This window comes from Cucurbita pepo, chromosome LG05 (genome assembly GCF_002806865.2).
Source record: "Cucurbita pepo subsp. pepo cultivar mu-cu-16 chromosome LG05, ASM280686v2, whole genome shotgun sequence".
In the NCBI taxonomy this organism is placed as follows: Eukaryota; Viridiplantae; Streptophyta; class Magnoliopsida; order Cucurbitales; family Cucurbitaceae; genus Cucurbita; species Cucurbita pepo.
The window spans coordinates 7,283,919-7,351,619 of NC_036642.1; the positions used below are offsets into that span (position 1 = coordinate 7,283,919).

The 67,701-nt window shown below is 36.1% G+C and overlaps 5 protein-coding genes and 1 long non-coding RNA gene across 9 annotated transcripts in view; 2 read left to right on the forward strand and 4 right to left on the reverse strand.

Annotated features, from left to right (window-relative positions):
* Nucleotides 1-311, reverse strand: part of LOC111796071 — a 436-nt gene extending 125 nt beyond the window's left edge. The window contains exons 1-2 of the long non-coding RNA XR_002815283.1: nucleotides 154-311; nucleotides 1-65 (exon numbers count right to left, since the gene is read on the reverse strand). The exon at nucleotides 1-65 is cut by the window's left edge and continues 125 nt beyond it. This is a non-coding gene — a long non-coding RNA (uncharacterized LOC111796071). The remainder of the gene's footprint in view (nucleotides 66-153) is intronic.
* Nucleotides 312-3,630: 3,319 nt separating this feature from the next.
* LOC111795483 (bifunctional 3-dehydroquinate dehydratase/shikimate dehydrogenase, chloroplastic) lies at nucleotides 3,631-9,911 on the forward strand. 2 transcript variants are annotated; one of them, XM_023677933.1, is made up of 12 exons: nucleotides 3,631-3,695; nucleotides 3,930-3,992; nucleotides 4,068-4,309; nucleotides 6,934-7,039; nucleotides 7,692-7,910; nucleotides 7,994-8,340; nucleotides 8,435-8,498; nucleotides 8,580-8,685; nucleotides 8,762-8,905; nucleotides 9,117-9,265; nucleotides 9,406-9,568; nucleotides 9,647-9,911. In XM_023677933.1, exons 2-12 carry the CDS (start codon nucleotides 3,957-3,959, stop codon nucleotides 9,682-9,684), a joined length of 1,614 nt encoding a protein of 537 aa, XP_023533701.1. In that variant the 5' UTR covers nucleotides 3,631-3,695; nucleotides 3,930-3,956; the 3' UTR covers nucleotides 9,685-9,911. The 2 variants fall into 2 exon arrangements, with proteins under 2 accessions (XP_023533701.1, XP_023533700.1); XM_023677932.1 differs by having other exon boundaries at nucleotides 3,634-3,695; nucleotides 3,897-3,992.
* An 11,474-nt stretch (nucleotides 9,912-21,385) lies between these two features.
* Nucleotides 21,386-26,523, forward strand: LOC111795471 (26S proteasome non-ATPase regulatory subunit 12 homolog A-like). The gene is made up of 12 exons (XM_023677919.1): nucleotides 21,386-21,592; nucleotides 21,711-21,905; nucleotides 22,213-22,320; nucleotides 22,423-22,527; nucleotides 22,612-22,668; nucleotides 22,794-22,990; nucleotides 24,502-24,601; nucleotides 24,668-24,780; nucleotides 24,941-25,094; nucleotides 25,185-25,262; nucleotides 25,365-25,612; nucleotides 26,142-26,523. The coding sequence occupies exons 1-11, from the start codon at nucleotides 21,590-21,592 to the stop codon at nucleotides 25,581-25,583; spliced, it is 1,329 nt and encodes a 442-aa protein (XP_023533687.1). The 5' UTR covers nucleotides 21,386-21,589; the 3' UTR covers nucleotides 25,584-25,612; nucleotides 26,142-26,523.
* Nucleotides 26,524-30,736: 4,213 nt separating this feature from the next.
* LOC111795375 (golgin candidate 5-like) lies at nucleotides 30,737-41,548 on the reverse strand. Of its 3 annotated transcripts, XR_002815196.1 has the most exons (21): nucleotides 41,186-41,548; nucleotides 40,634-40,853; nucleotides 38,933-40,098; nucleotides 38,623-38,694; nucleotides 37,684-37,758; nucleotides 36,392-36,506; nucleotides 36,066-36,127; nucleotides 35,930-35,977; nucleotides 35,402-35,686; nucleotides 35,244-35,303; nucleotides 35,020-35,103; nucleotides 34,854-34,919; nucleotides 34,672-34,770; nucleotides 34,380-34,598; nucleotides 33,718-33,832; nucleotides 33,447-33,655; nucleotides 32,550-32,609; nucleotides 32,338-32,451; nucleotides 31,338-31,412; nucleotides 30,928-31,267; nucleotides 30,737-30,865 (listed from the first exon to the last, which is right to left on the reverse strand). XR_002815196.1 is itself a non-coding variant. In XM_023677756.1 (20 exons), exons 2-20 carry the CDS (start codon nucleotides 40,785-40,787, stop codon nucleotides 31,232-31,234), a joined length of 3,114 nt encoding a protein of 1,037 aa, XP_023533524.1. In that variant the 5' UTR covers nucleotides 40,788-40,853; nucleotides 41,186-41,548; the 3' UTR covers nucleotides 30,737-31,231. The 3 variants fall into 3 exon arrangements, 2 of the variants coding, with proteins under 2 accessions (XP_023533524.1, XP_023533525.1); XM_023677756.1 differs by having other exon boundaries at nucleotides 30,737-31,267; XM_023677757.1 differs by having other exon boundaries at nucleotides 30,737-31,267; nucleotides 38,990-40,098; nucleotides 41,186-41,545.
* Nucleotides 41,549-46,617: 5,069 nt separating this feature from the next.
* On the reverse strand, nucleotides 46,618-48,961 carry LOC111794555 (probable mannitol dehydrogenase). The gene is made up of 4 exons (XM_023676589.1): nucleotides 48,846-48,961; nucleotides 48,435-48,548; nucleotides 47,842-48,355; nucleotides 46,618-47,095 (listed from the first exon to the last, which is right to left on the reverse strand). Exons 1-4 carry the CDS (start codon nucleotides 48,941-48,943, stop codon nucleotides 46,745-46,747), a joined length of 1,077 nt encoding a protein of 358 aa, XP_023532357.1. The 5' UTR covers nucleotides 48,944-48,961; the 3' UTR covers nucleotides 46,618-46,744.
* Nucleotides 48,962-49,462: 501 nt separating this feature from the next.
* LOC111796232 lies at nucleotides 49,463-53,952 on the reverse strand. Its single transcript, XM_023678992.1, has 3 exons — nucleotides 53,457-53,952; nucleotides 51,166-52,672; nucleotides 49,463-50,916 (listed from the first exon to the last, which is right to left on the reverse strand). The coding sequence occupies exons 1-3, from the start codon at nucleotides 53,836-53,838 to the stop codon at nucleotides 49,752-49,754; spliced, it is 3,054 nt and encodes a 1,017-aa protein (XP_023534760.1). The 5' UTR covers nucleotides 53,839-53,952; the 3' UTR covers nucleotides 49,463-49,751.
* Nucleotides 53,953-67,701: the final 13,749 nt, after the last annotated feature.

Genomic DNA, 67,701 nt, shown 5'->3' on the forward strand with positions numbered 1-67,701 from the left:
GGTGGCGAGCGGATCGTCCTCGCTATGCCTCATCTTTTCAAGCAAACTCGGTGTACCGAAAGATCCTAAAACATCATGCACAGCAAAGTTTTAAAAAATATGATACCTATGATACATCGTAATTCAAAATTAAATATCCTTAACATGGGTTACCTGGAGTTGTGACGAGGAGAATGAAAAAAAAGAGGAGGGGCAGTAGTTGAAGGAGGCGAACGCATGAAAGTGTTGATGCCTTCGAAACCATGTTTTTGCAAGCAACCCGTCTTTGCTCGGTGTAAGTTGAGTTTATTTTTATGAAGAATTTGGGTTATATAGAGCTTGGATTGTGTCTCCATGTGTATATTTATATAAAGGGCAACCATTGTATGCTCTGTGTAAGTTGACTTTCCTTTTATGAAGAATTTGGCTTATGTAGAGCTTGGATTGTCTCCATGTATATAATAAAGAAAAAACTAATAATAGTTTTTATAATTGTGTTGTGTGTTGCAGGATTTTGGTTTCTATATGTAACGTTAAAGTTAAAAAAGGAAAGAAGTTTTCAAAAAATGAAAAATGGCACCATTAACCAACCATAACGTTCTCTTAAAACCCTCAACGACCTCCCTCGTTCACGCATCTATCTCTAATATACTTTATTTCAACATTATGTATGTGTCATGTTCTCGAATTGCGATGTCATAATTACGTGCACAGGGATGATGTAATGTCCCACATTGGTTGGGAGGAAAACAAAACAGGTGTGGAAACCTTCGCCTAGCAGACATGTTTTAAAGCTTTGAGGGGAAGCTAGAAAAGGAAAGCCCAAAGTAGACAATATCTGGTAGCGGTGGGCTTGGGGGCCGATGTATATGTACACACAAAATGCATGAGATCCCTCTAATTCTACCACAACAAAAATACAATTTTTTACCAAATCTACTAGTATGTAGTAACCCAAGAACAAAGTTTATAGATATATTAGTCCAAGGTTTGTTAGGTACATTCAAAGGAGTATACAATCGATTTGGTTGTGATCTAGATTTATCTTCTTTTAAAACATTTGGTACAAAACTTATGAACATCGTCTTTACCCAAAGAAGTGTTTATGCAACATCTTATAAACTTCATTAATCCTAAGATGTCCTAGTAAGGCACGGCCTCTCTCAAAAGCAAATCTTTTACACAACTTTTTATTTATTTATTTATTTATTTATTTATCGAGACAAGATACATAGATAGTTTTGAAATCTTGGTAATCTCTATATAATTATGTAGTGTAGTATACTCAAATTCAAGAATTTAGAAGGATAGAGATCGTATCTTTTACGTAAAATATCAACTACCATATTATCCTTACCTTGCTTATATTTGATGACATACGAAAATGTTTCAATAAATTCTCTCCAATTTGCATGTCTACGATTCAATTTGCATCTCTCTGTCTTTCTCGTTTTTCTCACTATTTTTCTTTCTTGCAGGTGTCTTGGAGATGACTAAAGGTCGGGTTTGGTTTTCGTGGTGACCCCGACGTCGGGTGCGCTTCGTGGGTCGTGTGCAAACGAAAATTCCGACGTGCGCCGGGGTTTTCGGTCTCGCCAACAACCACAATTATTTTTTTTTTTAAATATCTGATCCGTTCCACACAACTATTTTTTTAAAGTTTATAAAGTTTAGGTATTAGAACAAAAGTAGCAATTTTGAGGGCATTTTCTATATTTTAACCTAATTTTGTATATATAAAACAACATATATCCAAATCGTTTACTTTCATTTCCTATTTCCAAATTATGTCTTCAAATATGAAGAGAAAGAGAAATAAATATTAAAGCTATATAATGATTGAAAATATCATATCATTTAAAGAGCATATTACAACCCTCCCTCCACACATGTAATAAACCAAAATACAGTGAAGATATATATATATATATATATATATACCAAATATTTAAACTTTCACTTATTAGTTTTGCTAATTATGGACTCGACGGTTTGGCTTGGGTGGAGTATAACTAATTGATGTATAATATATGCTCTGTGTCTTCTGCATGTATCATATTAAATGTGTCATGTGATGTTTGCCATATAGACATGATGCATATATGAAGTATGTTACCGAGGAAAGAAGAAAGAAAATGAAATAAATGTTATGTTTTGAATAAAAATCATGGGACTTCATGCATGTATGTATGTCACGTGGATCATGATATTTTCTCTTTATGATATGTTATATTTAGTACAAATGAGTACATTCGATATTTATGTTTGTCATGTTATCATGTAGGTCTTTCCTTTTTCGAGGCATCCAGTGATGTGTAATGCGTTGTGTCCGACCAAGTCATACCCAAGAGGTACGTATACGAGCTTGTCTAGTAGGCCCATGTACACATAAATGGGCTGTGTGTGGAAAAGTATCATGCATCCAACCCTACCCAGAACTGGAAAGAGCCTACGGTCATATTACGATTTTACAAGATATGTTTCATTTGTGTATTGTGTGTGATTGCATTACTAACCCCCAACAATGGGGTGACTTCCTGGATATTTCTTAAAATACTCAGGTAATTGTGTATTGTGTGTGATTGCATTACTAACCCCCAACAATGGGGTGACTTCCTGGATATTTCTTAAAATACTCAGGTAATTGTGTATTGTGTGTGATTGCATTACTAACCCCCAACAATGGGGTGACTTCCTGGATATTTCTTAAAATACTCAGGTAATTGTGTATTGTGTGTGATTGCATTACTAACCCCCAACAATGGGGTGACTTCCTGGATATTTCTTAAAATACTCAGGTAATTGTGTATTGTGTGTGATTGCATTACTAACCCCCAACAATGGGGTGACTTCCTGGATATTTCTTAAAATACTCAGGTAAAGGAAAAGCTCTCATACACCGATGACAATGAATATTGGAAAAGTCATGGAAATTGCTATAATGTTCCCTTCTTCTTTTGGCGGGAAAAACAAGAAAACGTGTCATGTTCCATGGTCCCTCAGGTATGTCATACTTAGATCTTAGGGGTGTTTAGGGATTCTAGCTCTTTATCGCTCTAGCTCTAACACCCATTCAAGTACCGTACAAATCATTAAAATTGGCATGCATCATAAATTCTCACTTTGCTTTGGACTTCCACAAAACGGCTCGTACTAATGGAGAGATATCATTTGATTATAAACTCATGAACATTCTCTAAATTAGCCGATGTGGGACTTTCATCATCTAATATGTTTGACCTCTCATCATAGAAGGGGACCGTCCCTTAGTGTTGATTTTGACTATTTTTTCTAATTTTTTTACCATTTTATTTTATATTGTTTCAGATTTCCTATGATTTTTCTCAACATTAACAACTTAAAAAAAAAAAAAAAAAAAAAAAANAAATTATTTTGAGTTTTTAATAAATACCATTAACAACTAAAAAAATTAATTCTTATATTATTGACTTATCTATATAAGAGGAAGGGCATAATTGTAAAACACTAAAGTTAACATAGACTTTTCAAAAAAAGGAGAGGCGCTTTTGGAAAAGAAACAGCAGCAACACAAAGAGTACAAAGATTCCAAATACGACCAATCATAGTTCGACATCTGGCAAATTAGACCCCCCCACCTTCTTCAACATACCCGCGCCTGTTGCTCTTCATCTACCTTTCTTTCTCCGGCACTGCGCTTCCCAGAGCGGCACAAATACTCTAGCAGCCTTCTTCTGGTTTGTTCTTATTTTTTACTTCTCTTTTTTCGCATTTCGCACTGTATGCTCTCTAATTTATTAGCTCCATCTTAATTTTCCCCAATTTCTTTGATTTTGAGCATACCCCATTTCTTAGATCGCATTTTTTCTGTATTTTCTTAATGGGATTGTTTCAAGGCAGTTTGATTATGCTTATACCTACTTATCTGCATTTGTAAGGATCTTCTTTCAATCTTTCGTCCCTTTTTCCAGCTTGATTTATCGACTGCTCTATCGGTCATGGACGGGAAGGAAACGAACAGAAATTCATCACTAGTATGTGTTGTTATTTTGCTGTTTGATTATGCTTCTCGTTATTTTGCTGTTTGATTATGCTTCTTCCTTGTCCAGCTCGATTCATCCACTGCCCTCTCGGACTTGGGAAGCGAAAAAATAAGGAGAAATTCATCACTAGTATGTGTCCCCATAATGGCTGATTCACCTCATTTGATGATTGCTGATACACACAAGGCAAACATTAGTGGTGCTGATCTTGTTGAGATACGATTAGATAGTTTGAAGATTTTCAATCCTCAAGAAGATCTCAAGACTATTATAAAAGAATGTCCATTACCTACTTTATTTACTTACAGGTTTTTCTTCACTGGAATCTCTCTTTGATTAAACTTTACTTTCTAATCTAACTTCGCCATAAGTAAATGAGATTTTATTGATACAATCAATTCTGTTTCTTGGAGTTCAGTTTCTGAAGACCTAGTTTAATATCTTAAAATTGATTGTGAATTTGGAATTAGTGTTCGTCGAATAAACATTAGATGGAGTTACTTTTCATTTGTATCCCATTTTTTATTGCTGATACTATTGTGTTTAGCATCTGATACAGGAAAGCCTTCTCCTTGTATATATGAATGAAGTACTGAAGGATAAATGCTAAGCAACTTAGGATTGAAGTGTCTAACTTGAAGCGAAGCCATACACTAATACTGAAGAGTTTCCAGCACTTATTAAGTTGAAATAAGAATGTGTTTCGTTAGCCAAATGGGTTTGAAGGTTCATTAAACAAGGTCATTCTCTTTGGCATAAACTTATTGTGAAAACAATTCTGGAGTGGCTATTCTGATTGGTTTATTGGTCCTTTCTAGTACAATAGTTCATGTAGCTGTAGGCTTTTAACTGTTGAACTCAGAAATTTAGTTCTCGATTTCTCTAAACTTTCACTTGGTGGTGCTTTTCGAATCAAAATCTCGGAGGCATCTGTGAAATATGAAGTTCCACTGATAAATCTGTTTCCTCTTTGGACAATATGGATGGTAGTAAAGGACTTATCCATAATTCAAAATTGGAACTTTGGAGGTAATGACTAGGCTTTGAATCCTGGAAGAGATTTTAATGATTGGGAAATGAAAGATTGGGATCACCTGTTGCAGAAAAAAATTTAAGGTATAAAATCTTGGGGACTTTGGAAGATTCTGGTCTCATTCCAGTAAAATCCATTCTCTAGAGTTTCAGCGGGGACCTATGTAATCAGTACACTGTTCTTATAAAGTTATTTAACTGCAATGTCTTCTTGTGGCTCTAACTTTGGATGGCATTAATACTATGGATCAAGTCTAGCAGATGCGACCGTATCTCTCTGTCCCCTAACTAATGCATTGTGACGAAAAAAGAAAGAAAGAAAGAGAATAAAGAGTTAATTGACTATTCCATCATTGTTCTTTCTTGGCTATTTGGTAGATCAATAATCTTTTGTACTTTTCATTTTAGTTAAGCTATTAAAAGTCTTTAAGGCACAGAAAAATAAATAGGAATTCTGTTTTGCTTCGTTCGTTCTTCTAGGTAGATTAGTCCATCTTCATCAGTTTTTTGTGCCTTCTTCTCCTGTAACTGATTGTTCTCTGGGATCGTAGCCATTGGCAAGACCATTTTATGATTCGAAGGCTAGATTTTTTGTTAGTTTTATCACTTCTGCTTTTGGAAATTTCATCTTTTCAACCAAATGCAAGGCGATTGTTATTGAAAAAGTTGTCATGCAAGCCATTGAGACTATATAGGGATTTTCTAGATGAGATCTTCATGTCAAAAGCTTTGGGCTATGCTGGAAAATGCAAATTTGTGGTTGTGTTTATCCACCAATTACTCTATCATCATGGGAGGCCTCGGGGGAAAGATTACAATGTCTATTGGCCTTCGCCAAGGTGACCCATTATCACTTTTCCTTTTCATTTTAATTGTTGACTGGTTTTGGGAGGACCCATGGATTGATGATAGAGCTCTCAAATTCTCTTTCCCAAGGATCTGTAATATAATAACTACAAAAGAAAGTTTGGTTTATCTGTATTGGTCTGAGTCTTCAAGAGATTGGCTTTTATGCCTGTTGGAAAAAATATGACTGATGAGGAAGCTCTTGGATCCGTGACATTACAAAAATGTGTTAGAGCACACTAGGCCGTTTCATGAAGGAGCCTCTAAGTCATGGCCTCTCCAAAATGATGGCTGTTTCTTAGGCCTTTAACCCACTTTTGAGTGATGATAGTGCCCTGTTGATATTGTGATGACTAAAGCCATCTGGAAAGCTAAGCTGCCAAAAAAAGTGAAGATTTCCTCACGGGTTCTCGTCCTAGGGAAACTTAACAAAGGGGTTTGCTCCAAATGAGATGGCCAAATTGCTTCTTATCCCTGAATTGGTGTGTCGTGCAGAATGAATGGGGAAAACCAACATCTTTTCTTCTCTTGTTTGTTGGCTAGCACAATTTGGCCCAAGAATTTGACGTTGTTTGGCTTGAGTTGGCGTTTGTTTAATAGAGTTGATGAGACTCTTTTCTAGTTGATTTTTGAAACTCCCTTCCAGTAGTTGTACCATTGTGGCATCTTTGTGGAAGATGTGGAATGAGAGAAGTCAGAGGGTCTTCAAAGAGAAAGCATGCGGCTTCAACCAGCTATGAGAGTTCACTCGACTGTTTGTCACCACTGGTGTTCTGTCTCTCAATCATTTTGTCATTAAGATCTTGTTCACATTTCAGCCAGTTGGGAGTCATTTTTGTAACTGTGGGAATTTCTCATGTCCCTTGTGTGTGTTCTTTTCAGCAATGTATACTCCTTGGTACTCTCCTCTCTTTTAATTTATGAAATGAGTGCATTAAGACACGAAGGTTTGCAAAACTGAAATAGTTTCGAAGTGTAATTCTAGTTTGTAAAATTTAAATGTTTTTTAGCACAAGGTTTGTAGTTTCATGAATTATTTGTTTTTTTTTCCTAGACCAAAGTGGGAAGGTGGTCAATATGATGGTGACGAAAATCAACGGCTTGAGGTACTTCGATTAGCCATGGAGTTGGGGGCTGATTACGTGGATGTGGAACTCCAGGTTACTTTCCTACTGCTAAAATAGCATTTTTGTATTCAACCGCAACGGGTTTCATAGTTCTTTGGCTAACTTGTGGTTGTGTTCTAACTGATAGAAGTTTAAGCGGCTGTTAATATGCAAGTTTCTTATACTAAAAAAAGAAAAAAGAAAAAAGAAAAGGTAGTTTAAGCAAATCGAGCATCCTACATCCTTTGTCTAGACACGAGTAGGTGCTTGGAGACCTTTCGCTCTTATCTCGTTGCTGGATAAAAATGGATTGCATGTTTGGAGGCAGAGACATGCTATCGTATGCTGAGCTTGAGGGATACCTCGAATTGGTTATGCCAAGCAGGGGTGCACCATGTCTAGTCTTGAGCAGTGTGATCCCAAGATGACAAATATTCATGGGTGAATGGTTGTTCAAGGCGTCTTCTCAACTATCAATTGCTGTATTGAGCAACTAGGTTGAAAATAGTTCATGCAATATCTTGATCTTAGAAACATCAAATGCTTGTACAATTCAAAGCAGGAAGAAAAAGAAAAAAGAAAAAAGAAAAAAGAATCAAATGTTCCTTGCTGGAATGAACTTTTTCAAATCTTTGATATTTGTTTGGTCTAATGCAGCAATGGCACTCCTTTGATATTTGTTTTGTTATCCACTCTCATATTGTAGGTTGCTCGTGAGTTCAACGACTCCATTCGTGGAAAGAAGCCAGAAAAGTTGAAAGTTATCGTTTCCTCTCACAATTATCAAGAAACTCCATCTTTAGATGATCTTAGTAAGCTTGTTGCAAGAATTCAAGAAAGTGGAGCTGATATTGTGAAGATTGCAACGACTGCCTTGGATATCACCGACGTGTCACGCATTATTCACATAATTGTGCATTCACAAGTAAGCATCACATGCTTTGATTCACAGGGTAAGTTTCTTGTATGTTATTAAGGCAATATTCACTATAGCCTGTTTGAATTCAGGTTCCAGTAATAGGGCTTGTAATGGGAGAAAGAGGCTTGATTTCACGGATACTTTGTGCTAAATATGGTGGGTATCTTACTTTTGCTACCCTCAAGGCCGGAATTGTTTCTGCTCCTGGACAACCCACAATTGAAGACCTTTTAAATTTATACAATTTCAGACAGATAGGTCCTGATACAAAAGTTTTTGGAATCATTGGAAAGCCAGTGGCCCACAGCAAATCACCCATGTTATTCAACGAGACATTCAAGTCGATAGGTTTCAATGGTGTTTATGTACATTTTTTGGTGGATGACATAGTAAACTTTCTCCAGACTTACTCATCCTTCGACTTCGCTGGATTCAGGTTCATTGCTTTATAAAGAGCATACTAATGGTTTTTCTTGTTCTATAAAATAGAGTGGACAACAATGATTCTCGTAAATATATTTGAAATGCAGCTGTACAATTCCACATAAAGAGGCTGCAGCAAAGTTCTGTGATTGGGTTGATCCAGTGGCTAAGGTAATTGAGTTGTTGCTGTTGAAATCAAAGTCTGGCTGGTTGCCTATTTTCTTATAGTGTACGTTTTGTTCGACACATTAGTCAATTGGTGCTGTTAATTGCATTGTAAGAAGAGACGATGGAAAATTCGAAGGTTATAACACGGATTATGTCGGTGCTATTTCTGCTATTGAAGATAAACTACGAGGTGTGTGTAATCTGCTTCGCCATCTTTTCCAGTTTCATTTATAGTTCATATCTTTGATCCATTCTTAACTTAGCAGATCCCTACAGTAGTAGTCCTCAATCTGGCTCACCCTTGTCTGGCAAGCTATTTGTTGTGATTGGTGCTGGTGGAGCAGGCAAGGCGCTTGCGTACGGTGCGAAAGAGAAAGGAGCTAAAGTTGTGATTGCCAATCGTACATATGGTTAGCTTATATCTTTCACATCATTTTCTTTCTTCTGTTGAAAATCTGATGGCTTTCTTGACCATCATCTCGGTAGCTCATAGTTTTAGAGCTATCACGTTTCGTTTAGAGCTATCACGTTTCGCGAGAATCATGTTTGTTTCATATGCTTTTGAGTACTTATCTAACCTACTGTTACAAATTTTGACATTTTCCTGTATTGTGCTTATAGAACGAGCAAAAGAACTTGCGGTAACCATTGGAGTCGATGCGGTTACTCTTGCTGATTTGGATAATTTCCATCCAGAGACGAATATGATTCTCGCAAACACAACGTCTGTAGGAATGCAACCAAAAGTCGATGAAACGCCGATTCCCAAGGTATGTAGCTACCAATGATGTGCGTGTGTGATTGAGTTACACGCTTAGATTGTTCTCACACAACAAATGATTGTTACTTTATAAATTTTATTGATGAACAATTTTAGCTTCAATTATAGTTCAATCTGTTTGATTTGCAGCATGCTCTGAAAAATTACTCACTGGTGTTCGATGCTGTTTACACGCCGGTGATGACGAGACTGTTGAAGGAAGCTGAAGAATCCGGGGCGAAGATCGTTACTGGCGTGGAGATGTTTGTTGGACAGGCATATGAACAATACGAGAGGTTTACTGGGTTGCCTGGTAAGTTGTAGCCAAAATGATTGAACTTAGTTTTCTAATATATGTTTATATGTTCTTATAACCTTTGTTAATCTGCAGCACCGAAGGAGCTGTTCAGGAAGATTCTCAAAATCTAGTCCAAAATTTAGTATTGTGGCTGAGCTTCTTTTCTTGGTGTTGTTAATGAAAACTTAGTTGAATGAGGGAGGACATAATTTTATTTATTTGAAGGAGCTAACATGAATGCATTTTTATGCTCCCACGGCTTTGCATTTGCACAAATAATTGATCATGTTGTCATTCTATGGAATTATAACTTCATTTGCTTCTAATAAACTTTTGTTTGGAATGATCATTAGCTCAAGAATTGATTATCTTTTTGAACTTTGTATGCAAGTAATAACTTTAGATGCTTATTACTTTTGTTTCGTCCGTGCCCATGTGTGTGGGCCTTGTGTATCCAATTTTGTTCCGACCGAAAAGTAGAGACTAAAGGCATGATGTTTATGATTGCATTTTCTGACTCAAACAAGGGAGATACTTGCTAAATCTTTTTTTTTTTTTCTTTGTCTAAGTAAAGGCAAGAGATTCTTCTACTGTTGTTGTGGAAGCCATGTAAATGAAGTTAGGTTAGATGATGGCGTTGTGGTGGTGTCCAAGGGAATCATTTTTGTTCATCCAAAACTCATATTATGAGAGTTTGGTATGACGCTCACTATATAGAAATATGAAGTTGGCTTAAGAGTTTATTTTGTTACACCTTTTTTACCATTATTAAACTACTAGGTTTAAGATACACACTACTGCAAACTAGTTTAAGAACCTTTTCGAAGTTCTAGCTAATGAAAATTATATAAGTTATGGGTATTAATGAGTCAAAAGACCTCACGGTCACTCATAATGACCATATTAAAACTTAGACGAAATCTATGAATCATTATATATATTTTTTTAATCATATACTTGAGAGAATCCTTGTTTCCAAAAGCATACATTTTGAGAGAACTATTTTGTCAAAAATATACAATGAAGCATATGAGATCGAAAGAACAACATCTAGCAACTATCAGTGAGATAATGTGAGGAGCAGTCTAGGAAAGAAGACAGGAGGAATACTATAAGTCGATGCTTTGACCTCTAGCAACGCTCAATTAGCCTATGTGGCTAATATTCTACAAATTTTAGCGTTGGAGCAAGACTCAATGACCAAAGCACCAATCCAGGCACCAGTTGTACTGACTCAACCAATAGCTGGATCTTGTATATATTATAGAGAGAAACACACTTTTGACTAGTGTTCAAGTAATCTAGCCTCTATTTTTTATTTGGAAAACTAGGTTAATCAAGAAAACCAGAAGACTAACCCGCTTTTCAAATACTTACAACCCATGGCGGAGGAACCATCCAAACTTCTCGTGGAAGGAAATTAGTTAAGCTCACAACATAGTTTCATAACATAGCACAAACATATCATAGTATAATTCATATCATAGCATAAATCGTCACATAACGTATCACACATCAAACATTATAACATCATAAAATATGACATGTGTAGAGGCCTCATAGTACATATCGTTTATACAACATACAAGTCATCAAACCAAAACCATGGTTTTCCAACAATCAAATTACTTAGTTGGCCTAAGCCAAAATCATTATGCTCCCTTGATACTAGCTTAAAACTGCACCTTAAAATCTAATCCCACATAAGGAGTCTCACCGTCATAATTTAGAATTTTATTATGAAAATTACCTCACCTAGTTTGCATAAAATAATCTAAATGTAGCTCTAAATAATTTAAATTGTCGAAATAGTAGTCATACTAACCTTAAATACCTCTGAAATAGTAAAAATTAGCTCTCGAAGAGTAAAATGGTAGGTAATGGTACGAACATATCAAACTTGAGCTGGTTCGGTCGAGAAGCCGAGTTGGAGCGTTAAAACATGAATTCTCCAATTGGCTCCTAATCGCTAAAGTGGGATGAAATGGAGGAATTGTTGGACTCAGTGACCTAAGGGACCTTCCTTTTATATTAGAGTCCAACTCTCCCTTTTATACTTATGCATGAGCTTGCAATGAATTAAAGAGTAATATTGTAATAACAAAAAATATAAGACTAGGTACACAGATCAAACCGTACGTGAACTTCTTGGGGTGAGCATACACCCTTAGATTAGGCACGTTTAGGGTATGAGACTTGATGTCCCGATAAGGAAAGAACTGAACTATGATACTATAGAATTGGCCCACTCTTGAAGCATGAAGCACATAACTTGAAAACCCTGATTAGGAGAAAATGCAATGAGAGCAAAATAAGCTGCTTTTGAACGTTTTTATACTCATTCTTCCTCCACTTTGTTTTTCAAGTTGATTGTAGATGGTTGATCGTGGGCGTGAGTTTGGAGGGCCATGCAACTGTAAATGGAATCCTTAAATCGGTGTCTTATGTTTACTACTTATGTGTCTTTGCTTTGATTTACTTGTTATCGTGGAAACCTTTTTTATTTTGGTATTTATGTGTAATCTTCAAAAAGTAGGTCGTTGGTCCCCTCCATTGTATATGTTACCTTAGTGTATATATATATATATATATATATATATAATCTTTTTATCGATTCAAGAACCGAACATATGTTTATGTATGTTTTGGTTCGGAATGAATTAAGTTGTTGATTGACCCCGTTTACATCAGGTTTGGAAATAGACCAAGAGGGCCCACCCATCTGAACATCACCACCTCACCCACGTGATATGTGGGATTTCGTTGGTGATTCTTTCAGGTACGTGGCTCGACACTTTTTTACTTATTTCTCTATTAATTCCATCTCTTATGTGAAGGTGATGTAGACCCCACTTGTGTTGCCTTCCCCCTTCCTTCATTTAATGCCCTAATTAATATCTCATTTCATTAATGCCCAAAATAAATCCAACAAGTATAATCTTTACATCATTCACCCCTATGGTTATATATATATATATTTTAAATGTTTGCATTTTTAAACCCGAAAAAATTCGAGATTCAAATCCCGTCAATGTCATGTGTCGTTGAGCTTTAAAATAAAAGGTCGTTACTTTAGTCTTATCAATTGGCTAATACATGTTTAGTCTTTGTTCATTAGTATATGGTTCATAATTATTTTTTTAATTGTTTATTTTCGAGAAATTCTTTAAAATAATGTTTAACTATTTGGTGGATAATATTCCAAAATATAAATTAAAATTGAGTCGTAAATCTTAATTGAATGTTTAAAAACAAATAAATAAATATTTTACTTTTAATAAAAATAAAAATTTTGAATAAATGACGTTAATAACCGAAATTAACTCAATTTAAAAAATTTATGGGTTTTATAAGAGTTGTTTAGATTAAAAGAATTTAAGGACGAGGATTCCGAGAAATGGAAGTTTGGTCTCTCCAAAGATTTGGTGTTAGTTACTATTTTACCAGAAATGCTTACTTATAAATCTAATTTTGAATAAATGACGTTAATAACCGAAATTAACTCAATTTAAAAAATTTATGGGTTTTATAAGAGTTGTTTAGATTAAAAGAATTTAAGGACGAGGATTCCGAGAAATGGAAGTTTGGTCTCTCCAAAGATTTGGTGTTAGTTACTATTTTACCAGAAATGCTTACTTATAAATCTGATCATATTAGAGCTTTACTACGATCATGGCAGGAACAGTACCTAAACCTAAGGATACTCCAAAATCTTTTCTATTGCTCGTTCGAGAATTACGATGTTTGGTTTTGGAACTGAATCGTTTGCTTGTATCTAAGAAGAACTTCTAGATTAACGGGCTCGGAACAATTAGATTGAATCTAAAAAATGTTGCAAAATACCCACAAATACGGGAGTAATTAGCTTTTAAAAAATGAAAAAGATCAATATTTAAGGAAAAATAAAGATCCACTATGAATGAAAAGTGTTTGAAATGGGTGTTTGGGTTTGGCCTACAAATCTTGTATGCCTCTAAGCTGTTCCCTTCTTTCCCACACACCTTGTTTGAGATCCAAAAAATGTTTTGTAGTTAAAGAAAGGACCAAAAATTATGGTGCCAAACATTTTCTCACCTGAATTATAAATTTGGAGCTTAGTGTCCATAGTATTCACCGTTAAGAAAGTTCTAACCGACATTGCTTTGGTTGCAAACTCGCTATCTATTCATCACTCTGATCATTTGTGACTTTGAAGAAAGCAACCTCATGGTCGTGGAGGGAGTTGTGGATATTTTGATTCGTAGAGTAAGTGCTTTGTTGAATCACTTGTTCATGACTTGATAACTCGGAAATGGGTTGGGAATACAATTACAAAACAAAATATAAAAATTGACTGACGCTCTGAAACAACCCTCTATGTGATTGTGCAGCTCTTGAATGCTCTTCCACCTCGACCGATAGCCTACAAACACTAGACAAAAGAAGTGAAAAGGGGTGAATATTAAAATAGTCATTAACAACCAACTTTCATTGCATCCTTACCCTAATAGGTATCCACGAGCTTTTCTCTAGGCTTTAGGAAAGTCGACCTATGTTCTATTGCTATTTGAGTATCTAAGATGCCTCGAAGTTCTGAGTAGTTCTTTGATATGAATCTTATCCTTAGGGGTTAGTATATGTTTTTCAACCTTTATGTTATTTGACTTAGGCAGCTTGCTTTGCTTACCTAATAAAGTTTTGATGGAGCAATTTGATGTCTGCTAATCTAAACATCATCTATGAAAGTTAGCTAACGAACCCTCCCACATGACCATAAAGTCACTTAGGTTTAGGAGGTGTAGCCCCTGTGTATCGGGTAACTTCATGGTCAACCTATGTTATCCCACAACCCCGACTTAGGAATGAGTTTACAACACAGAGATCTTGTTCAATAGACCGAGCGCATTAGAATCATGAGAGACAATCATATGGTGTGGCTATATTGCTTCTGACCAATGGAGACTAGTAGTTACCATATTGTCCCAACATATTAGAGAGAGAGTTTTTTGAGGTAGCACCTCAACATCGAAGATCGTTTACCACTGTGTAGGCTAAGCTAGCTACCCAAGACCGTGCACAGTAAGAGTAATATAGAAAGCCTAGAGTAAAGTCTGTGGTCTCATGCTAGGTCAAGGATGCAATGAGAGCCTACAAATAGGTTGCTTACTGAATATATTTGTATATTCATCTTCTTTTTTCTTTCTTTTTTTCAAGTGTTCGCAGGCTACCAGTCGAGGTGGAGGAGCATTCGAGATCTGTGTGATTATAGAGGAAGCGTCAGCCTGTCTCTATGTTCGATCTTTTGTATCTTGTTTTATAGTTGTATCACAAACTCAGGTTCTCCATTTATAATAAATTTGAACAGTATCGCCTTATAATTCTATTTAATTTGGTGTTGTTTGTCTTAATTTAATTTTAATCTTACCATATTTTCTTATTTTGTTTCATTTTCCTTTTTTTTTTTTATATATGTTTTTCAACCTTTATGTTATTTGACTTAGGCAGCTTGCTTTGCTTACCTAATAAAGTTTTGATGGAGCAATTTGATGTCTGCTAATCTAAACATCATCTATGAAAGTTAGCTAACGAACCCTCCCACATGACCATAAAGTCACTTAGGTTTAGGAGGTGTAGCCCCTGTGTATCGGGTAACTTCATGGTCAACCTATGTTATCCCACAACCCCGACTTAGGAATGAGTTTACAACACAGAGATCTTGTTCAATAGACCGAGCGCATTAGAATCATGAGAGACAATCATATGGTGTGGCTATATTGCTTCTGACCAATGGAGACTAGTAGTTACCATATTGTCCCAACATATTAGAGAGAGAGTTTTTTGAGGTAGCACCTCAACATCGAAGATCGTTTACCACTGTGTAGGCTAAGCTAGCTACCCAAGACCGTGCACAGTAAGAGTAATATAGAAAGCCTAGAGTAAAGTCTGTGGTCTCATGCTAGGTCAAGGATGCAATGAGAGCCTACAAATAGGTTGCTTACTGAATATATTTGTATATTCATCTTCTTTTTTCTTTCTTTTTTTCAAGTGTTCGCAGGCTACCAGTCGAGGTGGAGGAGCATTCGAGATCTGTGTGATTATAGAGGAAGCGTCAGCCTGTCTCTATGTTCGATCTTTTGTATCTTGTTTTATAGTTGTATCACAAACTCAGGTTCTCCATTTATAATAAATTTGAACAGTATCGCCTTATAATTCTATTTAATTTGGTGTTGTTTGTCTTAATTTAATTTTAATCTTACCATATTTTCTTATTTTGTTTCATTTTCCTTTTTTTTTTTTTTCGTTTATTTTCGTTTTCGTCTTTATAGTCTTGATCCTAGTTTCGAGACCTTGAAATTCAGGTCGGGAAAACTAAAGTGTGACCCTAAACAAATATCACCTCTCTTACCGGTTCGAGATGAATTTCATTCATAGTTATATCTCATAAACAAATTATTTATCAGAGAATAAGTGATACTTAGGATGAAAGAAGTAATTACAGAAGTACAATAAACTTTCGACTCAATTGTAATTACGAACAATCAGTGATTGATTGATTTGTTTATAATGATTATATTAATGGACACAACTTATCTTACAATGCATACAATCTATATATCTCAGTAGAATAACCTATAATTAATTAATTAAAGAGTTTAATTAATTAATTTTATATTCAAACTCCCCCTTCTTAGCTCATACTAACCCTAAAAGAATCAATTTAATTAAAAAAAAAAAAAAAAAAAAAAAAAAAAAAAAAAAAAAAAAAANGTAACATAACTCTGCGATAGAGGATATAGAAGAATGTCGGGACTATCAAATATCGAATCTTAGTCATGTGATCTTCTTCCCTCAATCTCTTGGTATCCATGGGAGCTCAAATTCTTTGCTCAATCTTCATTATTATTTTTTCACAGTCCCCGTGTAACGATCGAGTAAAGATGATAAATTTGGTTTATATTCATAAATTCAATATTTCCACTTCACAAATTATTATGCAGGCCAAGCTTTTGGCTATCATTTAAGTATTATCTCGTGTCGGCAAGATCTTATGTCATTGAATACTTAACACTTTCTCGGTCAAAATTAAAGGTCCAAATTTGGCTGTTATTAAACACTCCACATTAGCTCAAACACCAAATTTCAATATCAATTACAAAAGGCCATCACTTTCATTACAAGACACTCATAAAACATTGATATCGACTCTCAACACCATAACTTTGTTCTCTTTTGAATCATACAAATTTGAGGCTGCTCCACATGTGCCTTTCTACTCACCTCTCTTTTCAACACTCTATAAAATCAACTCCTTAACTTCAATACCTTCAAACACGCCAAAACAAAACACTCGTACGCGTCCAATGGCTCCATGCAAACGCCTCGTCCTCGTCCTCCTCGTCCTCCTCGTTCTTCTACGTTGCTTCTCGAACACAGCTATAGGTATCTTTCTCTATCTAATTAATTCATTACAATAAATTCAAGATCTGTTATTCTTTAAAACAAATCAAGGAGCACTCTTTTTAACACTAAAAATGTCACCATATTGGATTCTTTGTACAAAGTTCGAATCGGGTCGTTTTATTTTTCAATCGAATCGTTGATTTGTTGTTTGCAGAAGCAAGAAGTTTGGGAGTGGCTGAGGTTAAGAAGGATGATCATAGTCTCAAAGTTGATGATGAAGAACATTTTATGAGCACTGATGATTTGGTGGCTATGGATTATACTCAGGCTTCCAAGAAGCCTCCAATCCACAACTGAGATTTGACTTGTATAAAAGTCAAAGTCAAAGTCAACGAGTTGTATTTTATTTTTAATTTGTATCATATATTTTATGTCTGTGCATGTGTCTCAACATCTTTTCTTGTCTTTTTTTTTATTTTATTTTAGGTTAAGTTGAATAATTGTGAACACAAAATTCATCTACCAAACCCGACTCCTTTGTTCTATATAAAATCATTTAATGAATCTTAAAGTTGTAACACGTAGGTCGAGTAGATGAGTAGATACGTAGATCTTGAAAATATCAACTTTGGTAAGAATACATATTTTTTTTTAGTAGATACGTCGGTCATGTTTTTCTTTTGAAGGACTATGATAGGCTTACAATTGTATAAAAATTAGATTGGATCGTTGGATTAGAGGTTTACAAGTCTCGTGAAGGAATCGAGTTGAATCTATTTACAAATTAAAAGATATAAAAATCTAAAGAATATAGGTTGAAACAAGTTTGATTCGGGAATTCATCGAGATACCTATCGGCGAAACACGCATTGCACGGTGGAGCGGAAAATGCGCCTAGGAATTCTAGGGACACAAGCTAGCGGTAGACCAACAAAGCACGTTTGATACCCTTCAACGACACGATGTCTTGGGTTAGGCTAACCCGAACTAAATTTGATCTTAGATCCCCGCACGACCTGGCTCAGTACCCATAGTCAAACCCGTCAACTTGGACCTTCGTGGGATGCACACACTGGGGCTAACTTCAACATGTTGAATCCCCATTTGCCAATTTTTCGTGTCGTTTTTAATACTAACCTTTTTTTTTTTTTTTTAATGTGAATTGGGTTTAACTAGAGGAAGTTCAGAATTCTTGTCACCTCTTTGGTGAGGAAACGAATTCGGGAAGGTACGCGACAAATTTGTAAGTAACCACACGGTCTTTAGAAAGTAATACTTATAGAAATCGCTTGGATATGCATGCATGCTAGTAAAACCAATATTAGGATGCTAGTTCCGGTCTAACCTATGTCTAAATAAATTGGTGAATTACGGAAATGAATTCTCTAGATTCTGAAAATTTAATGATTGGCCTTGAATGTTGATATGCATTGTTTTTACTTCATATGTACATAAGCTCGGTGAATTTTGGTGACCGATAATGTAATAACGGAAAAAAGAGAAAAGAAAAAAAAAGAGGGAAACTTTGCCCCACAACGTTAAAGGTGAGAAGTGGGGGGTTGGCCTCGAGCGTAGGAGGCTTTACTTCATTTTTTGGGTTAGAGAAGTAATGAATGCGGGAAGAACTTGCTCGAGTAAGAATTCCACAACTTCTGCACGTACGTGTAGAGCATTAATCATTGGAATTTATGTCCTAAAATCTCGTATTTAATTTTTAATAATAATGTTGTCTATTTATAAAAAAAAATCCAAAATTATTATTGTAATCTTGAACCATAACTGATTAACATACCAGAGGATCAAGACTAGACCACAATATTGAATTTATATTTATAAATCCGTTAATTAAGAAGATTAATATTTCCCACGATGATCATGTGTCACCCCATCTTAATCTTGATCGAGTTATGAACCTTGTTGTGAGGGTTTGTCTTTTGATTTGCATAACCTATTCAATATCTACCATTTTTAGGACTTTTGATCAAATGGAATGGCTTCTTTCCACATTAGGTAAGTAGATGAGTAATTCCTTTTGATAAGATAAGAAATCACTATCTGGGAAATAAGATTCGGATTACCTTGTTGATCGAATATCTTAAGGCAAGAACATTGTTTGAGATTCGAATCACTGCACAAGCAAGATCGATTATGTCTAGCTTGAATGATTTTTGTTGATCAAATATCTAAGGCAAGAACACTTGATTGAGATTCGAATCATTCCACAAGCAAGATTGATCATGTCGAGCTTGAATGATTCTACATGCAACCTAAACTACATAGAATTGCAAATAAACTTAGTCATTGGCTAAAGAAGAGCACAGATGCTTATTTTACTATATTTTCCAAGTCTACTTACAAATACAACATACATGTCTTTATATAGCCTCAAAATGTAAAGTCTCAAATGAAACTATTAAAGGCATTACAAGAGCGGTAACATTCATATTTAATGACCATAATTAACCATTATGTAATTGTAACATAAAATAAATATAAAGTCTTAAAATACATTAATGAAATACAATAACTCTAAATTACTCTAAATTGTAATCCACCCAAAATTTATAACATGAAACTTCATTCTTCTTAAATGTGGCGAATTGAAATATCTCTTGATAATTTTAACAATATTTTATTCTCATCTTCATTGAAACATATTGTATGATTGATGTCTCTTGGTTCATATCACCTTTAAATGCTATTGTTGGGACTTCAACAATAAGACCTCACCCTATTATTGGCCTGAGAGAGACGTTCATGATTGGATCATAACAAATTGTTCATCAGAGAATGAGTGATACTTAAGGTGAAAGATGTAATTAGGGGTAAAACAGATTTTTAACCTAGCTGCAATTATGAACAAGTCGTGAATGATCGACTTGATTTATGATTAGATCATAAACAAATTGTTCATTACAGAATTAGTGATACCTAAGTGAAAGATGTAATCAAGGGTAAAACGGACATTTGACTTAGCTGTAATTATGAATAACTCACTAAAGATGGACTTGCTTATAATGATTATATCAATGAATATAATTTGTCTTACCGTACACAAGAGTGCAACTCTAAGTTTAAAACGGAGTGACCTATAGTTAATGAATGAAAATTAATTAATTAGCATTTTATCAAAAAAAAAAAAATTTCAAAATTTCAAAATTTCAAAATTTCAAAATAATATTTAAAATATTTATTAAATACATTTTGAGAAAAAAATATATTTAATTTAAATATTAATATTTAACATAAATAGAAAAAAAAATTAATGTGAAGAGTTGAAATTAAAATTTAATATATATTAATTAGTATATATTAGATCAATGAAATTCAAATTAATTAAATACGTTCAAATTTAAATATGATTTAAATAAAAGGTTATATATTAATATATTATATACTCAAATATATTATTTGATAAAAATTAAAGTCTTCGTAAATAGACTTTTATAATTTAGTCAATGTCTCACTGTCTTTTTCGAATTCTTTGAAGATTTTCTTTCAAGCGTTTCCTACAACTTTTGATCTTGTATTCGAGTCAGAGTAAAGAAGACTTTGTGAAAGACCTATTGAACGGTTGGAATACATTTAGGAGGCTTGCAATCAACAATTTCTACAAAGGTCGAGTTGTTATTCTTATATTAATTACTTTATTTTAATTCTTAATAAAATTATATCGGTTTCCAACGCTTCCATTACAAGACGAAAAGTCTCTGCTCTTACCAACCGGATGTACTATAAGCACACCAATAAAAAACCATCAAAGTAGAAAAATAATCCACTCGAGCTTAGACTGATGGGCGAAGTTGCAATCCATACTTCGAACATCTTGAAATTCGGATCGTGACAAATATTGTAGGTAAAATTCGATGAAGATAAGTTTAGGAGGACTAAGTGCACCTAAAAACTATAAGTGGACTCACTGTTGGAATGTCTACTGAGCTAGTCAGATGAAATTGATATGACAAGTATGTTTTATTTGATATATCGTGCTTTCACACGTGTAATTCTCGTGATCATAATGATATGACCACGTGTATGATTCTCAAGATTCTAGGAATTAAAATGTGTTATGCCTCAGAGAATGTATGTCATGATATTATAGAAGTATTGTATGCATCATCCTATTTTGAACCATTATTTTTATGCGGGAATTCATGTATGTTGTGTGTACATCGAGCATGAATTACTTCTCCTCGCATGTTTGTACGAACGCATACCTATAAGAATGATTCGTTCGGGTCCTATTTCTCCCGTGGTTCGGTTGTGCGCAAAATTTTTATTTAAAATTTTAAAATAATTTTGAAAGTTTTAAAGGCATTTTTCATTCATAGTTTAATAATAAAAGTAATTTTGAAATATTTTAAAAGAGATCATAATTTTTTTAAAAAAAATTTAGTATTATTGAAACATGATCATTTTAGGGGTATAATGGTAATTTGAGGACATAAAAAAGGTGCAGTTGCAAGGCCCTCGAGGAATTCTTGATGGGCAAGTTTTGTTGGGGAACGAAAGACATCCGAATCTGTCATTCTTCAATTAGGGTTTAACTTTGGAGTTCGAGGGCTTGCTCTGTGATTCGCAGTTCTCTCTAATCTATTTCTTGTAGGGTTTAAATCTCAAAATCAATTGGGTTCATCTCCAAATCCAGTTGAAGAAATGGTACTCTTTCGTAGTTGCAGATTTAAATTCATTTTCAGATCTGAGTCTTTGATTCTTCTGTTGTGTCATCACTTCCGATTATGATACGCATTCGATGCTGGATCTTGTGGAATTTCAGGAAGGTGAACGTAACTTAGAGGCCTCCATCGAGCAGCTGCTCAATGTCGAGAAGCAGATGCGCCTTGCCGGAGATGTGGCCGGCACCAAGAAGGCCGCCACTGACATATTACAGCTCTGCTTTGAAGCAAAAGCATGGAGGACTCTTAATGACCAGATTGTTCTCTTATCCAAACGCCGTGGACAACTCAAACAGGTTTGCAGATAAGAATTGGTGTTTCTTTGCTTTCCACTTTCAACCATTTCGCATCAGAGCAGCTATGTTTCCTTTTTACTCTTTGCGTCTCAGCTTCAATCGTCTTCAGCTTACTTTCCCTATATGAACTATTCTGCATTTCATGTTGTTTGTTCACTGTACATTTAACTTGATTATTTTCATCCAAGCATCGTTCTAAGGAATTAGTTAAGTAGTGTATTGAAATTCACATCAAAGGGGCCTCTCAGTCAGGTACTATTGATTCTTTAAATTTGAACTTCCTACACTGTGTTTAATTTTCGTTTAGGCTGTGACTGCAATGGTGCAACAAGCAATGCAGTACATTGATGAAACACCAGATATCGAGACCAAAATAGAGCTTATCAAGACGCTTAACAATGTTTCTGCAGGAAAGGTAAATTTTGTCTTACCTTAAATTTTTTCTTGATGAGGAAAATATTTTTCATTCAACCGTATTGAGCTTAGTATTTTTATATTTCAACCTATTGGTTTGCAGATATATGTGGAAATCGAGAGAGCTCGGTTAATAAAAAAATTAGCAAAAATTAAAGAGGAGCAGGGGCTTATTGCAGAAGCTGCAGATTTGATGCAAGAAATTGCTGTATGTGTTATATACTTTGGCGACAATCAGAATGTTTACGTTTCAATCTTCCCATTTACATGTTTCTGATAATTAAGATCACAGGTGGAGACTTTTGGTGCCATGGCTAAAACTGAGAAAATTGCATTCATTCTCGAACAAGTATGGTCTTTTTTAACTGGTTATAGGTTATTCTTGCACTCTTCTGTTTCTAGAAATCCTTTTGTTGAATGTTGATTCAAATTTTTGTGACAAAACAAGATCGTATTTTTGAATCTTAATTGCAGGTTCGTCTGTGTTTAGACCGTCAGGATTATGTTCGTGCTCAGATCCTATCAAGGAAAATCAGTCCAAGAGTCTTTGATGCCGATCCTACAAAAGAGAAGAAGAAACCTAAAGAAGGTGATAATATTGTTGAGGAGGCTCCAGCTGATATTCCATCGTTAATGGAGTTGAAGCGTATTTACTATGAATTGATGATCAGGTAAATGGTAGCTTCTTCTAAAATTTTGTTATAGCTCTTATAAACTTGTCGTGGATCTCAGGAGAGTTGATGCTATGAGAGTATTCCTAATTTGAATTTGCTTTTTGTTTGTGCATGTAATATTTGCAATGTCCTGTCCCTAATTGCGACCCTTCAACTTCAAGCAACTATGTGATGTTTTGTTTATAAATTTTGAAGATAACCTCAGAACTCATGAGCAAACCTTAATATTGGGCAACCTTAGAACACTGTTGTATTGAGGTGTAGCTTGGGGAGGGTGGTAGGAGGATGTACAGAGTCACGAAGAAATGGTGAAAGGAGAGCCACAAGCCCAATTATCATTCCAGAATTATATTCAATTTCCCATTCCCAATTTGAATGTAGCAAAAGAGCCTGCTAGCTGCCAAATATTCATGATTTTTATCCAGGGACTTCTAGGACTCATATCGTGCTTGCCAGCTGTGTGCCAATCAAAAGAGGAACAACCATGAATGCTCACAACCACCCTCCAAAAATCATGGGGTTCCATCATAAATCTCCACTCCCATTTTGCTAAAAGCTTCATTTCTATTCATCACAACCCCAAGGTCAAGTCCCCCATCCAATTGGGATCTAGAGACTTAGTTCCGCTGAGCCTTATGAGTGGATTTACCACATTCTCTCAAAAATCAAGCTTACTTGAGATGGAATTAGGAACAAAGAATAATAATATAGCGAATACTAGGAAGCACCAAATTTCAACGAGTAAGCCTTATGTAGCTTTAGAGTAGTAAGATATTTAGAGAGGTTGAAAAGTCTAGAGAAGATGTTGTTTTCTTGCCAGGCTTGATACACTTTTTGGGTGTGATTCTCTAAGGATTTTTGTAATTAGGTCTTATTCTTCTAGATTGAAGCTTGGTTTTGTATAGTTAGTTCAAATTATTGTTTGGCTCCTTTTTTGGTTATCTTTATGCATACCCATCTGTATTCTTTCAAAATTTCTCAGTGAAACTCAAATTTCCATAAAAATAAATGAATAAAGAAAACTTGATAGTTATCTTAAATTTTCACTTGTTTGAAATCTTGTGCAAAACAATGGCGTTTGTTCTTGGCTGCCTAGAACCAGGAAGAGATGATAGTTTCGTACTAGATGAAATGAGAAGCATTTTCTGCTTGATGTATAAGCATTCATTTTCTTCCATTGTCTTTGGTAAGAAATTGAGCTTTCATCGAAAAAAATTAAAGAATGTACAAGGCATACAAAAAACAAGCCCACATAAGGAGTTCAAGACTAGTATGCATGAATATTTTTGAATCTTCAATAAGAAACTGCGCTTTCATGGAGAAAAATTAAAGAATGTACAAGGGCATACAAAAAACAAGCCCACATAAGGAGTTGAAAGACTAGTATGCATGATTTTTTTTTTTTGAGAACGAGTATGAGCAACAGACATTACATTTATGACGAAGGCTTTGCATATTTTTTCTTTTGCAATGAAATATTTTACAGGTCTGTTCATCATCCTCTGTAGGTATTATTCGCATCACCAGGATTACCTAGAAATTTGTCGCTGCTACAAATCAATATATGATATTCCATCTGTTAAGGAAAACTCAGCTCAGTGGATACCAGTAAAGCTCTTTCCCCCTTCATGTTGTCCCAGTTTATGTTGCGCTTGTCTAATTGTATCACTGTAGGTCCTGAGGAAAATCTGTTGGTACCTAGTTCTATCACCACATGAGCCTATGCAGTCGAGCCTTCTTAATTCCATCTTGGAAGACAAGAATCTTTCAGAGATCCCAAATTTCAGGTATGCCGTTCACTTTTTAGAGCATTTTCTCATTTACAAGGATGTATGAACATTGAACTATTTGAGTTCATTGTTCAAATTTCATGTCTAGTGAATTGAAATTGCAGATGAATACTATTTAGCATCGGTTAGTTATTTCGTATTCTTGTTGTACTGCTAGATTGTTGTTGAAACAGCTAGTTACTATGGAGGTCATCCAATGGACAGCTCTATGGAATGATTACAAGGATGAGTTCGATAATGAAAAGAACTTGTTAGGAGGCTCTTTGGTTGAGAAAGCTGCAGAAGATCTTAAACAAAGGATAATCGAGCATGTATGTTCCCTTTGTTGTATCTCTTTACTTTGTTTAGCCGTGTACTGAACATTTGGTCATTGTAACTGAACATATTTTTTTTCTTTTTAGAATATTCTTGTTGTGTCGAAGTATTACTCAAGGATTACATTGAAGAGACTTGCTGAGCTGCTGTGCCTCAACCTCAAGGTTTGTAGATATGTTACAAACGTGCTAAATTTTCCTTTCTTCTAGGTCTCTCTCTCTCTCTCTCGATCTGTTTTATTAATACCGTGTCTTTTCTTAATCCAGGAAGCAGAGAAGCATCTTTCTGAAATGGTTGTGTCCAAGGCTTTAGTGGCGAAGATCGACAGGCCAATGGGCATTGTCAGCTTCCAGACATCGAAGGACAGCAATGACATTCTAAATTCATGGGCAACAAACTTGGAGAAGCTGCTTGATCTTGTTGAAAAGAGTTGTCACCAAATACACAAGGAGACCATGGTTCACAAAGCTGCTTTAAAAGTTTGAGAAGAATGATTATGAGCCATGTGCCATTGGTATACCGCTCACTCTTCTCATATTTAAACTTCACATAAAAAAGAAGAATAATTTAGGTTAAAAGAATACGTTTGATCCTGTACTTTCATCGGAGAAACAATATAGTCCTGAGTAAGTATATAACAAGGTCATGTGGTCTCAACGTTGTTATGTCTAATCTTAATCCATTACAGTATAACATGGATTTGACATGGCTGCAACCTAATCTCACTTGCATATCTTTTTTTTTTTTTCCCTCTTGTGTGCAAACATGGCCTTTATTGTGTGGGATTTCAAGGGTTGTCAAGGTAGCACCTATTACATTCTAACTAGATCTTTCACAGTGGGGACTAAATCAATTTAATAATCCCATACTAAAGTTGGGATTAAAATGATACACATTTGAAACTAAAGTGGACTAAATTGTAAAACATTGAAGTTGTTCAAGTGTTAAATTCTTGAATAGAAGTGTAAGGACCAAATTCGCTTTTTACCCAATTAAATGAGGCATTTTTTTTGGATGTTTATCTTCATGAATGCTTGGTGCAGGTCACCCAGAAAGCGGCATGATTGGCTGTTGTGCCTAACCAGATTGATCAAGAATTTATCCCGGTTGTCTGATGTCAGATTGTGTTGACGGTAAGGAACAGAACTTGATGCGTTTCTTATTAGAATTGGAAGTAAAGATTGTTGTATAATACCGATAAGAAATTCGAACCAACCTTAATGCCCTTTTCTTAAGTAGCTTTGGCATTCAATTGCCTGGAGTAGTTTAAATTCTTAGGCTATGTTTGCTACATTCAGCTACCATTTTTATCCAGTTTAGGCGTTTGCCTCTTACATTTCAACAATCTTTGTGTGAAAGTGATTGTTCCGGTTGTGTTCTGGATTATTATTTTTCTGGATGCTTACATTTTTCAATTGTCTGGAACTCTGCTCTGTTATATTGCCTTAGTTTTGATTTCTCTTTGTCCTCAATAATAACTGCTACAATTTATTGAACAGTTTGGATTATATAATATTTGGTCTAAATATGATCTGTTGAGCTTTGAACTGCCCCATTTAATCTTGGGAAAAACACTCTTTTAGTGTCTAAATCATTATCTTTCTTGTTAGTTAATTTAATAGAATTATGATGTGGTATACTAATTACTAATGAAATATTGATACATTATACAACTTTCGCTTGTACACACGAGTAATCAGAAGTGGACAGTAGAGAAAGGTAATTAATTAAGGTAGATTAAATACATCAATTGATTGCAAGTGTTATAGGTGTTCTATCTTTCTTAAAGTTATCATATTTATCAATTTAACTATTAAGCAAGCATTTGTGGGTGCATAGTTGTTTAGTCTTAATAGTTATTTAACACGGAATTGTTTAGATTGAAGCTTTGAAGTATGTTTGAATTGTAGCGTTTTTTTAATTTGAAATTCTTATTGTTAGGATATTGTTGTGATAACTCAAATTGTAAACCTACTATTTAAAAGAATTTTTGTGTATTTCTTAAAATTTTAATGCTTGTAATAGATTGATTTGTTGGATGTGACCCAACGATTGGAAAATGTAAGAACAAACAACTTGAAGATCTTTTAAATAAAAGAACGTTTAAGTCAGTCTTTTTAATTATTTTTCCTGTAATGAGAAGTCCAATGTATTTATATCGGAGAAAACGTGGATCAGTTTCTAAACTTTTTCCTCATCTTCCAAATTAAAGCAACAAACTTTCAAGTCTAAGTCTCCCATAAACTTAATTTTGTTTGAGATTCTTCACTCTCAACAACTCCTGCATCTCGAACTTAGTCCTTGCTAGGGTCTTAGTTAGAATATATGCAAGTTGCTAGCTAGTGCATATGCACACCACAATGATTTGTCTCTTCTCGACACCGAATGAAGTGGAAGTGAGTGTCAATGTGTTTGTTGCGTCTGTGAAATACCGGATTCTTCATCAGTGCAATCGCAGATTTTGCTATCAACATAGAGAGTTACCGACTTTAATTCACTTCTAGTCCCTTCGCTCAACAAAATTTTCAGTCACAATGCTTGGCACGATGCCACAGTTGCTGCCATGAACTCAACCTCAGTGTCACACATTTGAATAGAAGAACCTTAAGAACTTATACTTTTCAGTTTTCTTTATTCGGAAAAGAGTATGCATCTGATGAGTATTTTAACAATTTTTCTAAAGTTGCTCCATATGTTAGTACACTTATTCTACTGAGTCTGAAGTTGAATGACTCATATCATATAGGATCCAATTACTCTTGTGGATGCGAACTAACCCTGTTGTCTACATCAGTAACTTGAAACATTACTATTCCAACCAAGAAGACACCAAACCCAAGGAGGTGGTACGACATCACTCAAAGAAGAAGAATTTTCCAACGAAGAAAGTAGGAGAGACTCCGTTAGAGAAAATGTGAAGAGTCACCGAATCGAGAAATGGTTTTTAACAGTAGATTGGAAGAGACCTCCCAATGCTGAGATCACCTGGATGTCCAGGGGCAAGCAATTTATCGATTCCAAGTAGGGAGTTGGGTTGTTGTTCTTGGGCGAAGGCCCAAGGGCAGCTGTTCTTTGAGACGGAGGAAATTGCATGAGGCTAACTTCACAGAGCAACGTAACCTTCCTCTCCTGTCGGTGGAAGGATAGCGGGCCGGTTCTCCATGCCCCAATAATATTTGGTGGGTAGTTCTCCGTCTCACATCCACTTTTTTTCTACAATTTCTTAATTTCATTTTATTTCTCATTTAACTTTTAAAATCAGTACAAATCACTCCACTGTTTAATATAAAATTTAAACAATTATTTATTTATTTTTAATTTGGGTTAGAACTCAAAAACAATTATCAATCCAAATTTATTTGAATTATATTTAAATTTATTTGAATTATATTTGACATCCAAATGAATGAAGCTAACATCTCTCAATTTTGTTGATTTTCTCTCTTACTGAGTTTACGATTCTTCTTCGTTCACCTTATACCATTGTTGGGTGCAGGGTTGTCATCGTCCTTAGCTCATGCCCTTGTCCTTTGGATATCGTCGTCTCAAAGCCACCGATTTCATCATGTGCTCAATCATCCACGAAGGGATAGTAAGTTCTTGGTTTTGTTCTTAGATTGTTCTCAAATTTAGATTTTTGGTTTGTTTTTCTCTTATTTTTTCTAAGCCTCAACTGCAGAGTCATTCAATTGAAAGTTTATTGTGCTCGCTCCCATGTCTCAATTGTTGCCACTATAACTCTACTATCATTTTACCTTCGCTGCAGGTTTTCTTAATTTATTATAGACCTAGTTTGTTAACCACATTTCTTTTGCATTTATTTAGAAATCATTTTAATTTTTATACAAATTAAAAATTAAAAAAAAAAATGTTTTTAATTGGTTTTAAAAAAATATTTATTAAGCAGATAAAAAACAAGAATACTCATAGGGCGATGTATTTATAAATTTATTGTTAAAAAACTAAAATAATAAAATCTAATCGTTATTTGAAACTCATATACACAAACATCTAATCACTGTTTAAAATTCAAAAAATACTTAATAAAATAATAAAATAATAAAATCTGAGAGACCAAGGTCTCAGCTGGATCCCACATTGCTAGATTTAAAATCAGATGTAGTGCTTATAATGTGACTTGAGCCACTAGTGACCGCCGAGCGTGGTAATGCGGGCTTGTAACTCAAATGAGGGCATTAAAGTGGCTGGAGGTTGGCCCAGCCCATCTGGTAGGGCCCATATTAATCTGGTCTATCCATTCCAAGTAGGGAGTTGGGCTGTTGTTTGTGGGCGAAGGCCCAGGGGCAGCTGCCCTTAAAGATGGAGGGAACCGCGAGAGGCTGGCTTCACAGAGCAGCGTCACCTCCCTCTCCCGTCGGTGGAAGGATAGCGGGCCGGGTCTCCATGGCCCATTGATACTTGGTGGGTAGTTCTCACCCTGACAACCCCTTTTTCATTTTTCATTAATTTTTAAAATCCGTGCAATTCAAACCGTTTGTTTTGGTGACATTATTTTGAGAAAAGAAAAAAAAAAAAAAAAAAAGGAAAATAAGCCAAATAAATACCATTAATTCTTTGTCATAGTTTTATATTTGTGTTATATATTTTACTTACAAAATTTTATTTTATTTTATTTAAAAAAAATATATGGAACATATTTTTAAATAATATTATATATATATATATATATATTATTCGGATGGTATTTGGTATTTAAATCAACTAACGACTTGTACGCCTTATCTAGTACAAGGAGCACCGTTGTACGGCGTGCTTGTCCCCATGCCATGTGTCGATTCACAATGCACATGGAAAAAGATAACAATAAAAACAATTCAAAGTAGTAGTCACTGTTTAATTCATTAATTGTACACCATGGTGTGAACCTACAAGTTATCGCTGAGGTGGCAGATAAGTCATTTTCACCTCTAGTAAGATAAAATTATAAATAATCAATAAAAAATTTATAAATTAAGAATGGATGTAAAAATGTTAGATCTGGGTCTTATCTACATTTTATTCTATAAGATATTCTAAATCGATTTTTTTTTTTATAGTAAACTGATTGGATTTTGAAAATTTGTAACAAATAAAAAAATGGATGGTTGATGTTAAATGTCTTTTTTTTTCTTGTTGTTATGTGCAACTCTCACAAGTGACTAAGTTACTAATGGTAAATTAAACGCCCTTATCCATTATTTGGCCAAAAGTTATATTTATTCATCTTATTTCTTTAATTCGTTTTCTTGTTATTCAGATTACTCCTTTAATATCCTTGTTTGTGTGTTCGAGTGTGCTATCTAATCTCTTACCTTACCTCACTTACCTCACATACCAATTTATTTTTTTAGTGTGATTTATATATGTCCAATTGTGAGGGTTGTGACTACACTAATGTGAGGAGGCGCTTGTGAGGTCCAACTTTCTTTGGTAGCATAACACAAGAAAATCTTACATAATATAATGTGTATTTAAGATATTCAATCCATGTACATTATATGCATAAAACAATGAAGAAATCTACAAATAGGAAAGAAATTGATAAACTAGTGCTGATATGGTGTGTGATGGAAAGAAAAAAAAAAAAAAAAAAAAAAAAAAAAAAAAAAAAAAANAACATAAAGAAGTGGGTTATGAATATTTTGAATTTTGTTTGCCTTGATTGTCTACAGCCTCAAAGATCAAATACATTGTTCTTCATTTCCATCAAAAGCAACAATGGGATACCAAGTTCTTACAAATCTGTACTCTCATCAAAGATTTAAACCTATACACAGCTGGATATCAAAGATTTGAACCTATACACAGCTGGATATCAAAGATTTAAACCTATACACAGCTGGATATTGATGTAGCAACTTTTGGTAAGGGAAAAATGGAATCTTATTAACGTCTTGAAACTATCACTCGATTCTCTAATGTACACTAAAAATGAAGGTATACTGTCAAATACAACGCGATTGGAACTTGTGTGTAACACTTTCAAAAATGTAGTTTCCGTTCAAGTATATTCAGTACATGCACAAAAATCTCAATACCAACCATCTTAATCTCAATGCCGCCCATCTCAATCTTAATGGCCGAGTTTTAACCACTCGCTTAGCTCTGTTGGGCGCTATATGAGGTCCACTTATCAGGCTGTACCCATTGATGAACTCATTACCTGAATCTGCAAGAGAGTGTAAATGATTAGGAACAATAAAGCCCTTTGTATTGCAAAATTGTGCTGAACTAATTACCTTGTTCACAAGCAAGTTTACTTGCTCTCTGTACATCTCCTTCAAGTCAACAATATCTGCACGAAGTTCCTCCAGCTGCAACCAAATCAATTTCAGTTATTGGAGGATATTAAATAAAAGTCAGTTTCCATTGTATAAAATGGCCATGAGGTGCTCAACATACATTCTGAAGAATCTTTTTTCAGGTTCTAAACAGAGGTAAAAGGGTGTAAAGACCGAGCGCTCAACTAGTCAAGACAAACATTTGAGACTTAAGAGATCAAAGATTTGTATCTCATCAACCACGTGTTATTGAACTCAAAATAGATGCAAGAGGGCAGTTTCCTTATAAATATATTTATGGAAAAGGGAAGACAAGTGGAAAGTGTTATAACCTATTGGCGTTTAGCATTCTTTCAACCAAAGGATTTTAAATTGGATCCTATTCTAATTATGTTTATCTAGGTATTCTATCATGTTAGTATACCTCAGGTTATGTAAATCAAATTGATAGGATAGTGTGATGTAAAATTGGAGGAATAATTGTACGTAACCAATTACAATGTGAATGTCCTTGTGCGGAAAACTCGTCACTAATGATGGATATTCAGTTCATCATGAAAAGATGTCCACCTCCAAATGAAAGCTTAAACTACTGATATGGTATTGATTCTCTAGACAACTAACAAAACAAAAGCTTAACGAATAAAACTCTGGTCCTCAAAGTCATAGAGATTGAACTAGACATTGCCCTTCATTGTTCAATTCCCAAGTGCATATCTTGCACCGGATTTTTGCCAACCATCTCACCGTGGCAAACATAGCACATTATAAGTGGGATCATGACAAAATCCAGTAACTTTTTTTTTTTTTTAAATAACAATAATAAAATCAATCCAACAAAATCACTATCAACCTCAGTACATAAAACTAATATAAATAGAGGGAGGAGCAAGCATTGTGCTTTCCTGCCACACGTCAATCTATTTAGATTTCCACACAGTAAGAAATTTGTCATTACCTCCTCATCACGTTCTCCCATGAGCTCTAACGCAGCAGAGTGCCTTCTCCTCAGTGCTTCAAGTTCTGCTCGTATGCCTGGTAACATACCGGCCTCTGCCCTTAACTTCTCACTCTGTGCATCAATAGAAAATCAAATCATATTTGAAGTCAGCGCAAGTGTCCCCAAGCTCAATGGTATAAGAGAATAACATGTGACAAGTCAATACCAACCTGAGAGGTCAGTTTCACTAGCTCCTCAGCAAGAGAGTCACGGATCATTTCAATTGATTTCTGGTCAAATATAAATGAAAATAAAGCTAAGAGTTTGAACTTGGTGGTGGGATGGTGGGTGGGAGTTTGGGGCATTTAATGCATTAAACTTTAATCATAACAACTACAACTTTTCCTATATTAAACACTTGTGATCTGCTCACTGTTGTTGTTGTTGAAGAAGACATTATTTTTCTTATTACACAAGGAACCCAATAATGATTAAATAGTTGTCAGCCATGTCGTTCAACATAATATCCTGACGAACAAGATAACCAATAGAAAAGGTGGCAGTGTGTTTCTTCATGGTGAGAGAGGTAGTAGACTAATTATTGAGATTAAGTGAGCCACGAATGACCGGTGAAAGGGTCCACACAGAGAACAAAACTTCTACTCTTGCAATTTGTTAACTTGACCAAATGTAGGTAACAAAGGTGTGTTGATCTAGTTTGATGAAGATAGACCCACGAGCAGTGCTTGGAGGCCTATGACGATAACAGAGATTGAAGAAGAGTCACAATGGTTATTGTACCCATGGCAGTTTTTGGAGACCCATGAACTTCTGTGGTTGAGACCCACTAAAGTTAAAGTTAGATGGTGACTGAGACCCACTGAGGCTAAAGATAGATGGTTACTAAAACCCTAAAACCCATGGTTGTTTTTTCTGGAAGGTCACTACAGCACAAGAACGAACTTCTGTTTATGGCTACTAGGATTGTGTTTATTATGTAATGACAATCATTGTTACTTCAATGAGACCAAAAATCTTTTTTAACCTAGATTATAATGTAATGGAGAGCAGACTATGAGGTAAGGTGATCTGTATGAACTGAAGAGTTCCAAGGTAAAAGAACAAACCATTCGAGAGACATAAGATGTAAGTTCCCCTTCCTTCTGACGAAGGGCAGCCTCAAAAGAACTAGGATTCATGCTCTTCATATAGTATGGACCCATGGGTATGTCCCCAGTGATTTTTCTATCAGACGAGCCTAAAGATGCTTGAAGAAAATAGCTTTCCTCCATGTTTCCGAGGCTACTGGAACTTGAGAGCTTCCGAGCCAAGTCACCTGCACAACAGTGTAAGACAATGCAACCTAACAAATAATGTCATCAAGCTAAAGATCCATACCATTCTCAAACATCGAATTATGCCTTTTTATGGAACTATTATCAGACGCAGCAGTAGAATGGAGATGAGCTTTCCTCTCCAAATCCATTCTGGCAGTTTTCTCCTTTTCAATCTCCTGTTAAAGAGTAATAAAAGTCCAAGCCTTGAATAAATGATTTATATGACACAATTTATATAGAAACTGAACGACAAATTGAACTCCCACAACAGCTGCCCCCCCAACATTGGCAAAGACATGGAACATACACAAAAAAATAAAAAACATCAACTAAAATATAATTTTGGGAAAAATTGTCACGTAAGCACACATTTCAACAATTAACGAATGTGAAAGAAGTAAAAAGATGCAACTGAAATATCATGCCAGATATTTTAAACTAGTGAAAGTTTGTTGTTTTGGTTTGGGGGCCTATATCAAATAAACAGATTATTTCCAAGGATTATCCAAGAAGTTTCCAAGAGGGTCAAGTTATTTTGTTGAGTCCACAGATGTGGTGTGACATACAAGTCAGGTAAATCTATGTTCAACTGTGTTGCATGTTGGATTTATGTCCAAGGTGTGTTCATATCCCAGATGTGCACCCAAAATGGAAACTTTCACTTATAGATAAGTCCATACTTCCTAGGTTAAAGCGGTTATGAGCTCATATAAGAACCAAGACCTGCTGCAGCAGCTTCTTATGCCTCAGATACTCTTGCAACTCTTCCTTGTGTTTCCTTCTAAGATCCTGGATTTCTTCTTCAAGTTGAATGGCACGACCCTCTTGAGTGTCAGCTTCCTCTTTTGCTGCAAGATACTCCTGTCTGATTTCAGCTGCTCGCTGTCTCTCCTTTTCGAGTGTTTTGCTTAACTGGGTCTGTTCTGCTCTAAGACATGAAACCTGCAATACAGTTCTGATGTAAGGTAATATTCAAAAGGCAAGGTGGAAAAGGAAAATTATTAGCAATAAGAACCTGCGCCTCAAGAACATTAATTCTAGATAAGGTTTGGGACAGGCGTTCATTTATAGATCGCTCTCTTCCTTCGGCAGCAGCAGATTTGGCTTCTGCTTCCTGTGCATTCATTAAAAATTCAGTAAAGACATGTCTATATACTGTGCAAATGGTATATAGCCCAGAATAAACTCCAAAGCAACCTGAAGTCTGGAGTTAAGAGATCTTTCAACAGAAGCCCACGCTTCTGCCCTTCTAGCAGTTGTTTCCTGTTATCATGACGAGGGGTTCAGACATAAGTCCAATAGACTGAATTTGATGTATAAAGATCATCATAAGATCTCCAAATTCTTCGTAACATGTACTGACCTGTATTGCTTCAATCTGCCTTAGAAGAGGCCTTGTAGACTCTGGGACTTGAGTGATCAACTCCTCACAACGTCGCTCACTTGCCTGTAAAACAATGACCACCAAGATATAAATATAGGAAGCTCACAAGATAATTTCTAGAGTTCTATTTTATCTTTTGCGGCTGCCAGGTCAGGGGATTCAGAAGAACTAAACGATGCACTGAAATAAGAAGTGCCACATACTTGGTAACGCTTTTGAAGGTCCTCAATGTCCCCGCGAAGCATATCTTCTCTAAAGACAGCCTGCAAAGCAAAATCAATAACATAGTCCTCTGACTCCTCAAAGCAGCAAAGTGAGCTTAATTAAGACAGTGCAAACTTTTAGAGGAACAAAAAAATACCTGCTGTTCCTTTCTACTTAAAGTTTGTCTTAATTCTTCAAGTGTCTGAACTAGCATTGTTTCACGATCCTCAGCCTCCCTAAGACGACTTTCGAGCTCAGATCTGGCTTCACTGTTTGCACGTGCCTCTGCTAAATTTTCAGCCTCCTTGGCAGCAGTTAAGGCAGATGTATAGTACTCTTTCTGGGCTGCTAGTTCTGTTTGGTGCTTTTCTATTGTTTCTTGCAGCAACATCTCGGTTGCAGTTTTGTCCCTCTTGATGCTATCTACTTTATTTTCTTCCACCTAGAATTGAGGAGAAAATGCATCAAAATGACCGCTCCTTACAAATAATAGTTGCAACAGACCATAAATTCTGCAAACATAAAATTCTAAATGGAACCTTTTTTGTCTCCACCATAACACAACGAAAATATCCTAAAAACATACTACAGAAATCTGATAATACAGGTCCAAAGAAATTTGTAACATAATTAGTCATCCAAGGAAATCTAGTCCAAAGTCTATCATACATTTCAATTCAGTTACCTGAAGTTTGGTCATTAGTCCCTTCTTCTCTTCTTCAAGCTCTCTGGTCTAGCTCAAGAAACCAATTAAATTATTATTCATCTCAGTAATATAAATTGATTCTAAAAAATCATAGTGAAAGTGAACCTGAGCACACCTGGGCCCTTAATTTCCTAATCTGAGATTCTTGAGCAGCCTGCTTCTTTGAGAGCTCCTCGCCTGGTTGGTAGACATATCTTTTATGTCAGATAGGAAGACGAACTTTCTAATAAGACACTTTCACATGCAGTATCCTATTAGGCGCAAATATTTTAAACCAAAAGGACTGTGACCGAGAGAATACAAGATTCAGACAGCAAACATTTTATCCCCCTCCTCCCATACCATCCAACAAAAAGCAACTATACAGATCTCATTTCAGCAGACATTAGAATAATAAAATGCCATTAGATACACATAGAACAAGGCTAAGAAGCTCCTCACCTTCTGCCATAACTTGATTAATTATTTCATCTTTTTCCTTCAAAAGAGAAGCCGCATCACTTTTTTTATTTTGCTCCCTCCTAAGTGTGTCCCTCTCCTTAGTAAGAGCATAAACCTGTAACGTTATGATCCAAAAGCATCTAGAAATCACTGAGGTGATAAATAAAATTTGACCAATTGACCAACCAACAAAACTACTTGTTACAAATAAAATCTTGTTGTTGCATCGGAACATAGAAATGTTGACTAATCTAACTAACATTGAACTTGGTAAAATGAAATTGTTGAATAATTGAAAAATGAGATTATTCAGGAATACACATTGAATGCTAATATTACGCATTGAGTTTATGGTAGTAGATCTATAATAAAAAAAATGTGTTTGGGATTGTTGCAGAAGAAATGAAGCAAAAGATACGGTAGAGCTAGGACATAAAATGAATTTGTAGTTGATGATTATATAATTAGAACAATATTGAATTCGCCTCAAATTTAAGTCTAAAATAAGTAAATCCAATTACTAAGGTTCCTTTTTGATCTAAAGATATGAGGCTTCTTTTCTTTTGTTTGTTTGGTCACTACCTACAAATTCAAACTATTGATTCATGAGAATTGCAATTTTGCAATTCTTCCGGTTGCTTTTACAGAATTTCCCTCGTATATCAGCAAACCATCCTCCATTAATACAACACCAACATGGTTTGATTCTATATTTAAAGCTATGTTTATAGTACCCTCTTCAAGTTCTACTAACTCATCTGTCATTACTTCATCAAGACCATAAATACAAGCAAGGTTGACGTCTACTTGAAGTACAGTACCGGTATTTATAATTTTTACTTCTCTATTATATTTCTCAATACGTTCACGGATAATATTACTAATTTCATTTGCTTGAATGGTTTTCTGAGTATTTCGTAATTCTTATTTTCTTAAAAAAAAAAAAAAAATAATCCCTCCTGTAGAAGGACTAATCAGTTAGTTATTCGCTTCATCATAAAAAATTAATTCACCCATTCCCTTCATTTTCTGAAACAGTTGGAAACTATCCATTAGAAAGCAATTTCAGTAGAACATGTAACATCTACCAAAACTCCATTGATGCTTGGTAGAACTCTAAACTTAATGGAGTTGAAACTTCATAAATCAGACCCATTGGACTTGTGTATGGATAACACAAACAAAAGGTCATTACATTGTCAACCTGATTTAACTACTTTGGGAAAAATGAAGAGTAAACTTCTGAAAGATGTAGGAAGTTGGAAAAACAATATAAAAAAGAAATGACAAACCTTCCTTTCAAGAGTTGAGACTCTCTGATGGTATTCCTCTCGCAATGACTCAATTTCCGCATCACTGGACTTTTTCTGTTCCATTAACGACGAACGTGAGTAATTAAACAGATATTTCATCTTCTCTCTACAGCAGGGGTGGGGGGAGGGAAGACTAGTTTTCATTGTGTAAAACACGTTTAACTTTTGTACAGTATACAGTTGCTAGTTAAATGATGAGATGCCAACAAATTAACAAAAAGAATATTCTCAAATGAGGACAAAAATGTCAGAAAAATAAGCCCAACCGTCGTTTTATAATGGAATTCAAATGACTTTGTTTAAGTGTGCAACTTGAAATGGTAGACCCAACATAATTAGATAATCAAAAACACAAAAAAAAAAACAAAAAAAANAAGAAAAAAACAGAAAAAGGGAAAAGATCTGTAATAGGCCTCCAGAATAATAGACATTAAGTTCAATTGTTGAGATAGTTTTTCCATCCTCGCTTACAAAAGGGTAAAAATGTCAATAACCTGACGTGGAAATACTTACAGAAATAGTTGCAGTTTATAGTTAAACTGGCTGTTGGCTAGTTTGTTAGGAAACGACTAATTAGTTTGTTAGCTGGTTAGTTTACTTCATAATTAGTTATGAGTCGCTGACTTGTGTATAGTATAAATACTAGTGGGCCCCGGTGTAAAAAGGAAAATTTTCCAATTAATAATGAACATTAATTTGATTGGTCAAAGTGATGGCATGAAGGAAAATGCAGAAAATAATTGGAATAAGATCGTGTTAAGTACAAAGTTATATGGATCAAATGTTAACTTCATTCATTCGTTGATTTGCTAAGAGAGTCCCTAAAGTAAATGGGCTTCCTATCAACCACCACACCTAACTACTCAAAAAGGATAACCACTTAAGATCTTAACTGATTGACATGAAAATATAAAATACCTTTAATTTCTCGATCACAATATTCAAATGCTCATTTTCATTCATCAATTTCTCTATCTCATCAGCCTTTCCCTGCAAGAAATCAGATTTGTTACTTGAGAAGAGAAAGACGCATACAAAGAAAGGAACATTTCCAAAGACCCCGTCTCAGCTAAGGTGCCCTAGACAATCTGATCTTAATTATCTACTGGTCATTCAAATCTAGTCATTTTTCCAATGGCAAGACTAACCATGTAAAAGGCTTTAGGCTCAAAATCTATCTTTTTTGAGAGCCCAACAACATATAGGGTGGGGGATTTGAATCTCTGACCTGGTCAAGAGTATCTTTACCAACAAGGTTCAAGGTAAGGTTTGCCACATTAAGTACCTGAGCTTGTCTTACTGCACCCTGCAATGCTGTTTCCTTTTTTTTCATTTCAGCCTTCACCTTCTCTAGTTCATGCATAGAATCTAAATGAGTAGGTGTATTTTCCTCTGAGCTGAAATCTCGCTCTTTAGCTTCTTTCTCACTACCTTGGGGTTGCTGATTCGTTTCGGTTGCTTTAATTGCTAGATCACTTTCATGAGAATCTGAATTAGAAGTGCGCAGAAAAGCCTCATCAAAAAGAGGTGCATTGGACAATTCACTTGCAGAAACTTCACGAGGACCTTCTTTTACCTCAGTGCTACCAGAATGTATGCTAGAAGTTTCACTACCACCTTCACCCTGATTATCATCAGATGACTCGGATACAGTATGAGGAATCGTTTTTAAGACCTCCTTTTCTTCTGTTTTCAATTTATCAGTAGTCTCAACCTCAACCATTGGTTCATTTATCCTATCTGCTAGCAATATCTGTTCATTACTTCTGTTATGCTCATCAAAAGAACTCAAAGATTGAACCAACAGCTCATTACTTCCTTCATCTTGATATATATCAGTTGCTTCTGACTTGGTATCTAACTCTGGAAATTTGGAAGTTTCCATTTCTGAAAACTCTTTCTGCTGTAAGTTGTGAATGGAGTCTGAAATTTCTGCAGTGGGTTCAGGACTTTCGACAGACATTCTTGGTGAATCGTGATCGGCTTTATCAAGGGATTCTGACATGACATTATTCTGGACAGAAGACCCAAGAACTTCAATAGGAGAGACTGATGATTCAGACTCTGCTTCTCCTTGGCTTTCCTTTTGTACGTCGTCTGGTCTGTCATCATCCTGTTCTGTGGGCACTTCAACTTCTCGAGCACTTGGTTCCCTTAAAGACGAAGGAACTGGCTGCTCAGTTTCAATGCCTTCCTTTTTATTCAAATCATATTGAAGCTGTGAAGAGTCCTGTTTCTCTGATGATTCCCCAACTTCTGTGGGAATTAGTAAAGATTGTGATTCACTTGATGACTCGTCTACTAAACTTTCATCAGTTTTATTCTGCCCAATTAATGCCCTGACTGGATCAAAGAGTGTTTTCCCTTCTGTAGCTGATTGCCAGAATCCAGGAACTACAGGGATATAAAGATGCATGAAAAGAAATTGGCATTAAACTGGCAGTTTACATTTGTAAAGGCATTGACCAACTCCTGAATCTCAAGAATCATGGATTAACACTATGACAGTGCAAGAACAACCAGGAAAACATACCCACAGAATAATATTAAATTTTCTTTGGGGCAATTATATTTGAGAACCAACGTTTCTAATTTTTCCGTTTTGTGCTTGATTCCAAGAAAAATTGTGGCCCCAATTGCACTAGCAGAACAACCGGAAATTGCAAACTGCAGACACTTCCAAATGAAAAACAATATGGAAGGAAAGCATCAATGATTTTATCCAACACTAAGTTCGATAGACAAGGACTCCAGTGTATCGTAATTAAGAAATTTTAATCACATTAACCATTTCATAATCATTTGTCTAAGCAGAAAAATGCGTTTTTCTGCATCCTTCGAGCTTTCCTAGAGATTAAGTATCATAGAAAAAATGTTGGTTCAAATACCAAATAATAATTGGCAACATAATATAAGAGTGTATACTTACCATCGCTGCTGGGCTCCGACTCCGGCTCCTCTTCAAGCCCTAGAGCAGAGTCAAAATTCTTTTCAATATTCTTCACGCTCTCTTGGAGCTTATTTACCGCGCCAGCAAGATCCGGAAAGTTACCCAAAGAAACCTTCCCACTAAACCAAGCCATTTAAGAACAAACGATAGATCTCCAATTCAATCAACTAATGCTAGCGCATAGAGTCCCCAGCTAATGCTGAAAAAAGAATAAACGAGATAGAATTCCATTAACTGAGAAAGCTTGTTGACAAATATAATAGTAACTACCAAATCAACCAAAATTAGCGGGTAACACTTATTGAAAATTAGAAATATGATACGGTGGGCGGGGGCTTTCGCCAGTGAGCTTCATTTCCATCGAAGACATTAATCAACATTTTCTTCATTGATGACATAATGCAAGAAACGAAAAATTAATACAAGTAGAGGTGTAAGATCCATGCAGAAATGGATCGGAATAGGCAGTGGGAAATTAGAGGAGGAATGGAAAGAATTAAATTATGATCCTAATGCAAAACTTATGAGAACCTCGTCATCCACACCGGAAGAGAATCCAATTGGGTATTGATAGGAGCAGTGAATTCCATAACCACATCATGGATTTTCTCTATTGAGCTGCGGACAATGTTGTAGACAATTGTCTTTCAATTCGAAATTTAGAATAGAGAAAGATCGAGACGGTGCGCAGATGAAACGGGGAGTTCAGCGTTGGTTCCGTCGCAGTGAGTAGGTTTTTCACACCGTGGGTTTCGTCATATACACAGATCTCGTTCAGTGCCACCGCCGTCGCACGTTTCTTGCCGGAGAAGAGGCCGTCGCCGCCGCGTGGTGGTTTACCGGGATTAACGTTAGAGGGCCGGAAGAGGAAAAAAACGGTGAGAGAGGTGAAAGAGAAATAAATAAGAGAAGAAAAGAGAAAAATTATTAATATATTTGAATTTTTAAAAAATTAAAAAAGTACTATTTCACTTTAAAATTTTAAAAAATACTTGTATATGAAATTTTTTATTATTATCTATACAACATTTTAAAGCTATTAATGTAATCTTGAACGGTATATAGTTGTCAAATAAGAAAATCATGTTCGAGTTATAAGTTAAATGGTCTAGTACATGAATAAGGTTTGATGTCTTATACTAGTAATATTAGTGATACGGTTCACTTTGTAATTGTTATATATGAAGACATGTGTGAGTAGGGATATCCTATGCAATGAATTTGTATAAAATTGAACCACGAAATATTTAATCTCTCCTCATAAATCCATTAATTGAGAACATTAATATTACCTAAGATGACCATATGTGATTTGATTTTAATTTTAAATGAGTGTTCATAAGCATTGTGCTACTTCCTCTAGAGCTGATGAGTGCGGACACGCATCGTATGATGATGAGTACGAATGCATACAGATGAGGGTGTTCACAAGGATATTAAATTCATTAGTTGCGAGTTGCTTTCAAGTGCGGGAAAGTTACGGGAACATTCATTCGACTGTAAACAAAGACGAAAGAGAAGATCAGCATAGGCTTTCGGAAGACCATGAGGGTGTTCATGAAGCGCATGACACTACAGGGTTCCACTAACCTCCAGACGTCGTTACAGATTAGCTTGACCAGAGGGTTCAGGGGGCGTTCATGAAGCGCATGACACTAAAGGGTTCCACTAATCTCCAGACGTCGTTACAGATTAGCTTGACCAGAGGGTTCAGGGGGCGTGCGAGCGCCCTGGGGATTCACACTCGCACATGTGAGTCATGTGTAGGGAAGTACTACGCATCCAGTTTGTCCGAGAGTGGAGGCCACCCTTATGATGTTTAGAGAGCGTGCGAGCGCCCTAGGGATTCACACTCGCACGTGTGAGTCGTGTGTAGGGAAGTACTACAGATCCAGTTTCTATAGATAAGGCGAAGCGTCCTTGGCTCTTCAATCGCTGCTCACGGAATTCATACATATTGATATTCATTTTCTTGCTTGCACTTACCAGAAGGAGGAGAGTTCCAACTAGCCTACCTAGTATATATCCACAGTTGACATGACTCCGTACCGACGCCTTTCCTAGGATATAGATTTTCTATTTCGAATTTTTATGGTACGGAAACTAAAAGACTGTGTCGAAGAGTGGAGGTCACCCTTATGATGTTTAGAGATACGTCCCTAAATCATAGATGAGCCTGAGACGTTAGTGGTGACTCTGGATATGATGTTTAGAGATAGGTCCCTAAATCATAGATGAGCATGAGAGGTTAGTGGTGACTGAATATGTGGAAATTTAGGGTACATGTTACGGTCCATGCCCACCGCGAAGATATTGTTCTATTTGGACTTTCCCTCAAGGTTTTAAAACGCGTCTACTAGTAAGAGATTTCCACACCCTTATAAAAGCTCAGGCCCACAGCAGATATTGTCCTCTTTTGTCCTATTTGGACTTTCCCTCAAGGCTTTAAAGCNATTTATATAGCCTCAAAGTGAAATTATTAAACGCATTCCAAGAGTTGTAACATTCATACTTAATGGCCATAATTAGCCATTATGTAATTGTAACCTAAAATAAATAAAAACTCTTAAACTACATAAAGGCGAAGCGTCCTTGGCTCTTCAATCGCTGCTCACGGAATTCATACATATTGATATTCATTTTCTTGCTTGCACTTACCAGAAGGAGGAGAGTTCCAACTAGCCTACCTAGTATATATCCACAGTTGACATGACTCCGTACCGACGCCTTTCCTAGGATATAGATTTTCTATTTCGAATTTTTATGGTACGGAAACTAAAAGACTGTGTCGAAGAGTGGAGGTCACCCTTATGATGTTTAGAGATACGTCCCTAAATCATAGATGAGCCTGAGACGTTAGTGGTGACTCTGGATATGATGTTTAGAGATAGGTCCCTAAATCATAGATGAGCATGAGAGGTTAGTGGTGACTGAATATGTGGAAATTTAGGGTACATGTTACGGTCCATGCCCACCGCGAAGATATTGTTCTATTTGGACTTTCCCTCAAGGTTTTAAAACGCGTCTACTAGTAAGAGATTTCCACACCCTTATAAAAGCTCAGGCCCACAGCAGATATTGTCCTCTTTTGTCCTATTTGGACTTTCCCTCAAGGCTTTAAAGCACGTCTACTAGGGAGAGGTTTCCACGCCCTTATGAAGGCTCAGGCCCACCGCAGATATTGTCCTCTTTAGACTTTATGATAAGATAAGGAGATAAGGAATCAATACAAGGGGAATAAGATTCGGATTACCTTGTTGATCGAATATCTCAAGGCAAGAACACTTGATTGAGATTCGAATCACTCCACAAGCAAGATCGATCATGTCTAGCTTGAATGACTCTTGTTGATCAAATATCTCAAACACTTGTTTGAGATTCGAATCACTCCACAAGCAAGATTGATCATGTCGAGCTTGAATGATTCTACATGCAATCTAAACTACATAGAATTGCAAAGAAACTTAGTCATTGGCTAAAGAAAAGCACAAATGCTCCTTTTTTTTATATTTTTCAAGTCCTCTTACAAATACAACATACATGGATTTATATAGCCTCAAAGTGAAATTATTAAACGCATTCCAAGAGTTGTAACATTCATACTTAATGGCCATAATTAGCCATTATGTAATTGTAACCTAAAATAAATAAAAACTCTTAAACTACATTAATGAAATACAATAACTCTTACCCAAAATTTATCACATGAAACTTCATTCTTCTTCAATGTTATTTGAGTGTTGTGATTTTCTGTGTGAAATACTTTTGATGATTTCAACAATATTTTCTTCACATCTTCATTGAAGCATATTGTATGATTGATGTCTCTTGGTTCATATCAAAAACACNGCCCAGGCCCACCGCGGACTTTCCCTCAAGGCTTTAAAACGCGTCTATTAGGAAGAGGTTTCCACACCCTTATAAAGGCCCAGGCCCACCGCGGACTTTCCCTCAAGGCTTTAAAACGCGTCTACTAGAAAAAGGTTTCCACACTCTTATAAAGGGTGTTTCATTCTCCTCCCCAACCAACGTGGGACATCACAATCCACCCCCCTTTAGGGACCGCGCATATATTGTCCTCTTTGGGCTTCCTCTCAAAGCTTTAAAACGCGTCCTCTTTGGACTTTCCCTCAAGGCTTTAAAACGTGTTCCCTTTGGACTTTCCCTCAAGGCTTTAAAACGCGTCCTCTTTGGGGATTCCCTCAAGGCTTTAAAACGCGTCCTCTTTGGACTTTCCCTCAAGGCTTTAAAACGCATCTACTAGGAAGAGGTTATAAAGGGTGTTTCATTCTCCTCACCAACCAACGTGGGACATCACAATCCACCCCCCCTTTAGGGACCGCGCACATATTGTCCTCTTTGGGCAAAGGGTGTTTCATTCTCCTCCCCAACCAACGTGGAACATCACAATCCACCTCCCTTTAGGGACCGCGCACATATTGTCCTCTTTGGGCTTCCCCTCAAGGCTTTAAAACGCGTCTACTAGGGAGAGGTTTCCACACCCTTATAAAGGGTGTTNCACAACCAACGTGAGGACTTTCCCTCAAGGCTTTAAAACGCCTCTACTAGGAAGAGGTTATAAAGGGTGTTTCATTCTCCTCCCCAACCAACGTGGGACATCACAATCCACCCCCCCTTTAGGGACCGCGCACATATTGTCCTCTTTGGGCAAAGGGTGTTTCATTCTCCTCCCCAACCAACGTGGGACATCACAATCCACCTCCCTTTAGGGACCGCGCACATATTGTCCTCTTTGGGCTTCCCCTCAAGGCTTTAAAACGCGTCTACTAGGGAGAGGTTTCCACACCCTTATAAAGGGTGTTTCGTTCTCCTCCCCAACCAATGTGGGATATCACAATCCACCCCCTTTGGGCCCAATGTCCTTACTGCGCACCTTGGGAGAGGTTTCCACACCCTTATAAAGGGTGTTTCGTTCTCCTCTCCAACCAATGTGGGACATCACACATTTAATACATAATATGCAAAACTACGGGGCGTTCCAACACACAACATCAAATATAACCATGCTGATATGGTCACCTACTTGAGCTTAGGCTGGTGTCACCGATTTATTCGTAATGAAAAGTTTGGTTTTGTCCTTTGTATCCAAGTCAAAGTCTATGGCATCAATTTCACGTTCAATTTTCTAAATTACAATGGTCCATGTGTTAGACTTCATGCGAGCATTAAAGAATTTGTATGAGTAGAGTCTTGAAACGTTATAATATATATATATACAATTATATTTTTATTAAGAACTCATTTTCTAATATTATTGTTATAGGGAAGATATCATTTTTGTTATATGAAAGATTTTGATGGAAACTTTGATGCACGTTACAACAAACAAAGCGGCATCGATCCGGCCTTGTGAGGGTCAAGACAGATGAGTGTCATAATGCGATTGAGGAGGACGGTGCATCAACCAACACTCCATATTATGTGTACGTTGAAGAGAGGCGAGACATATGAAAGATAGGGAGACCGAGTAGACACCAGTGTCAGAGATGGCTTGTTGAAGGGTCAGGTAGGGTCCAGGTCTTAACCTCAAAATTCGAGGTTCCAGAGAAAATTTGGGCATGCAGTTCTGAGTCAAGTCCGTCCATTTGAAATATGAAAGCTCGCAAAATGTGGTGTCAATTGGACACCAGACGATGCTCCGCGACAACATATGACCATTTGTCAAAATGACGTCTACCCAAAAAAGACAGAAAACGACTCAAAATGTACTATAAAAACCATGGTGTTAGCTCTCCACCACCCCTAAGCCCTATTGGCTAAAAACCATGTCAAGATCACGATGTCGCACGTTTGAAAATATACTACCGTGACACCCCACCTCACCATGTAGATATCTCTACCTATTACTCAACTATCTTTTGATGTGTGATCACTCTATTTAGTTTATTAACCATATTAAACCTCCCATGCCACAAATACTATTAGGAGGTTCAAGAAAATTGTTCCACCAACAAGAAAAGATGAACGACAAATAATATTACGAGCATAATCATAAAGTTTCCGAGTTCAACATGATAGAGCAAAACATTATAAACGTGAGTAAAGGCAAATTCACCAAAGTTTTAGCATCTATTTGAAGGAGTTTCCAATGTCAATCACGAACCGATATCGAACATCGGCTTTCTCAAGGCGTTCGATGGCGGTGTTAATATCGTCCATACGAATCAGCTCAATCTCTGCTGTGATGTTATGTTTACCACAGAAATCCAACATCTCTTGTGTCTCTTTCAGCCCCCCAAAGTTGCTTCCACCAACCATCTTCCTACCGAGCACTATAGCAGCAACTGGCAGTTCTAGTGGCTTGTTAGGTAACCCCACAGTCACCAACTTTCCATTCAGCTTTAGCAGACCAAGCAATGGAGCAAGAGCATGGATAGCTGATACCGTGTCAATAATGTAGTCCATCGTCCCTATCGCAGCCTGCACACAATCAACAAGTATTACACAAGATTTGGGAGCTACTTAAGTGGGAATATATTATCCGCTTAAGCCCACCGCTAACAGATATTGTCCTCTTTGGACTTGTTTTTCGTTTCGAGCTTACCCTCAAAGTTTTTAAAACGCGTCTACTAAGGAGAGCTTTCCACACCCTTATGAAGTGTGTTTCGTTCTCCTCTCCAATCGATGTGGGATCTCACAATCCACCCCCTTTAGGGTCCAGCTCCAATCGATGTGGGATCTCACAATCCACCCCCTTTAGGGTCCAGCATCCTCCTCGCTGGTACTCATTCCTTTCTTCAATCGATGCGGGACCCCACCAAATCCACCTCCCTTCGTGATCCAACGTCCTTACTGGCACACTGCCTCGTGTTTACCCCTTTTGGGGAACAATGCTCATATCTACCCCTTTGGGGAACAACGCTCATGTCTATCCCCTTTAGGGAACATTCTCCTTGCTGGCACATCGCCCAATGTCTGGCTCTGATACCATTTGTAACAGCCAAAGCCCACTGCTACCAGATATTGTTCTCTTTGAGCTTTTCCTTTCATGCTTATCCTTAAAGTTTTTAAAACACATTTGTTTGTTAGGGAGAGGTTTCCACACCCTTGTAAAAGTGTTTCGTTCTCCTCTCCACCTGATGTGGGATCTCACATTAAGACTTAGTTAAGACCTCAACCAAACCCTATGCCCTAAACTCTAAACCCTTAGGCTTGAAACAACGAACCTTCAATTGTGCAGGATCACTCGAAACAACGAAAGCATCGGCACCGAGCCTGTCAATAGCTTCCTCCTTCTTTCTCGGAGACGTACTAATGACAGTAACTTTCAACCCAAATGCCTTACCAAACTTAACAGCAACATGACCAAGCCCACCAAGTCCAACCACACCCAAATGCTTACCAGATTCAGTCATTCCATAGTATTTCATAGGGCTATAGATTGTGATTCCAGCGCACAGAAGTGGAGCTCCGGCATCAAGGGGTAAGTTGTCGGGAAATCGGAGCACGAAATGCTGATCGACGACGATGCTATCCGAATAACCACCATAAGTCTTCGCTCCATCATATGAATGTCCATTGTAAGTATATATCAACTTGGGGCAGTAATTCTCTAAGTTTTGTTCACAGTTTTGGCAACTTTTGCAAGATCCAACTATGACACCTACCCCTACTTGATCACCCACTTTGAATTTGTTCACATTGTTCCCAACAGAAGTCACAACACCAACAATCTCATGCCTGAAAAACATCAAATCCCATATTTCATATCAAATTTTGCCAACACACCATATGTTTTTATTGCTTTTTTGTAACGTACCCTGGGACTATTGGATAATCTGTGACACCCCAATCGTTCTTCAGCAGATGCAGATCTGAATGGCAAACCCCACAGTAAAGGACTTTGATACTCACATCATCGCCACCATTTTCTCTGCCAAAACAAAAATAATATTCATAGTTTAGTAGTGAGCTTGAACTGTTACAAATGGTATCTAAACCCGATACCAGACAATGTGCCGGAGGAGGCTAAGCTCCAAAGGGGTGGACACAAGACGGTGTACCAACAAGGACACTGGATCTCGAAGGTGGATGGATTGGGTGTTCCACATCGATTAGAGAAAGAAACGAGTGTCAACAAAGACATTGGGTGGATTGCGAGATCCCACCTCGATTAGAAAGAGAAACAAAACATTGATTATAAGGGTGTTAAAACAGGAGTGGTTTTTACCTTCGAGAGAAATGAAAGGGGGAGAGTAAGCCAGAAGAATCCCGAGCAGCCCATCCGAAAGCCTTGTTTGGATGTTCATCTTGGGGTGATTTGGCCATTTGAGAGTGGTGTGAGAGTGGTGGGTTGAGTGTAAAGTGGCATTGAGAGCTAAATAGGCAATATTATGTATGTGGTTGGTTGGGAAGTGGATGGATTTCATCTAACACCCTTCAATGCCAACAAGTTGTTGGTGAGAGATATTAATTCCATTCAATTTCCTTTCTCAAACCTTATCTCACTGCTACCCATTTCAGATCTATTATCTCCTCTCAATTACTATCATAAACATTCATAAACATTTTGACATTATTGTGATTGATTGTGTGAATGTACCTCTCCGAACTACTTAAATCTTTGTATCTATTTGTTTTAATTTTTGTTCGTGGAGGTGTGAGTGTGATCGATCTAATTTCCGCTTTTATTACAACAATTAGTATCAAAATATTGGTTGTGACATTTGGGATACTGTTGAAAGACTTGAGATACGTGTTCACACTCACCATCAGTTGTCGAAATTGACATCCCATCCGTTAATTCCATAACAATTTGAAAGTGGAATTATATTAATGAAAAATACGTTATTAACTAATTCAACAAAATTTCCAATCCATTAACATACATCCGCAAAATGGAGAATGAATTTCAGTCCCTACCACAAATAAAAACTAATTTAAGAAAGCTTCAAATCTAAGCCTTCTAAACTAAGCTTACACACACTAAAATTACTTGTGAATTTGGAAACTTATGCTCTATACCATTTCTCAAATACCCAAAACTGTTTCCCTTTGAAAAAAATTTGATGCATATATATAATGTAGGAAGCTCAACATATCTCTTATCTCCTTCATGCTCGAGGTCGGAACCAAATCAGTCATGTACCCGCGACTCGCTCGATTTCTTCAAGGTACCCAAAATCCCATCAATCAGCTTTTCCTTGTCATTTTCATCCGTGTCTAAAACAAAAGAATAGCTCTTTTGATGTCTAAGCTTACGAGCAAAGCTTCCTGTATTTGCTTCATTTTTGGCTGTTAAACTAGAGACCTTCAAACTATTTTCAAAACAATCGTTCATCTCGTCGCTGTTTTCTGAATTGTTTTTCCTACTATTGTGTTCTTTGTTGCCATACCATGAATCAAGGATCTGTAGTAATGGGCTTTCTTCCTTATTTGTTTGTGGCTTTGCTTGCTCTTCTGATCTCTGTGTAGTAGGACAAGACTCTCCATCAGACTCTGTTGATGATTCATCCTCTAAAACCACAGGTTCATAACAAACTTTTGGTCGTTTTTCTGTTGCTTCTGCTGTTTCGCTACTCAATGTCGATTCATCCTCGTTTCTGCTCCTGCAGTCTGTGAATGCTGGACCTAATTCTTCCCATGTTGACTCAAAATCATCATCCTTTTGAGGCAGGTCAGATGATTCGTTATCAGAGTTCGAGTTCGCTACGACATGGGAAACCTTTGGGACCTTACCGGTGGGAACTATAAAAGTGGACTCTATTGTCACTCCAGGCATTATCTGTAGCAGGGATGCCAACTTTGGGTAACCAAGCTTCTGCAAGTCAAGATGATATCCGTACTTCTCAAGAAACAGTTTTCTGAAAGCCCCCATATTATATCCTTCTGGGTGTTCTCTCAAGATTTCGTCCACAAGATTTTGACAGTCGCATAATATTTCGCTTCTTGTCCGCTCTGGAAACTTGCTTTTAGTCATAGTGGTAGAAATTCCAGCTTGAGGAACATTTTCATTTTTCTTATCTGAATCTGAATCATGTTCTGAAGATCCCTGTAAACTGGGCTGTGATACTCTGTTCATAAAGATTGATGTCAACCCATTTGCACGATGCAGGGGTTTCGTGCAAGAGCTTTTCTCAGCAGTAGAGAGAGTGACCTTAAAAGGATTTGTTTCAGAGGGGCATTCCACGAGCCAATTCTTATCTGATATTAACGATTCTATAAAGTCGAAGAGCTCGCTAGTGCTTAAGGATTTAAGAACCAAAGGTCCTTCCTCTAGCAGTTTCTGAGCCATCTCTGACCTGAAGCAAGTCAGCAGAAAACAAAATTACAAGTTGTAAATCCTATAATATCATACATACAAAGGTTTAAAACAATTTAATTATATAATGTAGAGCTGCAAGTAAATTATAGCTAGATCAATTGTTTCAAAAGCTTGATCTATATTGGGGGAAAAGTCGACACAAGCCATATAATGGGCAGAAATCCAACAGTTTCAATTACTGAGAGTGCAAAAAATATGTGAAAACATAAAAAGAAATATATCAAACCTGGTTTTTGACTGCAAAATGAGCTCCACTCCTTTAGGTGTTTCAATAAAGGATTGCATGTCCTGCCAAAAAGAATTGCTGGAAAAAAGTTGATGTTTCCCACTTTCATTTTTTAACTGGTTCTGTTCGCAACACTGCTCGCTTTCTTTACCAGTCTCAGTATCATTTTCCCAAATCTTGAACCAATTTCTAATGCTACTAAGTAATCCTGGCCTAGATCTTGATTTATCATCATATGCACTAGCAACAACAGCTGTTTTTTGAAGCTTAGCAGGCTCACGATCAGGTAAATTTGAAACTGGACGCACTGAATTAGCATCTTGACTCATTGGCTTTACAGTTTTTCCTTCACTTTTTGCTTCTCCAAGGTTCTGATTAGAATAATTCGTCACATGGCCACAACTTTTCTGCTTAGAAGCATCATCTGATGTGGAACATTTTTCAGAAATGTGATGACTTCCATTTTCAGAATTATGGTCTTTGCTACCTACAACAAACCTTCTCCATATTCTTCTAAAAAACCCCGTCTTGGCCTCAGAATGCTGTCCAATTGAAGGAATCATATTATTGTCAGCTTCAAATTTACTATTCTGCTTTGAATCTTCCATAACATGTGGCTCAGAGACCGTTGATGGTTCCCCTCCCATAGCTTCACCAGTAGACTTAAGTAATTCATAAGATGGTTGCACCTTCTCTGGCCTGTCTTGAGCATTTAGTTCACTAGATCGAACGAGTGGTACACTCGTCGATTCTGGTGAGGAACCGACACTCGTCGATTCTGGTGAGGAACCGTTATTGTTTAACTTTGCAATCAGATTACGATCCTGCTCTTCAGTGCCACTATCAGATGTACCTCTACTGGACTCGAATGGCTCTATGGTCCTTGGAGTGACAATTCGGACGATCAATTGGCCATCACCATTTGTTTGAAGCTTTAAAGTATGTGGCATTGACAATAGAAAGCGTGAAAACTTTTTGTAACCATAATAGTCCCTATCTATAGATATTTTACTCTTTCCCAACTCTGATCGGAGATCTGTAATGGAGATTCCTTTTGGATATAATTTCAAAATGTAACGTATTTCCCTAATGACTGCCCTTGGAATGGGAAGAGGCTTAGGATCTGAACTGATCTCAGAAACCTCCTCGGATCTAATAGAAGATGCTTGCTCATTAACTGGAAATGGGTCTTCAAGAGGAACTTTATAATGGCCATACCAAGAACCATACGGTCCATCAGGTGGTTGATTAAAATGCCTTCCGACTAGATTTTCCCCTTTAACCAAAGCATTCCAATGCCACATGATGCTTGCAGCACTGCATAAAACACCAGGAGCACTTTCAGGGCTTGCTAGCAACACATTGTAGTTATTCATTCTTAAGCGGTGCAAAATGCTGGCGAAGTCCCTGTCACCAGAAATTAGAAAAAGATGTGCTGGTGGAGGATTTTGTGAAACCCAACACATGAGATCTACAAGAAGAGACCTATCAGCACTGTTTTTACCACCTACATTGGAAAAATATTACAAGGTGAAGTTCTTCGATAAGTTTTACTAAGACAAACAAATTACAAATTCTTATGCAAATTGCTTTACATTAATCACTGATTCTAGAAAACTTTTCCATAGCCACTAAATCTGGATTGATTGATTTATGATTCTCTGAAGATTCCACAACACATAACTTGAATATTTACAGCAATCCATGCAACCATAATACGAAGCACTCAAGTGTAAGGTGATAACTACCTCAAGAACATGATCATTGATGGGTACAAGTATTCATATTATCCTTTGGCAAGGGAACAAGTTTTCTGTAAATTCCCCAGCTTATGTTGGATCATTACAAGCCTAAAGGGGAAATGTATGATTATATATGCTTAGGCAACGTACTTAACTTTATACAGACTTCTAATCAATTCGCTCATTCAGCATCCTAACACAGCTTTCCACCACAAAATTGAGACACATAAATCAAGTATTAAATAGTATTTTTAACTACCTAAGCTACTAAGAGTAAATTAGGTTACTGCATTTAAATCATACTAGAGAATATGAGAAGATAAGGAAACCTCTCACACGCTCAAGCAAAATACAAAACTCCCAATGTCATACGACTAATATAGATTATTTTTCTAGTTCAAACAATAAATTTGGAGGAAAAATGGCGTAGTCTATGCAGTCCCGAAGAATCCTCAAATGAAATCTTTCTTCACAATGGAAATCGATTCTAATAATATATGAATATACATAAAAAGAACAAATGTGTTGCAACAAAAAAAATAAAATAACCTTGAGGAATGTGGGTAAGGCTAATTCCAGTAGACGAGAGAGCCTCCTGGTTGGTCCTTGAGAGCTGCAAAATGTCACCGAAAGCAGTAATTTGAACCGGACCTTTGATACCATTGGCCCTGACAGCGGCAGTGATCAAATGGGCGACCTTAAACACGTTAACACCTGCAGGAATGTTGCAATTCTCGAAGTCCCACCAAACGGAAACCCTGACACATCGAGACTCTTCGTCGTGGCGCCTAGAAGAAGATGAGGAAGGGAAAGAGTAATTACTGGAAGAAAAAGAAGCTGAAAATTGAGAAAAGTGAAGCAAGAGGGCGCGCGGCGGAGAAGAAGAACAGAGAGAAGAAAGCGAGAAAGTTGAGGAGGAGAAGAGCCTCATCCTAGGGTAATTGAGAATAACAACACAATGGTGGATTCAGGAATTAGGGTTTGAAAGAGAGAAGAAGCCATTCCATTGTCACTGTTGCAATTGGTACAGAGAGGGTTTAGACGGAGGCGAGGAAGAAGACGATCTTAAACCCTACTGCACATGCCGGACACGTGAGAACGACCTTTGAACAAGCCAAAATCTATAGGAATTTTTTTTTTAAAAAAAAATAAGAAACCCAAAGCTGTAATGTAATTTTCAAATTATTAAAAATAAAATATTAGAATAATAATATAAAAAATATTTTACAAGACATGGACGTGAAAATATATGTCCAAGTCTTTACGTGTTCTAAAGGACACAGTCTGAACGCTTCTTATGTTTCAAAAAATCTAGTCTGAAACCTGCATTTAAGGCATCATACGTTCCAGGGCATAGTCTGAATTCCTATGCTCAATGTCTCATATGTTTCAAGCAGCGTGGTTTGAAACTTGCATGCAAGATTTCTTACGTCCCAAGTGATGCAATTTGTCAACCTATATCCAAGGTTTCTTATGTTTTAAATGATGCAGTCTAAGTCATGAACATGTTGTCCCGTGAGGGTGTAGGAGTTTCTTGGATGTCTGAGTCTTAGGATCTTGATCCTTTATTCTTGAATGGCACATAGCATTTTTCTTGTCCGAGTGGAATCAATTTAACTTTTTAGGCCATTTGGAGGTCATCTCGACCTTCAAATATACTAAAAAGAACCTTAGGAGCATTTGGTTCATTTACCACCTAAAACTTGATTCAACCTTCCAACACGATCTAATGGTTCTAAAACTTTACACAATCCTTAAACATCATAAAACAAGGTCTCTTGTAAAGTTTCACAACATTTGGAGGTCAATTGGGTCATGAACCAAAGGTCTAACCATTGGGGCATTACGGTCATTTTGCATCGTTACTTGGTACTACTACTTATCCTTATCCAATGGTCACTAAATTTTCATATATACCTTAATTACTTATCCTTATCCAATGGTCACTAAATTTTCATATATACCTTAATATGTCATATTATTCCCGGCATTAAAATTTTATGACTTGTGAGTATACCTCTGAAGCCTAGACCTGAGCTAGCAATTTCAATTTTATGACTAAAATTTCTTAAGGATTTGAACCCACGCCTTTGCGGACCAGAGCCCACGCCCTTACTTCTATCCTCCCACGTTGTAGATGTCAGGTTCTAAATCTGGCGCCTATAATGTTTTTAACTACGTTACTTCTATCCTTCCACGTTGTAGATGTCATGAACCCACGCCCTTACTTCTATCCTCCCACGTTGTAGATGTCATGAACCCACGCCCTTACTTCTATCCTCCCACGTTGTAGATGTCATGAACCCACGCCCTTACTTCTATCCTCCCACGTTGTAGATGTCATGAACCCACGCCCTTACTTCTATCCTCCCACGTTGTAGATGTCATGAACCCACGCCCTTACTTCTATCCTCCCACGTTGTAGATGTCATGAACCCACGCCCTTACTTCTATCCTCCCACGTTGTAGATGTCATGAACCCACGCCCTTACTTCTATCCTCCCACGTTGTAGATGTCATGAACCCACGCCCTTACTTCTATCCTCCCACGTTGTAGATGTCATGAACCCACGCCCTTACTTCTATCCTCCCACGTTGTAGATGTCATGAACCCACGCCCTTACTTCTATCCTCCCACGTTGTAGATGTCATGAACCCACGCCCTTACTTCTATCCTCCCACGTTGTAGATGTCATGAACCCACGCCCTTACTTCTATCCTCCCACGTTGTAGATGTCATGAACCCACGCCCTTACTTCTATCCTCCCACGTTGTAGATGTCAGGATTTGAACCCAGGATTTGAACCCACGCCCTTACTTCTATCCTCCCACGTTGTAGATGTCATGAACCCACGCCCTTACTTCTATCCTCCCACGTTGTAGATGTCAGGATTTGAACCTACGCCCTTTCGGACCAGAGCCTAAATGTGGCGCCTTAGACTACTTGGCCAAATTGTCTTGTTATTATGGGTTAACTACGTTACTTCTATCCTTCCATGTTCTAGATGTCTAACTCAAGCATATACTATGCAATGTCTAACTAAAAACATCATCATATATCTCAGGCATATGATTCCATGACTAAAATTTCTTTAATGACAATTGTGGGATTTGAACTCACGCCCTTTCGAACCAGAGCCTAAATCTGGCACCTTAGACCACTCGACCAAATTGTCTTATTATTATGAGTTAACTAAGTTACTTCTATCCTTCCATGTTCTAGATGTCTAACTCAAGCATAATGTCTAACTAAAACACATCATCATCTAACTCAGGCATATGATTCCTTAAGCAAAATCAATTTCATGACTTAAATTTCTTTAATGACAATTGTGGGATCTGAAACTCACGCCCTTTCAGACAATTTGGCGCCTTAGACCACTCGGCCAAATTGCCTTTGCTTCCGAGTCAAGGTTTGTTTCTCCCATTTTCCTTTCTCCTCTTGAAATTTGCCACTGTGTTCCTCCTACGCTGACTGTCTCCAAGGTTGTTGCAGGATTAAAGGTTTGTAGTTGGAACCAATGGTTAATGGTATTAGCGCTCCAATCAACTATTTGTCCTCTAACTATTATGTTAACTCTTTTCCTTGATCTACATGCTCATAAAACTCTTTCACCTTGGGAACTATAACTTGTTCTACATGCTCATAAAACTCTTTCACCCTGGGAACTATAACTTGTTCCAGTGCTTGAACATCTTCCAACTGAGGTGGGTGATGGCAGTTATTTTGAAAATGTGAGATATATCCTTGGGAACCTCCTTTGGAATGAGATAACGACCCTAAATTTTCACTTACCTAGAGTCGCTACTGTCTTCATCATCTATATTTATCATATGCAGAATTAAACATTTAAAATATTATCATAAAACATAAACTTCATCTTAAAACAATGTCATGGACTTATGTGTTCGAAAACATCTTTAAAACGATATAACGAAATACTAAATTAAATAAATAAGCGTAAAAATTAAAAACATTCTATTCTAACTTAAGTCTAGGAAAGTAAATACATCTACCCTATGCTTGTGTCATGGTCTCAGATTGCAATGTCGTCGTCAGCCGTACATGGATGTCTTGCTTTTACCTGAAATAGAAGTAGCAGGGGACTTGAGTATTTTAAATAAATACTCAATAAGTAACCCTACTTTTGAGGTCAGGGAATGCAAACACATGCAACTTATGATCCAGGGACCTATCATTGAAAACAACCATAGGGGTGGCCTCCAATCCGGACAAAATTAGATGGGTAGTACTTCCCTACACACGATCTGCACGTGCGAGTGTGGGTCCCCAGGTGGTTTACACCCCCTGGACCCATCATAATCGAGCTAGTTGTCTGTAGCGACATCTGGAGGTCAATAGACCCTTGAATGTCATGCGAGGCATGACCACCATTATCATCATAGTGTACGCGTCCATACTCATCATCATAAACGGAAAAATATCCAAATGTATATGAACACACAAAATGCATGAGATCCCTATAATTTTCATCTTTAAATCATTTTTATGAAACAATCCTATATACCGTTCACACATTACTCTAAGTGCATGCATGCATTGACCTTCATACAATCATCATCATTAACATTAACTAGGGTTGAGTCTTTGAAAACTTGCCATCATAATGCACCGTGTCATTTAATACATGCACATCATCTTAACGTGGAACATCATCATATTAAGTCATTTCATCATCATACGTCTCACATCATCTTATTATTATGCATCATCATTATCATGTAAACATCATGTACATCATCAAATCATTACCTAACATTATCAAGTCAACATATCACATCATCAGATCATCCTATAACATTATCACATCATCATATAACGTCCATCATAACATCATCATCTAACATTATCACATCATCATATAACGTCATGACATCATCATATAACATCATGACATCATCATATAACATCACGACATCATCATATAACATCACAACATCATCATATAACATTATCACATCATCATATAACATAAAACATAAAACATAAATGACATGTGCAAGGGCCACTGAACACGTGTCGTCATACATAAGCAAGTCTTTGCAAGTCTTTCGACCGAGTCAATAGTAAAGCCACTTACCTGGTTGGCTTAGGCCGAAGCTATTATGACTCCTTGATGCTAGCTTAATGTTGCTACGTGAAATTTGATTTTGCTATGGAGTCCAACAATCATAAATTAGAATTCTACTATGGAAATTAGCTCACCAAGTTTTGCATAAAATCATTTAAATTACTCATAATAATTTAAACTAGTTAAGTCTAATCATGCATAAGTACTTTAAACTTGACTCCAAAAATTTAGACTAGCTAAAAGGTAGTTATACTAACCTTAAACGCTTCGAAAAAATTGAAAATAAGAGGAAAGGGTCTGAGCGTATCAAGCCCAAGCTGGATCAGCCAAAATGCTAGCCTTGAGCCGTCAAAAAGTGTACTCTCCAACTAGCTCCAACAATTCAATTGTGATGATAAAATGAAGTGAGTGGCCTCCCTTTTATAGTGGAGGCCAACCCACGTCTTAGCTTTAGGAATGTGGGACAAATGTTTTTTTATTTTTTATTATTACATCGTGCACATCTAAAATGAACTTTCTTCCTCCAAAGTGTCTTAATCTTAGAATTACTCGGACTATTTCTCCCTCATATCTTCACATAGCTTCTTCTGCTTGATTGTTTTTTAAAGACCATTTTTCTAATATAAAAGACTTCCACTTTCTAGGCTAAAATTCTTATCGGTCTTTTCTTGTATCTTAGGTCATCGTCTGCCTTTAAGGACTCATAATCTACGACGTGATTTAGGTCATTCAAGTTATAGACGAGGGCAACAATCTCATGTTTCTATCGTAATTATGAGGTAGGATGCTTACTTTATGAGCGGCCTTAGTGTTCTAATTAGTTATCTCTTCATAACATCATTAAGCTTTACTAACAATCACACATCATCCAAGACTCATACATTGAGAGCTTTGTGTAAGGCTCACTATATAGAAAATTAAGTTCGCTTAAGCGTTTATCCGGTTGCTCTCTTTAAAATTTGTTTGGACTATTTCAAACTAGTTTAAGAACCTCTTCAAAGATCTAGTTCATTGAGAGGTTCTAGTTCATTGAAATTATACAAGTTGTGGACATTAGTGAGTCAAAAGACTTGAAAGCCACTCATAACTACTATATTAAAACTTCGAGGAAATCTTGAAACATTGTTTTCTTGGCTCCTATACTCAAGAGAATTTATGTTTCTTAAAGTGCACCTCTTGTTCATTGCTACCTTGATTAGTTCCTTGTATTCAATAAATAGCTACATGTTCGTTCAGATCATATCCTCTTATCAAAACTAATGCTCTTAATAGAAAACGCTAAGATGTCAATATTAATGCTAGAAAGCCTTGGATACTTAATTCAACCTGAATTTCCAACTTTTCCCCTTCTCTCAAAGTGACTTGTTTTCTTCTTTTAACACAATTTCTTTTTAAAGTGACTTGTTTTCTTCTTTTAACACAATTTCTTTTTAAGGTTAACCCTTTTTGGTACTTAGTGGAGCTTGGTTAAGAGTTTTAAGCTCTTATCCCTTAGAAACCCCACTAAGAGACCTGTGGGGTCCAATGCTCAGTGAACAACTCAATCCTGATCTATTCTCGAGGCTTCATGCATACAATGCGATGTAATTTGTGTCATAGGACCGTGTTGCACTACTCATCGGAAAGTCTTTACAGGATATCTCAGGTTGTCATTCTAAGAATTCTTTGTTAAGTCATGAAGTACAATTAAAGAAAAATTCTTAACAAGTATGCTCTAATCTATATGAATCGTAAACATTTCTTTACAGGTATAAATCTTGCATAAACATATTGTCACTTGTGTCTTGAGGGGTAGTTACGTACTTTTCTTCTTGGTTAATATCTCAAAGTTGTCATAATCTCCTTAATATATATTATACTCACTCTTAATATCATATATGAATCTCATATAAATTTTCATAGTATTTTGAGCTTTTTAAGGTCTTGAAAACATCTTAGAATTCTCATAGGGGTATTTTAGTCATTTACCACCTTATCCTATATTCAAATGACCTTGTAACGGTGTATAATCCATTTAAACCATAACATAAGGCTCCTCATCAAATTTCATATCATTTAGAGGTCACTTTGGTCATAAGCCCGTATATAATTATAAGGGCATTTTAGTCATTTTACACATACCCTTAGTTTAGCCTCTTATCATAATATAATGGTCACCAAATTTCATACATAACTTTATCATGTCCTATTAAGTTCTCTTGAAATCTTCATTGACGTTAATATTCATGTGGACACTAAGGTTTGAAAATCTTCAATACTTAACCTTAATTTCAACTTTCTCACTTTCTTCGAGATGACCTGCTTCCTTCTTTTAATAGGGGTCATTCCCTTCCACATCATCCTCTTTCGTGTCCTCTAGACGACATGTTTCTAAAATCAACACATAGTTTTCCTTAAGTCTACTACTCTCTATCGTAATTCACATCATATTACATATCATCATAAATATACCGTCTGACCACTACAATATTTTCACAAACATATAAATAGGTCAAACATCATAATTCGATAATAATAAAATCAAAGCTATCAAATTCAATCCTAAGCTACATTTAACAATGGTAAGTAATCACATCACACTATACCCAATTAAATACAAAAGTACACCTTATTCAAATATAAAAGTAGACTACTTTTCTTTAGGGCATGCGAGTCGTTGAAGGAGAAAAGTACTACTTTTTAAGCTCTAGCCCTCCTTTCCTCGTATTTTTTTTCCTTCAATATTTTAAACTCTGAGAGGCAATGCCCGTTTTACGTCTCCACCTAAGTACTACTCGAGTTTTTATCCGTTCACTTTAAAGGGTATCCTTTCATCTCTCTCTTTTTTTTTTTTTTTTTTTTTTTTTTTTTTNATTTAATATGGTCATATTAAAATTATTATGGTAGGGTTTGGTAATTTACTAAAATGACCCTTTAAATATTTATAGCATGTGAAATTCTGTATGGGCTTGGGCTATTGTGGGTCTTTATTTGTCTTTTTCTTCTTCTTAATTTAGGTCTATGGGCCCAAATTTGTTTTCCATGGCCCATTAACGCTTATATCTATATTCAATATGCTTCAAATTTTAATGGATAATGATGTAGATGGCCCCACCAATTTCCATTCCAAAAATATTTATGAAGAAAATATTAATCCATATAAAAATTAATATTTTGGATAAGAACGGCTTCTAAAAAAATAGTTATATTACTAGCGAAGTCTAATACGTTGAACTTACTATTCGATACTAATATTCCAGTCAATAAACCTATTAAAAAAATCGAGTCAAAAGATTATTCTTAGTCAGTCAATTTAATTGAAAGATTAAACGCCGAAAGAAGTAAGAATATATAAAAGATAAAATTAAATTTGAGTAGACACACGTTGATGTCGTTAGTTTGTAGGCGTAAAGCAAATGGTTTGAACACGAAAAGAAAAAAGTATAAAGGAAAAGTAGAATAGTAATAAAGGTCATATAACTATCGACCATTAAAGTTCATTATTCTTTTAGTATATATAAACATTTCGAGTAGGTTTGGCTTACTTTTTGAAACCCTAAAGTAATTAACGAGGCTAAGTTATCATATTAGATGACCTATATTTTAGTTATTAATTTTAAATTAGTAGATTTTTTATTTACCCTAGACTGGGTCGACCATATTTTGATAACGAGTCACAGGAAGAGAATGAACGATTCATTCTCATACTAGAAGAATGAAAACCCGTTTAATTTTATTGAGAATTTGTTGAGATTTGTAATTTGTTGAGATTTATTGAGAGTGAGTTATAAGTATATGAGTGTTTGTCCTATGATATGTACGGTGAGAATGACTTTGATAGCTGATTCAATATGAATATCATTTTGGAGGACTTGTCCAAATAAGGATTGATAAACATAATCTTGCTCTATGGAATTCACTCGTTTTTATACCGAAAAGTATATGAATAGTTGAAGTGTTGATTTTGAAACTTGAACATTGTGGTCTCAGACAACATCTCTGTTGAAATTCTCTTATTCTTCCAAAAGGATTACACAAGCCAATTTGCAAATGTTAGAGTGATGACAAGATAGATTTTGGAAAGAACTTGTACATCGTTGAAATATACTAAAGAAGATTGGAACTTTCGATCTTGTCAGACCTTGAATCTTGAACCATAGTGAAAAAGACGGGACAAAAAGAAAAATAAAATAAAAATAAAATATAATAAAATTTCGCTCAATTTAAATATTATTATTTGTTAAACCATTGAAAAAAAAAAAAAAATTTAGAATAGTCATAAAGTTCATGTAACTATCAACCATAAAAGTAAAGGACGGTGGTAAAGTAGTAAAGTATTGGCTACAAAAGCACTCCCATCTGCACCACGTTTTCTTCATCACGTCTTTGTTTCTCAATTAAGAGTTTCTGTATTTAGATTGCTAAACACATTTCGTTTTATATTCGTTGGTTGCTTAAAATCGAATCCAAATGGAGTCAATCTTTACTAGCCGAGCTGACTCGAGTTAGGGTTGATAATATCTTTATTCAATGTATATTAGCTGAATCTCATCTAGGGAGATTCTAAGAAAGAAGGTCGGTGTTTGTCTAAATTAGAACAACACAATGGGGAAAAAGAAAGTTGGGAAAGTATGTTATAAAGCATTAATGTACTTTAGAGGGCTTTATTGTGGCGCCGTGATCAGTACATGGGTGCCTTATCTTTACTTGAAATGTAAAAGTACCACATGGAGTATTTTAAGAAATGTGATAGATAGCATGACTGTAGGTAGTTTTCTAGTTTGAGTAATGTTGAATGTGCAGTACTTCTCTACACATGGTCCACGAGTAAGAGCATGGACCTACCAGGCAGGCTCGCACACTCTTAAGCTTGGCTGGTCGGGCTAACACTCGCTAACGCGCTCTCGTTGAACACCACAGATGAAAAAGACCTACATAACATCATGGTGAACATAAATGTCGAAAATCATAAGTCGTAACGTACGTGTTTATACTCATCATACTCGAGAAGTGACCTAATACACATGACACACAAATATGCATAAGGTATCCATACCTTATATTCATAACATAATGTATGGTGCAAGAAAAACCTCAAATTATGTATAACATGTACATTTTGTAATGCATAACAAAGCTTTCATGGCGCGCTCTACGGAGGTGTATGTATCGTAGTTTATTGATTTCATAACAACTTTATACAACATGACATGATCACAAAATAACATAGTTTTATTATATGGCATAACTTATCATAGCATAACATAATATTAACATAGTATAACATCACAAAACATAGCATAACATCACATAACATAGCATAACATCAAACACCACAACATATTTTATCATATCATGCATATATATGACATGTGCATGAGTGACGGGGTATGCGTCATCATACATAATACAATTCATCCAACGAATCCGATAGTAGAGCCACTTGATTCTATTCCTCAAAATTCATTTCAACCTAGGTAGACTCACGATATCGTATTAAGATATATGAACGAACTTAACTTACCTAAATGATCAAATAGTTCCAATCTAACTCAAAAATAATTTACATTGAATAATTAAGGTCAAACTAAACTTAAATTCCGAATGGAAGTATTTTTTTTTTTTTTTCTGATATGAGAATGCAAAGACTCAACCCTTACCCTTACTTAATTCGACTACTGTGTTTGAAGGGGAGTCAAGTCAATCGAAAGAAAAGCAATCTCGAAAGCTGAGGGGTCAGAGGTACGCTAGAGAGATTTGGGGTAGTATTTCTCATTTTTTGTCTCTCCATCCTATAAATTAATTCGCTTCATTTCAGGTTCTTGCAGCTAAACATGTTTCGGGACATCGACCTTATGAGTCGTTTGACGACCTGACTTTTTCGAAGAGTCGGCAGGACATGGGAGCCTCAGCTCATGCATCCGTTTATACCGAAAGAATCAATACTAGTATTTCACTCTCATTTCATATCCTAAATCTTGCTAAACTTTCTAATTAGACCTCTTTGTCTATACAACTTCAAATTTTCATTAAGATATTTTTCGTATGTGAGTGAATAATCATCTCGAGTAGGAAGTTAGTTCCTCCAATTTTCTTTGTACACTAGGGAGGGAAACGCAAAACTCCTTTAAAGCTAGTACTTCATAAACATGGTAATTGGCCTTGCATATGAAGCCACGAACTACTTGAAAAGTCAATTTCAAGTAATAACATGAAATCTTGACTAAGGCACCATCCTTAGAACATTATGATATAGCCAACAAATTCATCACTAACTTACTCGAGGTCAGTCGTAGTCTCAATATGCACTAGCTAAGCCAACTTCGTGTGTGCTGAAGTCCATGTCGTGCCTAATCAGAAAATAAACCCAGGTTGGCCAGGCATTCTTTAGCCAACTTCTTCCATTTAGATTTCCCATATGTGATGTCCCATTGGTTTATAAGAGCTACAATGCACTCACCTTAGGCTTTCTAGTACACTTTCCTTCTAGCAAATTCACCAACAAATATGAGTAATCCATCAATAAATTCTTTCAAATATGCTAATATTTTATCTTTAGCAAGCTTATCTTTCGCATTTGGACTTTATTATTTTTTTTCCAGCAATCCCGTCTCAAAATTGTGAAACTAACCTCTAATTTAAGAGGAAGATTCGTGGAGCTGACGGTATAAATTAGAGCTGATGCCTTTTGAGCTAAAGAAGTTTATAATTCACTTACGATTAAGATTGAGTCGTATATGATTATCGTGTAAAATATTAATATTTTTAAATAATAGATTTATAAAAAGAGATAAAATATTTCATGATCCACTCTTATACAAACTCACACATGTCTTTACATGAACGATTTTGATTAAATTATTTGTAACAATTACAAAATGGATCATATTAACAATGTTACTAAGATAAGATACTCGACCTTATCTATATACTATCAACTCTTTAGGTTATTACTTAAACATGATTTCATGTATGTCAATCATATGCTATTTAAGATTACGTTAATAACCTTATATTTTCATACCATGAATAATATTAAATTATTAATGAACTAATAAACATTATTATGAAAAGTAAAATAATTAATGAAGAGGCTTTAAAGAATAAATCCTTAACACCTAAAAGACCTTTACGACATCATGGAGTGGCTAAAGTAGGTAATCAAGCCTAGTAGTAATGTGATGGTTCACTAGAGTCTCCGCCTCTTATCTTCTTCGCTATGCGTTTAGTTCTAGCAGTGCCCTACCAAACGGTAATAGTATAGGTATTGTCGAGTGAGGCCTAGGCTGAATAATCTAGCATGTCGAGGTAACTAGCTGCCACTATCGTGAGTAGAAACAATTAGGGGTCCCTTGAATAGGCTTGTTGTCTAGCAAAACAATCAGGGGTCCCTTGAATAGGCACATTGTGAAATTGATAATAGTTCGTTCTCTAAAAATTGTAGCCTCATATCGTTCTTCTTTGAGAACAACATCACGAACGTGACTCATGCTTCTTTCGGTGTCTTATCCTCTCAAATATGCTCTAACATCTCTTCTTCGATTGTGCTCTTCAAGAGAAATATTGTTGTCTGCTTTGATTTTCCATTTGCAAGGCACCGTTAGAATCCTCCTCTAGCGACGTAGTTTCATTCTTGTCAACGATCTCCAAAAGATCATGTCCTTGTAAACAGAACATCATCCATGTTGTCCACGTGTTGTAGTTGTTGTTGGGTTTCTTGATTCCTCTAACGATTTGGAAATCACCCATTATGTTGGCAATACCTCAGTAATACCAAACAAGTCTTTTTGACACAAAACTGGTAGAGTCACAAACTATTCATGACACAAAGAAACTCACTCACTAATAATCTCAAGAATCGTTTCTGATGTGAAAAATTAGACAGCGCTGCAACCAGAAAACATACTAAGAATTCCAAAAGACTACAACCTACACCAACCTTGCTCTCCTACCAGAATGTTGAACACAACTCTCTATCGGAAACACTCGCAATCTTTATTAACACAAATTGAAAAGAGATTACAAGACACTCTCTAGAATACTACGGCTATTTCTTGTGATAAAAACGGAGGTAGGGTGGATGGGTATAGATGATAGAGAATCTATTCCTAAAATTTCTAACATTTTTGCTAAAATATCTCAATCTTTTTCCTAATTAGATATTTTTTCTTGTAAAATACATAAATCATTTTCCTAAATATAACGGTATCTTTATTCTTAAAATATCTAAATCATTTTCTTAAACTAAATATAAATGGTCTCATACAATTATTGGGTTTAACTTTAACCGCTAGGGATCATATTTTAACAAAATTCTTTCTAAAATCTAAACCCCCATGAAACTCATGTTTGAATGAATAAATCCCAACTAGAATCTTGAAATCCTTTTCTGTAAGATCTCATTCATTTCTTGACAGTTTTGAACGATCTAAGATTCTGGATTGTGGACGAGTCTCCTAAAGTTTTAAAAGAAAAAAAAAAAACAAGAAATTAATTCTGGTGTACTGAGTATTACTTACCAAATTTTAGAAATAAGAATTGAGGCATTTCATTATTTATAAAGGAAAATTTTCACAAAAGAAAAGCTTGATTCTTAAGAATCTCACATTCAGTCTTCCACTTCAAAGAATTATTGCCAAAACCATGTTGAACAAAATCCTTAAAAAAAGCTAACTCAAAATGTCCTTTGGATACTCGCAAATCTCAACTTGAAGTTCCTGTCAGTGAGGATGGGCCTAGCTGCGTTTTTCCTATTGCAAAATACTTCAAGATCCTTACCTTTTCAGCCATCCATCACTGCCATTCAATCACATCAATTCACACCTAAACTTTGTGACTACAAAATAATAAATAGATGTGGCTTCTTTTCCTTATCCTAAACCAAGAATTCAAATTTCTAACACCAAGAATAAATTAATTTCACCATCCTAACACGATTCAAAACCTTCTCGAATGAATTAATTTCACCTTCTCGAATATTCAAACTATATAATATATAGTAAACCGAACGAATCAGTGATTTGAAAATGTATTTTCTGTATTCTATTTTATTATACATACTTGAAATAATCGATACAAAACCTTTTCGAATGTGTGTGTTGTGATGCGATCCAAACACCTTTTTTGTTTTTTTTAAAGTAAGATTCGTGGGTTATCATGGGTTAAGAACCTACTACTCATGTTTTGTTTGTTATGTTTTGTTGGTTGGGTTTAGAAGGTGAATAGGTAATAATGGCAAAGAAGAAGTGAAAAAAGGTGTTTAAAGTAAGTGGTCCTTTTGGTTTGGATATCCAATGCATGCATTTGCATCTTTTATGTTTTGGTCTAAAATGGAGAGAGGATGATAATAGAGGATAGTCTGTCAATCATTCACTCACTAAATTATACACGTTTTGATTTAATTCAAAAACTTGTCTTCTTTTCATTATTTCATGGAAACAACAAAAGAAAATCAAGTTCTTTTGTTGCTTTATCTTAAAACTTTGAGTATACAATATATAATATTGTATGGATTACAACTAGGATGGTGGTGACTCATCGATTCATGTCCTTGTCTTTCAAATCCATTTGTTTTGCTTTCGCTTTACATCAACTTCCTTCTTCTTCCCTCTATTCAATCAAAAGGACCAGAGGGTTTATTGCATTATTGAAGCAAACCAATCAATTCTCAATTATTTGGCTTTCATGCTTAGGCACTTTTTTTTTTTTTTTTTTTTTTTTTT

What these genes read in the sequence shown, in the direction of transcription:
- LOC111794555 (XM_023676589.1), bottom strand. Translation starts at nt 48,943, where the DNA reads ATGGCCAAATCACCCCAAGATGAACATCCAAACAAGGCTTTCGGATGG. An exon ending in CCCTTTCATTTCTCTCGAAG is followed by an intron (nt 48,549 to 48,845) that starts GTAAAAACCACT and finishes TTGTTTTGGCAG; the next exon opens with AGAAAATGGTGGCGATGATG. An exon ending in GTGATCCTGCACAATTGAAG is followed by an intron (nt 47,096 to 47,841) that starts GTTCGTTGTTTC and finishes GATTGTGTGCAG; the next exon opens with GCTGCGATAGGGACGATGGA.
- LOC111796232 (XM_023678992.1), bottom strand. Translation starts at nt 53,838, where the DNA reads ATGAGGCTCTTCTCCTCCTCAACTTTCTCGCTTTCTTCTCTCTGTTCT. An exon ending in CCTTACCCACATTCCTCAAG is followed by an intron (nt 52,673 to 53,456) that starts GTTATTTTATTT and finishes TTTCCAATGTAG; the next exon opens with GTGGTAAAAACAGTGCTGAT. An exon ending in ATTTTGCAGTCAAAAACCAG is followed by an intron (nt 50,917 to 51,165) that starts GTTTGATATATT and finishes GACTTGCTTCAG; the next exon opens with GTCAGAGATGGCTCAGAAAC.
- LOC111795471 (XM_023677919.1), top strand. An exon ending in ACAATGTTTCTGCAGGAAAG is followed by an intron (nt 22,321 to 22,422) that starts GTAAATTTTGTC and finishes ATTGGTTTGCAG; the next exon opens with ATATATGTGGAAATCGAGAG. An exon ending in AACAAAGGATAATCGAGCAT is followed by an intron (nt 25,095 to 25,184) that starts GTATGTTCCCTT and finishes TTTTCTTTTTAG; the next exon opens with AATATTCTTGTTGTGTCGAA.
- LOC111795375 (XM_023677756.1), bottom strand. Translation starts at nt 40,787, where the DNA reads ATGGCTTGGTTTAGTGGGAAGGTTTCTTTGGGTAACTTTCCGGATCTT. An exon ending in TTGTGATCGAGAAATTAAAG is followed by an intron (nt 37,759 to 38,622) that starts GTATTTTATATT and finishes TTAATGGAACAG; the next exon opens with AAAAAGTCCAGTGATGCGGA. An exon ending in TTAGGAAATTAAGGGCCCAG is followed by an intron (nt 35,978 to 36,065) that starts GTGTGCTCAGGT and finishes TTCTTGAGCTAG; the next exon opens with ACCAGAGAGCTTGAAGAAGA.
- LOC111795483 (XM_023677933.1), top strand. Translation starts at nt 3,957, where the DNA reads ATGGACGGGAAGGAAACGAACAGAAATTCATCACTA. An exon ending in GGGTTGATCCAGTGGCTAAG is followed by an intron (nt 8,499 to 8,579) that starts GTAATTGAGTTG and finishes TCGACACATTAG; the next exon opens with TCAATTGGTGCTGTTAATTG. An exon ending in GAGGTTTACTGGGTTGCCTG is followed by an intron (nt 9,569 to 9,646) that starts GTAAGTTGTAGC and finishes GTTAATCTGCAG; the next exon opens with CACCGAAGGAGCTGTTCAGG.